Here is a 67912-nt window from a genome sequence, read left to right on the forward strand (position 1 = left end):
TAGCCTTTAACTCTTCTAAAGTACGGTTTAGAGAAGTTAAGGAAGTCTGGTGGTAACACAACATCACATGCATCCTCCTGGGAACCGGACAGTTTCTGCCAGTTAAATCCAGATATTGTAACTTTAAAAAGAAAAAAAGAACACATCTATCCTCTTAGAAAATGAAAAGTGAAGTTACATTCAGGGGTTTTGTTGCCACAGACTTACTCGATCTAGTATTACCAGTATCTTATGCTTTCTAATTCCAAGCTTAAGGCACATGCCTACTTGTTCCACTGTTATAGTAGAAGTGAAAGTTCACTTTAAACAAATGAAGCTGTTTCTGTTCAACTATTGTCTCTCTCTGTGCAGTCTGGAGCTGTGTGAGTGGAAGGGTCAGAACCAGAGGACCCTGACAGTGGGCTGGTTCCCTGCCAGTCTCACCGTGCCGTCACTTCCTGCCGCCCCCCCTGCTGCTGCTGCTGCCAACAACAATGGATCCAACCCTACTTCCACCCCTTACATCTCAACCCCGCTGAGAGGCAGCCTGCTGCATGTCGCTCATGGAGACATCAAACCTGAGTTCTGCAGGGGGACACCTGAGAACCTGGACAAGTCAGTTATTCGTTACTCTCGTCTAAAACAATATCCGATCACACAATGGTGCAAAATCTGCTCTGAAGAACAACAAAAACTCACATCGTTGTTCTTTAGTGATCAAAATTGTCTGCTGTCAAACTCTATTGACGCTAAACTGAAAGTACTTTGTGTTGAAGTTTTGAATTGACTGCAGGGATCACATTTAAGTATGTGATAAACTGGAACTTACATGGCAATAAAATGACTCAGGAATGATAGTTTACAGACTCAGCAAAGTGATAAAGTAGTCAGGATCTCATATAGGCTTCTTTTTCATGTTCATAGACAGTGAGTCAAATTACTTGCTGATAACATGACACCATGTGACAAGAGGAAAAGGCCCAGAGATTCATCTGGACTGGCTGTTTTTCACAATATACTGTAAACTGTTTAGTGTGGGCGTGCCTTTTATTCCTTTGTAGCCTCATTTTTCCTCAGTTATTGGTTGCCCTACAAAAGACTTCAAAACTGAGAAAAAGAGTTGTTAGCTGTGATTTCCAAGTTCCCTTTACATAACCAGCTTCAGAAATAGAACGTCCATCTCAGGCCCATTAGTCACTGTGTTTTATTGCTAACAACAGTGCAGCGCTGAACTTTGACCTGCTGTCAGTCAACAATAAAGTTAGTGTGAGGCTGTCTGACTAATGTGTGTACTGTTCTGACCTGTGCAGCAACTGGAGGACAGGCCTCTGCAGGGAGAAGGAGGGCTCCAATCTGAGGAATATGGCAGGTAGGGAATGCAAATAAAAAAGCGGCTGCGGAATGGAGTGAGTGAAGCTGCAAGATGTACGAACATATCAGAGACATTTTATCATGATCCAAACATCAATGTTCTAAAATGTGTGATGACATCAACTGTAAAATATGCTCTACAGAAATGAATTGGGAAATATGTTATAGCTGACACTGAGAGCATTCAGGGGTTAAGGTTACACTAGAAGCAACGGCTCATTCAAGATGGAAGATTCAAGGCTTTTATTGTCATTTGCCCGTTAGCTACAATGTAGATATGGCAATGAAAAACGTAAGGCTCCTCCAACAGTGCAACGTTAATAGAAATAGTAAATGGAATATGATATATTAGATAAATCATTTGCAAGTTGCAAACAGATTAATGTTTGTGTATAAAATCAAAATTAGTTTATTTAATTTGTGGAAATACAAAGAATGGGAGAATATTTTTTTTTGTTACATAGGATAACATATTAGATTTTTATTATAAGAAGTTTTCCCCTCTAAAACTATTTTACATATAGCTAATAACGCTTTTTGTCCATTTATTTCTTCACACACTCTAATTTTGTATTTTTGAAGGCTGTAGCTGTTTGTTATGCTATCACTATAAGCATCTTATCCATCCAGGAAGTATTTATCCACTCTGCCCTCTAGTGTCTATCCGTTCCCACATCCAATCTCAGCTAGGAGAACTACTTTATAATTTAAAAAAATTCATTTTGTCCCTGTCTTCAGGTTTGTCTCTTAGTTTAGAGTCCGTTATGGGTGGATCCCGCCCCCGATCTCAAACTGTGGGCGCGCTCAGAGTGGATCAGCATGGCAGACTCATGCCCCCAGCTCACAATTTGTTGATGCAGCAGGACCCCCGGCGTTTCAGCGAGGCCAGCGTCAACCCGCCTCCACGCCCCCCGCCCCCCAACCTCAACCGCTTCAACATGAAACCTCAGAGGAAACCCCCAATCCACCCAGTGCCGGGCACCACATGGCCCGCCCAGGTGAACATGGTCCCTCCATCCCAGCCTCCAGCTCAACCCCCACCACCACCTCCACAGGGCATCGGAGGCACCAACCTGGCCAAGATGAGCCAGTTGACACGCTCCACCCCCCAGCTGGATGATCACCCTGACAGAGGGAGAGAGAGAGACAAGTCCCCTTATGTGCAGAATACAAGAGAAAGTCTCACCGCACAGGTAAACCGCTGATTGACAGGATAATCGGTTTGCTTTTCTGTGTTAAACGTGTTCAGTTTTCTAAATGAAGCAATGCTGTTGTTGCTCTGCTCTTCCCAGGTTATGGAGGCAGTTCACGGAGTGACCCTTGAAGAGGTTCATGTTGCCCTTCACCGTAGTGACTGGAACCCGCTGCGAGCTGAGCAACAACTCAAGGTCAGAACATGGAATGACAAATATAAACAATATTAAAGGAAATATCAGTAGCCCATAGAAAACAATAAAGAGATACAATCAATATAGAAAATACACTGAAATATAAAATAGGCAAAACTTAGTGATATATTACTGTGGAAAAATGAACATTTTTAAGCCTCAATTCAAAATGACTCACTTGAAATAAGTACACTATCACATATAGAAATACAAAGCTGCATGAACAATTGGGTGTGGGGGACCTATAATATAACTCACTGCATGTCAACTGGATTTGGTCATTACATTTCATTAGGGAGTTTTCCCCACCAAAGTACAGTATTTCACATGTGACATGCACCAGTTGCCTTTCTATCATGCAAAAGGGTCTTGTGTTGTAATGTAGATATTTGTATTATATAATAATTTTGCATATGTCTAAATATTTAAATAACAATTTAAATAGTCCTGCATGAAACCTTGGGGTTATCTGGAATATGGGTAGGGGGGTTGTGGCCAGGGTTGGGTTCACATCATTTAAGTTCTATACCAAGCAGGGATCAAATCCAATTGGAAACAACTAACTAAATCATTTGCATATTGAAGTGTTTGTGTTTCTCAAAGTTAAGCTCATTATATCATCAATAGGGAACTTGTGTGCAATTTTCTGAGCTGAGTTTTTGCAATTGATTGCTGGTGCGTGAGGTCCAGGCAGAAATTAAACCTGCCTGGAACCCTCAGAAAGATAACCAGCTGGTTTTGTTCGCTTTGTCTCCATAAATGAAGGCAGAGTCAATGGACTCATGTCTCTACAAAGGTATATTTTGATAGCCGCTCCTGATCCATTTTCCCTTGATGTGTGTCTTTCAGTTGGAGCAGTTGTACTCGCTGAGCCTGTGCTCCAGAGAGGACTGTCTGAGGGTCCTCTCCAGATACCAGTGGAACCTGCAGCTGGCCAGCAGATACCTGATCCGTTGGTCCCGGGACGACAGGCCGGGCCCCGGGGACAGGGAGCGAGCGCAAATAAGCGCAGAAAGGCGCGTCTAAAGTGTTCTTTATTGGCTGATTTTACCTTTGATTTTCCTGAGATGGTTGACATTTTCAGCAATAATTCTGGCACTGGAAGCTGCCAAAAAAACCTTTCATTGACCACCTCGACGCGGGAACAGGTAGGAGGTCATATAAAAGTGAAGGTCTTTCAATGTAAAATGAAAAAATTAAGCAGAAATTGGCTCACTGTTTTTGTATTTGAATGATACTCTCCAGCAGCACATTTTGTGAACATACTTTTTTGTATCTTAATGAATGTGTACATATTGTATTAGAAATTATTGTTTTATTAAATAAAATGATTATGTTGTCTTTGTACTCAGCTGCTGTGTGATGTATGAGCCAGCTGGTCTTCAGAGAGATTAAGTGTCTTTATTGTGTTATTAAATATAAAGCCTTACATATTCCTGAATGCAAGGTCAAAGGTCTGTAAGCCTCAATTATATTTTATTTGAGTTATTTCCCAGCAGCATTGGATGGACATGTCCACACTTCTTGTATTTTACATATTTTCCCAGAGGGTGGAGCTGTACGATATTCAATATGTGACCAGAGGAGGTTTGTTACCCTTTGTTGCATCTAAAATAGGTTGGATAGATAAAGGAAGCTGATATGGACACCACTATGTGCATGTTGCCCAGTACCTAAAGCAGAGCAGGACTTTGGCTGATGTTTTGCAGAGAATTAGAAACGGGATTTCCCTTTGAATCATTTTTTCCATGTGAAACCAGATGTTCCACATTTAGTCTTTGGACAGAGCATTCCCAAAACTCTCCCTGACAATAAGTGTAGCGATAGGACACAACAACATAACAATGGATTCAATGGTTTATGATTTATTTTTAAAGGACAGGGTACTTTTGATCTGTAGAAAAATTATATTGATAAAATCAATTGTATAGAATTATGATAGAAACAGGAAACTGATGCCAAAGAAGAAGCAATTTAAACATCACACAAAAAAGTAATTACAGTGAAGGTACTGTACGTCCTTTGGCTCCTTTCCCTTTCCTTATCAAAGGTCAGCAAGCTCAAAGGCTGAGGGTATCACACACGCATATAAAACACAGTACATACATGAGAGCACTAGTGGCAACAAGCCTCACTGGAGACACACCCATGTTATCTCACAAGAACAATTACATACTAAGCTTTGCATCCAGCAGCCATTTCCAAACATTAACCTAGAAAAATTACGGAAACCCGACGTGTTTCCTTAAACCTGCCAATGACCAGGGTTTTCCAACCACTGTGTGGTCAAAATAATATTCACTAACCTCAGTTTCTGCCTTTTATTTACTTTCTTTTCTTTTCTCAAGATATCCCTGTTTAACCTACACTCTCCCATTTCAGTTCACGTGAATATTCAAGGCAGTGACATCTGGAGAATAGGAGGGCAAGGTCTGGCTGTGGTTTCCGTCTCCAAGGCAACCAGCTAACCACAGAGGGAGCATTAGAGCATTGACACTGTAGGCTATTCTACAATTTGATTATGTTCACTTTGAGAGAAAGAAAGAGCACTTTGGTAAATACTGTTAATAATAAAAACATGCTCCCATCCTTCTGCTAACATAACCACCACTTCCCTATACACACTAAATAATGAGCATATATTCTTGCTAATGATTACGTTTTATATAAAGCTTTTGTTAACTTATAAAATGACTAAGGCACATCAGTGCTTTGAGCTAAAGCTACCATGCTAACATGCTCACAATGCTAACAGATAAAGCAAGTATAATGTTTACCATGTTCTCTTTTTTAGTTAGCTCATTTGCATGCTATAATTAGCTAATTAGCATTAAACACAAAATAGCAGATAGCATAGCTAAATATAAAAGGCAATTAATACAGCGTATACAGCCAGAACGGTATTGCACTTCCATAAATCTATTGCTCGTTTCCATAAAAAATAGTAAAGTGGGATGATAAGCATAAGGCATCCATATGAAATGTTAATGCCAGTGTAGCATAAAGCACATCTAAACACATGTTGACATCCACTATTTTAGTATTTTTGTAGGCACTTGAGGGGTAAGGTTGACTGTTTTTGGCAGAGATAATATCTCAGCTGGAGGTACGCTCATTCATTCAAAATGGTCAAACTACACACTGTATGGAGTGTAAAGAACATGAGCAACATGGCGCAGTATCATTGAGTTTGGAAATATTTAAAAAACAATCCCTGGCAGGCATCTGGAGTCAGAGTTCTTTAGCTGGTTTTGGTCTGTGTGTGTGTGTGTGTGTGTGTGTGTGTGTGTGTGTGTGTGTGTGTGTGTGTGTGTGTGTGTGTGTGTGTGTGTGTGTGTGTGTGTGTGGGCACCATTTTGGCTGGAATCTGATGGACAGAATGATTTAAAAAATAAATACATCTACATACAAGTAGATTAACTGTGAATGCAAAACTGTCAATTGCTCCCATGCTGTTGTTTCCCCTGTTATGAGAACACAGAGCTGCGCTGGTTGGCCTCCCCGACCTTCTCGAAGAACATGAAATCCTGGCAACACAGAAGGAAATGACCTCTTTAGACACATATTTAAAAAACAATTGCTGCTATTCAAATCAAAATAACCAAGTTACTTACAATGAGGAAGCAGGCGCCCATGAGAACAGCTTTCAACTTCACGTCCATGTCCAGCGGGAACTGGATGCCAAAGTTGTCCGTGTCTGTGAAGACTTCCTTCAGAAGGCCGCTCCACTGCTTACTGATGCGACCAACCGGCTTGTCACTATCTTTACTCTTCAGCTGCAGAGGAATGAGAACAACTTCTTAAGGACGGCTTGTCAAGCGAACTATACTGACATCCTATAATGTTATTTACTAAAAGTGCAAAACTTAAAAGTATCAATATGTACATTTAAATAAATATTTGGGGAATTAGACTCACTTTCTTACAGAAATTGAAACCACCCATGTTGGTAAGATAACAATTCTATGTGCAATATACACCTTTTTTTAACCATACTTATAACTGTCTGCTACTTAACCACTTTCATATGTTCACTTTTCACCATGCTGCTTCTTGCTTTTAACCATTGATGTGTGTAATGTTTACCCTTTTATCTTTTTCCCAAAATAAGAATAAATGATCCCTTTTTCTGATAAATGTGAAGCTACTGGGAGTTTAGCTAAGTTTTGCATACTGAAATCAAAACAGGAAACAGCTAGCCTTGCTGTGTACAAAGGTCTGTCTGTAGCTTCATATCTAATGGACAGATATGAGCGTTCTTGACCTTTTCTAACAAAACGGTCAGATAGCCTCACCTCAAAGTTGACGTCCCCACAGCAGTTGCAGGCGAAGCAGGGCCCGTCCAGCTTCAGCAGGGTCTCCTTGTTAGGTCCCTGGATGGAGAACTTGGGCAGGCAGGGGTGCCAGTCCTGTTTGATGTAGCCGATGGTGGTGCCCGGCGGTGCCTGGACCTCCATCTGTGGGTCACAAACACAATTAAATACAAACATGCCATATAATTATAACGTTATCGCAGAGGGATTGAAAAGGCTTCCTGACAGCTATAAATACAACATCACGGGGTTATCGTGCCTCAATTTGTCACACAGGACAGCAGGATTGATAATTGATTCTCACTGCTTCATTGTGGCGTTACAAAGGTAACACATCTCACATGGCTCCTGTCTGAACAGAACCGCTGTTTGTGCAGCTTGGGTTCGATCCAATGGGAACATACTAGCAGAGATGAGATTAGACTGAGAGAGAGCTTTCTCAGAGCCGTTGCGGAGGATCGGGGGAGTCTAGGAGATAGTTTGGACGGACAAAGGGCCATTCATAGTCTTAACAAAACCCTGCCTGAGCACAGTGATGCACAAAGACATCCAAGCGCCACTCAGAAACTCAACAGTAACACAAGACAAAAGCCTCTGAATATGAGCCTCTGAGAGCTATGAGCGAGCAGATGTGTATGTTTAGTCAATGCTATTAGAGGCTTTGTAACTTTGCTGGGGTAAAAAGTTGCCAGAAATTACCCGATGACCACATTACACACCGCATCAACAGTTTCCTAATGGGACTGTTGGTTCAAATAGTGGACGTTAAAACGGAATATAGCGCAACACGGGACATTGTTTCCAGAAAGCCTAATTGCTGATGCATGTTGAATGCTCTGGGCACATGACATTGACATTGTAAGGATGTGGCAGAAGAAATATCAGCGAGAGATGTCTCAAAATCTGGGATAATAATGCCAAGATCTGTTTCTAAAGGAAAAGGCTGTTAGCAAAAAAATATATATATAATATAGCAATTTGTGGTTTGTTTTGATTTCCTGGGTGTTTTTTTGTCCTAACCAGTAAAGCTTGATTATGAATTATCAAGTTATTTTCCATTGGAAACTCTTTAGGACTTCAATAAGGTTAGGTATTAACAACATCATTAATGGAACACGTTATCTTGGCACACTATGAGCAACTATGATAAGAAAGATATCAGTGAGTAATCCTAATGAACTATTGATTCAATATTGGTCTTGGTGTGATACATCAATATAAGGTTAGGCTATTAAAAGTGATTTTGACCTCTTGCAGGCAGCAGGGAAACCAGCAGGAGACGCAGCGGAAAGGCCGTATGATGCGGATCACCTCCCGGTCCATGGTGTCCTTTATCTTCATGTCAAAGCTGCGCAGCGAGCCGCAGCAGTTCCTGGTGCAGCAGTCGTTCTTCTCTTTGGCGTTGTAGATCTTCTGGCCCAAACTGTTCTTTATCTCGTACTGGTTGTTGGTCTCAAACCCGATGAATGCTGGGCGGGAGAAAGGGAAACGGGTGGAAACAGTGAATAACAAAGGGTAGATAAGTAAGGAATTCCAGGGACAAGTGGCACATTATCATTTGATTTATAGTGAGAGGTTTAAAGTTCGCCAAAGCTGAGCAACTGCTGAGGGTTATGTGCTGCTCACAGTACAAAGTGACAAGTGTAGATACCGCATGAATGGATCAACTAAACAAATCTTACCTTCTAGTAATTCCACTTTTTGATGGATCAGGATCTGGTCAATCTAAAACCACAAGAGAAACAGCGTCAGACAGGTAACAAAATACAAAATATGAGGAAATTGCGATTATATAATAACTTATTTGCAATGCAAAGCAGCTTCTTTCATGAATTAGCATCAGCCGCAGACTCAATGCTAGTTTCAGCTTAGTCATGTACAGTAGGAGGGGCTGACTACTTTCCCATGCAAACTCAGTGTTTACAGATGATGTTCCTTTTTCGTCTGAGAGCACTAATAGTTATTTGCTGTGTCTTTGTTTGATGAAGAGTACATGTAGGTTAGTATTAGGGTTGCCAGAAACTGACCATGATCATAATCGATTATTCGGCAGCCCTGGCGAATAATAATCGATTATTCGAACCCCCCCCCCCCCCGCGGGAGAGAAAGAAAAAAAACTCAGACAAAAGGAATTCCATGTTTGTTTCATTTAACTTCCTTTGGACTTGTAAGTTTGAAGTAGTTCCACGAGGAGGAACTCTTTTTACCTGCCGCTTTGTTCATCTTTAGTCGAACCTGTGAGGGAGAGGGGGGGTGCGGGCGGGGGCGGTGTGTAGCGTGCTGCAGCAGCAGTCTGCTCTGCACGCAGGCTTCCTCCAAGTTTACAGTAAAACAAACTGGTGGTGTGACCAATGACCATTTACAATTATTAATACTATTACTATTATTAGCATTAGTCTATATTTTGGTTGAAACTAAGCCAGAAAAAAAATAAAAAAACATAAATAATAATAAAATATATATAAATAAAATCGATTTTTAAAAATAATATTCGATTATGGAGACTGTAACGAATATTTGAATAATCACTGGCATCCCTAGTTAGTATGTACAAATAAGGAAACGTACAGTTACAGTTTTGTGAGACAATAATCTTAAACCTTTGAAAGGTTGTGATGAGTGAGTTCATAATATATTTGTATTGGGAATAATAATTGATATTTAAGTGCTCAAACTAAAGCCAAATAACCTGTTTTACTGTCATTTACTAAATGACCATCCACTGTAACTTTACTGTTGATTTGAATTCAGATCTCGAGACGTGCAATAAACTAAGCAGTACAAGAAGATTAACCAATTACAGCAGCTTTTTCAACGTCAGGTGTGAAAAAGGATTTGGATGTTCCCTCTAGACCTGTTCACAACTGCTAACAATAGGGAGCCCTCAGGCCACAACAGGTGTCTTATCAAGAATAACTATGAGACTTCCAGAGTACAAATTCCAGATGTTAAGGTGTGGTGTCCAAGTGAAATGCAGTGGCTATTTAAGTTTTTCCACGTGATTTCCTCCTCCTACCTGTGTGAGGTATTCCAGCCCCGGGGGCACGCCGATAGGGGCCGCAGCTGCCATGGCGGGGGCGATGGCTCCGGGGTGGGCACCGTACTCCGGGACAGGGCCAGGCTGATACATGACAGGAGGCGGGCCTTGGTTGTAGCCCGGATTGAAGCCTGGTGGAGGGGCTTGATGGGGGTCTCCGTACCCCCCATGATGAGCGGGATAAGGGGCTACCGATTTGTCGCCGTACTGAGCCATGGGGTAGGGTGGGTTGTTGTAAGGGCCTGGGTAACCTGGGAAAAAGATACTTTGATATCAGGTTAATCATTACATGACATCACAACTCATCGAACGAATGATCCTGTTCAGTCTTTTGACAGAAGTAATACGAATATTTTAAAGAAGCTACAGAGTCGTGGTTTTGTAACAGTAGGAAACCACATTCAAACTGAACCTTGGAACATTAACAAAGCATAATAAGATGGATTAAAATAACTCAAACTAGGAACAAAACCAAGAAATAAAAATCAACATTATAAACACAAACATAACATACATTAAGGATAGAATTACACAGAAAAACACAAGTATCTAAAAACTGTTATCAGACGTCACAGACAAGTGCAAGTTCTTACCTAATCAAATGAAAAGCTGTAGACAAAAACACAGCTAATTCAAACACAACGGTGGTATACACGGAGGAAATCCTGATCTATGTGTCCTGATAGCAGCGCGTTGTGCTCGCAAGTGTGAGAGAGTGCGTGTTTACTGCGGATCATCCCCTCTTCTCTCTGCTGTTACCGCAGAGCCAATAAGCTACTTATTACCCGAGCCACAGAGGAGAGAGGAAGCACTTGCAGGGGAGCACATCAACAGGCAGTTTCAACGGTAAAAACCTGTTGAGTGGGCGGGGGGCTATGGGGTTTCGGGGCAGTTAACTACTATTTCATGTGCACTTACTTTTCTGCTTATTTTGTTTACCATGGATATGTAGTCTACTCATCTAATTGTTGTCCTTTATTTTATCTGTATCAGTCCTGTATTGTCTTTTACCTTTGTTTATCTTCACACAACAGGCAGTATGAGAAGAATAGATCACTTTCTGAACGTTAAAGCATGTAAACATGTCACAGTAGAAGCACAAACTACAAATATGAACCTGAAAATGAGCATAATAGGGACTCTTTAAATCGCCCCAATCTAAGTCACTCCTATGTGTGACTAGTCATAGTGACACCATATGTTAAGCATTATCTTTGTGCCATGCACTGGAGTCAGTGTCATAGCTGACCAGACTGGTTTTTGTTGTCATAGCAGGACAGTCCATCAAAAACCAGTCTTAAAAGTCCTTTTCGTAGTGGGATTAATATCATGGTCATAGGTTAGCATTCCGTTTAATATACGTGATGTTTAATCTCAAAACAAATGTGGATTAAAGCCATGTCTAAAGAGTGAAAAGGAGGACATGAGTAATCTGCTTGGTGAACTTAGAGGCTTGTTGTTGCCCCACCTCTTTCAACATTCCTTTCCTAGCAGGAAACGAACCCAAATGTTAAACCTTAAGTTAGCAGGACGGCAGCCCTTGTGTATTTACACAAACAGACACACCCACACAATGTTACCTTTTCACCTCCTAAACTTTTCTTTTCCATCCAGAGGGAGGAGTATGCTGTACCAACGGCCAAAATCATGTTTTTCAACTCAGGTTGCGTGCAAAGCATTCTGGGGATTTATTTCAGATTTCACCAATTTGGCAAAGATAACATTCCTAAAACCCCCAGTATGGAATCTGCGGGTTGAACAGGTTGCCTTTTCATGTCAAAATGATGCTCAGGGAAGGCCTAATGGAAACTTCAACTTCATCACCTAATCATTTCCAGAGCGGCAGCAAATCATGACATGGTTGAAAAAAGAGGAAGTACTTAAGCTAACATGTAAAACTGTTATAAAATTGAAGTAGAAGCTAATGATCTTCACATTTTCTGCCTTCAAATTCAAACTACAGATCTGAAAGGACTTCTTAGTTGCTCCACACTTCAAGCTTCTTACCAGGAGCAGACATGGCGAAGAGTTGGATGAATCTTCCCTTGGCTTGGAGTAAAGGAGGTTGTACTTCCCTGTCCTGTCCCACAGTCTCTATGGGAAACTGGAGGAATGAAAGGGAAAGGGGGGTAGGGGTGGGAGGGGGTGGGAGGGATGGAAAAGTTGGGGGTTTCACATAAACAGAAATTGACAATGAAAAACAATCCAGCAACATTTAACCACAATCATGTGAAGAGACTTCTATTATTCTTTAAGAATGTTTTTTCATAATGGTTGCATGTTTACAACCGGCTTACAACATAGTTCATAAGACCAGTCTGTCCTTCAGCCAGAAACACCATGTGATGTGATGGAAACTAAAGGGCAACTCGTTTGTTCTTGAAGCAGCAGGTTTTTATTTATAAAATAATGGGTCTGACATGTTTTAGCAGAAGCAGGGGTCCGGTTAAGACAAGGTTTAAAAACAAGTGTCTTTGAATAGATCAATTTTTAACCCACATTCATAGCCCTCCCCTCTCTATTTCCGCAAAACACGTCTGTTAAACCCAGATAAACCCCTCTGATCCTTGACGTTTTGACAAGAACAAGATATGTAAATAACGCAGACTTCTCACCTCTCTTGCAGCGGGTTACTTATCAGTCCCAATTAGACAAATAACAGTGAAAACCAATAAATCCAAGGTGTAGGGGGGGGGAATTGTCCAATAAAGGGTCCAAGGAGGATTTTTTCTCTCGGCTTCTCCCTAACCTGTTCCTCGTCGCCGCTCTGCTGCTGTCACTCCTCCCTCCTATCAATATGTTGTATGTTCCCCTCCCACTTTTAGGATCGTGCGTCCTTGCATACGACCTTTATTTAGTTTTCGGTCTACTTCTTCCTTTTATAAATATTAGAGTTATCAATTAACTAGTATCGCATTGGCTGTCGCCTACGGAGACTTGGATCATGGAATGGAAGCATGTTATTAACTGCAGCAGTAACTAAAGTGGGCGGGTCTGTCAGTGTTAGCACCAACCACGAGAGGGCGCCAATACCCCAGTAATGACAGGCACATTCAATACAGAAACAACTCCAAGTATTAACCAAACATTGTATAGAAATACAAAGTTAGGTAATCCTACTTATTCTGCCGAAAAATAGATGAAGCCTTATCGGACTCTTATCATGAAATAGTCTGGGGTAATATCTTGAAAGCTGCAGGCCTTGTGTTCTGTAGCCTACCTGTATAACCGTATAACTGTAAAACCTGTGTATAGTGTATACATTAACGTTTCAGTTGTCGGTAAATGTTAGCTAAAAACTAAAGTAAAATCGTGTCAAACAATGGTTTATACTTCACTTTTTCCCCCTCTCAAATGTAGTGAAGTACCTTCACGTTAGCATACAATGGTAATTTATCATAGTTGGGTGATTTTCTGAATCGGGTGCCTTTTAGGTCTTTACATTTTTTGCATTTTTGATCATAACATCTGGTAGTGGACTACTTAAAACTTTGAGAAAACAAATGTTCCCACCTCAGGCACAACATATATATAATTACTAGGAATTTCCTTGAAAAAATGTGAAGGGGTTGAAGTTTTTGGCAAAAAGTAGCCATGCTAAGACAGCACCACATGGAATTTAAGGACATCATAAAATTGTAATATTTTTGCTAAACTATTGTTTAATTTGTCCTAAATAATTGTTTACTATAAGTCATTCATACAACAGAGTTGAAATATTGAGCTTGACAATCTCAATCTGACAATAAAAAAATGAAATATTGGTAAGAAATGACACGGACACTTGCCTTTCTTTGCCGCCTTTTCCTCAATAGAGACTTCTGTGATGTCACTCCCTCAATGCAGATGTCACATGGACTGATCCATTAATTTAATAGGGGGTTGAAACAAACTGGTGGACGAAATAATTCATGTATTTTTTCAGATATTTTTTTTCTCAGTTAAAGTACACACACATTATGATTATATTAGCATCAAAAGGTTGGTATAATTGGCAATTGTTATTTGTTTAATATTCAATTAATATGTGATGATGCTTAGTGAGGACATGCAAACATGTGTGTTGTCCACTACAAAGACAACTAATTATTATAAAACAAAAAATATATATATAGGCTATTTAGTTTTACATTGTAATGCAAAACACCCTGTTCCTTTAATTCAGTGCTTTAAAAATACATTTTATAGTTTCCTTTCATTTAAAATCTTTGAAGTAAGCTTGGGGGACACAAAGGGCACCCGATTCAGAGAATCACCCAGTTACAAAACAGGCCTGAAGTGTCTCTGAAGCAGTGTGCTAAATAATTCGACCTACTTGAATAATACAATTAAATACTTTTTCACTACTGATTCCAAAACAGCAAAATAGACGCAATGTATAACTTACAACCTGCCCTACTTATAACTTAATTAAATTACTAAAAATGTTGGCTAGCACTTGATTACCCAAAATACCTGACTAAAAGAAAATTAGCGAACAATAGAGAACAAACAGGTAGGCTAAGCCAGAATGACACTGAATATTGAACTTACTTTTTTCAAGTATTTTGTGTTTTGTGCAGTACACTTTACTACTTATAACTTGAGTAAATAAGTAGGTAATTTATGTAACAGCATAGAACAGGTGTAACAAATAACATTAATGATGCTTCATTTTATTTCAGTTGGTGTTTCACATCGTTAATGCGATTGGTTACACACCTGTGGCAAGTTAATGACCTTATGTGATCCCTTTTGTTCAGTGCAAGTGTCTGTAAGTCTGTAAACAACACAATTAACTGATTTGCTATTTAACTTCCCTTCTGACCATATTTAATCTGACAAATGTTTCGAAACTTTATGGGGTTTTTACCAGTTCATCTTTTATATTTTCTAGGTTGCCTGCATTTGAGGAAGGAGCCTTCTTTGTCAAGTCTATATATGGCACCCACTGCAATGCCTGGTACTTATAGGGCAATGAACCGGGGCGGGGTATGAGATTTAACACACACACACACACACACACACACACACACACACACACACACACACACACACACACACACACACACACACACAGACGTAATAATGATAATTGAAGAGTTTATCATCTCAAAAAGTTAATCTAAAAAAAGGACAATGTAACATAAACTAGACTTAAGTGCACAACTGTAGACACCCCTTGTATTTAGATACTCTTTTATTTGTACAAATGGTTATGTTTAGCCTTGAATTTATAATAATAATATAACCATTTTAAAGTAAAATGTTTCAATCGGTTGCACTTTGAGTAGAATTACTAGATCTAGGGCAGGGGTCGGCAACAGGCGGACCGCGGTCCGGACCCAGACGCCGACCTATACAGTGTCGGTACCAGATGTGGTCAGGGTACCATATGTGTTCGGGGGCCGTCTCTTACCAATAACGTCACGCATTGTGATTGGCTGTACGATCATTTACCCAGGGGTGCTCAGGGGCAAATCACATCTACAGATCATGACGAACCGAATTGAATTATTCCTATGCTCCTAGCGTGTGAAAATGTTTGTGAAAAACATGTTAAAAAAACATGAAAACGGAGCAATGGCTGTACGCCATTGGCTGTACGGCAACTCAAGAGGACCATCATACAAGGTCAAATTCCGAACATTTAAACATAGCCTACACTTCATTCTTTACTTTGTCCGTTATTATATGTAGAACATGAACTACCTCTCTGAAAGGTCCCAATGTGTTCATTTTGATGGGCTGTCTTCTGAGTGGTTAAACATCACTAATGATTTTCTGACTTCTGACTGCTTTGGATATATAATTACACCACAATAAGGTTTTACTATCACAGTGCACTGAGATTTGTGACAAACTGTAAAGCACTTACGCATCACTGTACACTGTAAACCAAGGCGGTTTTGCCATCACTTACTGTACTGAGGCTCAGTCACTGGTACATTTTCATTTACAAAGCCATGTTGGATAAAGTACCATCTTATATCTGCTCCCTGATCTCTCGGCAAATTGAAAGTACTTATTGCCTGAGATCTCATGCTGTGGTTTTATTAAATGTGCCAAGTGCTAGGACTGTCTTAGGGAAGAAAGCTTTTAGATGTGCAGCTCCACTAACTTGGAACAGTCTGCAAAAAGAATGTAAAATTACCAAGCTGGTACCACTACATGTTTTTAAAGCTCGGTTGGATGCTCCACAGTCAGATGCTGTTGGTACCTGTACATGTGGATAGATATGTAAATTGTAATCCCTGTAATTTTTGCTGTATGATGTGCTTTTGTTGTTCTGTTGTTTATGTTTTTATGTCTTCATGTGGAACCTACTGCTGCAGGTCTCCCTTGAAAAATAGACCATTGATCTCAATGGGATTTTACCTGGATAAATAAAGGTTTTGAATTGAATGTCGAGCATTAACTGCAAGTCACTCAAATGCATAAACTAGAGAATAATTCTTTTACAAGTGTTACAGAAAACATATCCAAGTGTAACAAACATCCAGTATTAACCTTACTGTTTTTTCCTAACAGTAACCAACTAATAATTTTCATAAAGTGCATATTTATTCCAAAACTCACAATATATATATATATATATATATATATATATATATATATATATATATATATATATATATATATATGTAATAAAACATAATGCACAATGGTACACAGTATCCAAACTCTTTAGGCACTGGTCAGAGGCATTCATGTAAGGCAGATCACCAGAATCCAATACTGGTAAAAACGTTGCAGAGATCAAATGTTTCCTTGTCTGAAAGGAGAAACCTAATTTTATAACAACATTTTCAGTGTGTGACTTGAAAGATAAGTTCTGATCAATAATAAAACCTAGATATGTGTATGTAGTGACCCTTTCAATGTCAATGTCAGTCCCTTGAACAGTACAAATGTTGGGGAGAAAAGAAGTTAACTTTTTGCCATTTGAGAATATCATGAGTTTGGAGTTGTCTGCATTTAATACTAACTTGAGTTGAGATAAATGGGATGGAATAACATCAAAGGCAGACTGGAGGAAATCAAGACGTTGCTCTATAGAAGAGGATGAACAATAAATAACAGTATCATCTGCATAAAAATGGAAAGCAGCATTTGAACAATTATTAGAGATTATTTACATACAGTATATGGTGAAATTATTGGTCCTAATATGGAACCTTGGCGCACACCCTTTCAAATCAAATCAATCAAATCAAGTTTTATTTATATAGCACATTTATAAACGATTTTTGGTCGAGCCAAAGTGCTGTACAAATAATAAAAATACCCTACAGTAAAGACATTTTACAGCTAATACAACAGCAGTTTGTTCAGAATATCAGTATGAGAAGAAAACGACACCCTCTGTTCTTAGACCCTCATATCGTACAAGGAAAAACTTCAAGAGAAAACCCACAGTTTAAAGGGGGAAATGGGGGAAACCTCGAGGAGAGCAACAGAAGAGGGATCCCTCTCCCAGGACGGACAGACGTGCAATAGATGCCGTGTGTAAATCGAAGAGATAATACATTTTACAACATAGGTAGACCGAATGTTAGGAAATGCATGCGTCTATAATAATAGGATGAATCCACGAAGATGTCAACAATCCTGTGGGAGCCTTCGGGGAGGCAGCACGACGAGACCCAGGCAGGACCGCAGAGACAGGTTCAGCCACGACCCAAGTCCACGACTTAATCCAGAACTCAGGATAGAGGATCCAGGATGCGGGACCACAGCAAGAGGATCAGCCTCGACTCAAGATCACATCAAGACACAAAAGAAGAAAAATGTGGCTGGGTTAATCGGAACATGAGAATACACAGATACAGACAGACAGAAGGAAGAACAAGCGCTCCCTTTGGAGTGATTTTTTTTAAATATTGAAGTTAAATGCATCAATCTGGTGCACTTTGAGAGCAAAATGAAGAGCTACATGGATACCTCTTAACATCCATATGAAACAACTGTAAACAGATTTACTTTGTCTTTATGGATTCGATTGTGGACTTGATTGTGATTGCTGCACATTATCCCTTACTTAATAAATACTTTTTTTGATAATCTATTATATAGAAAAGTATATCATATTGATATATAATATATGATAACGATAGACGCGACCCGGACCTATAATCAATACATTAATAGGGGATTTCAATTTTGACGGGGCGATTCTATTTTAACCACCGCCGACAGGGGGCGAAAGAGAGGAGTGAGCGATACAGGGAGAGAAACACAGAAGAAGAGATGAGAGCGCGGCAGAGAGAAAAATGAGTGAGAGAATAATTAGCGATGCAGGGAGAGAAGGCGGAGAGGAGAGTGAACAGGCGTGTTAGCGGCAGACAGACAGTGACAAATAATTACACATGGCGCTCTCCAAGAGGAGGAAAGTGGACAGTGAGAACAGAGCTTTTAACCCTGAGTGGACAGACTCATTCATGTTCATCCTGCCCACTGGGAGCACAGAACCAGTGTGTCTCATTTGTTCAGAGACCGTGGCGCTCATTAAAAGTGCCACAACGCCACTATGAGACAAAACACAAAGTGTTTGACCAAACATTCCCTCTCGAGTCAGAACTGAGGTCACAAAAAATAAGCAGTCTCAGAGCCCGATAGGATCAGTCCACCAGGATCAAAATTAAAACTAAATATCGTTCCAGCGCAGGCTAACCGAGGCTAACCAATGAGCACCTGCATATGTGTATGAGAATGGCCCTGACACCATTTCAGCCCAGATTTACAAACTCCTGGCAGGTAAAGCTCCAGCTCAATTCTCGCACTGAATACAAAAAAAGTGAGTGAGGGACTGCACTATAAGAGGGAAAGAAAGAGAAACTTTTAAACTGTTCAATTGTTATGATGTGTAAAGACTGATATTGTTCTATAATCGTCTGAAACTGTTAAGTCATGATGTGAAATGGTTAACAAAGAGAAAGGGAAACTCAAGCTGCTGCTGCACTTTATTTTATTTATCTAAAATTAAACACTTTTAAGATGCACACATTTTCAAAAGCTATTTTATTTATTTTCTCTATTTTATTTTTAAATGAGCCCAGAGGAACATTACACATGTCCACAGTATTTACTGTATATATAGTTCAATTTTAATACACAATAAATATTGTTGTTTTTGAATTGTACTTTCTTTATTTGATTGGCAGTCAGTTGTTGATTTCATGCAGACGTTGATAAAGCTACAGGCTACTTCAATATATATCACAGTAATTCATAAAGCAAGTTAGACATTTTGATGTTCCGGACCTTTGCACGGGGAGATTTTCTCTAACTGGACCTCGTTGAATTGTAGTTGAATAGCCCTGCTCTAGGGGGTACAACTCTAAACACCCATATGAAAAAGATCGGTTTGCATTTTAATAATCAAATAAGTATATGAACATAACCAATAACCTTCCATAGCCAATAACAAATAGATGTAACGTATTTTATTTTTGTTGTTCAATTCAATTATTAATGTAAATGTATTACATCAAGGGCAGAAAATTAGGCAGAATACAAATAAAAAATTAATATATATATTTTTGTTTTATAATTTTTTTTCTCCCATTGCAGCGCCCCTCCAGATCTGGCGCCCTAGGCGACCGGCTAGTTCGCCAGTGCCTAGGGCCGGCCCTGCAACACACACACACACACACACACACACACACACACACACACACACACACACACACACACACACACACACACACACACACACACACACACACACACACACACACACACACACACACACACACACACACAGAGTCTCCTAATGAGGCCTGTCTGATAATGGAGGTAATCAGTGCAGCCTATCTGGCCTCTGCCCCTGCTGTCCTGCTGCCAGCCTTGCTTTGGCTTATTTATACACGCCTGGTCTATCAGCACTGCCTCTATGTTTGGTGGGCCTTCAGTGTCCCAGAATAGAAATAATTAGGACAGGGCGGGAAAAGAGGAAAAGTGAAAACGTGTCTGAATGTGCATATTCTCATAACAGACCCCCGCCATCCTCTGCCAATCTCTCCACCCATCCCTGTACACTGTCTCCCCTCTGTATTGTTTTCCGGAGACAGAGGCAGCAGCAGGCTGGCGGAGTGTGTGTGTGTGTGTGTGTGTGTGTGTGTGTGTGTGTGTGTGTGTGTGTGTGTGTGTGTGTGTGTGTGTGTGTGTGTGTGTGTGTGTGTGTGTGTGTGTGTGTGTGTGTGTGTGTGTGTGGTCTGCTTTGGGTGGCGATCCACCGGTTAAGTCAGGCGATACTAAGTGATCAAGTTTTCAGGATCACCACACACACTGACCCCTATCTCTGATCTCTCTGTCTCTGTGCCTCTCTTTAAACCCAAACACATTGATTTAATACAGATAGGAGTTTTGGATAAACTGATATTCAGCATTATTATTTCAATTTAGACTGCAAATCATATATCATGTATGATATTTATTATGTAGAAATATAAATAGTTGCTTAATTTCCTCGGTTTAATGGCTTTTATAGTGTATTTAAGTAGTTTGAATTCCATACTTATAGCACCATTTTCATTATTTTGCATGTTTTCATAGACTAATAAAACATTTCTTTAAGGAAATGTTGTTACTGTTTGAGTATTAGTTTAGTACAAAAGATCCACTTAATATTTTTAGATCTGCCAAATATAAATGACAGATAGTCAGTCATTTTTGTTTGTTTTCCTGACTCTTTAACTCAAAGACAAGTTCATGTGGTAAAAAACTAAACTTTGAATGCAGCAGACATCTGAAACCAGCCTCAGGGTAATGTATATTTCCAAGACAAGCCTGTACACATCCAGCTACAACACCCTAAACAATAAGCTTATCTCACTCCCTTCTCCCCTGCTGAGAAAATGGGCGAGGGCGTGGGACAGTGCATGTATGTGTATGTATGCGTGTGCCGAGGCATGTTGTCAGCACTCTCTTACAAGTAGCTTCAGAGCTTTAACACTAATGATGACAACGCGACAAGGCGGCAGATGTAATTGGCTTGTCTGTAGTCAAACAGTCACACACACACTCACTTAGCCTAAACAGCGCCTGATGCCAGTCCCATAATAAAAACCCACCCTAGATTCATGGCTACAAATACCGTGCACGCTGAACAGCAGCCCAGAAGACGCAGAGCTGCAACCATCACCGTTTTCAGGACAGAACTCCACAGAGAAAACAGAGGATTCAAGGTGAGCTTGTTGCTTCTTCTAACTTTAAATTACATTTGTGTTTTCTGTTACTGACTCTTCCTACCTTACTCTGTTCAGATGCTTTACTCCAGGTGTGTGCTGTCTTTCCTGGCTCTCTACATGATGCCCGAGGCGTCTCCTTCTGTATTACTAAGCAGATTCAGACACAAAAGGGTAAGGTTTTCACAACATTCTCGAGCTTTTGTGGACAACTAAAATACCTGAAAAGTTTAATAATCTGATTTTCTCTCTCAGGAAGTCGATTGGATGGACCAAGAGCTCTTCCCTCACCCCCATGGTCGCTCAGAGCAGGACCTCTCAGTGGGAGACGCTGCTGTGGAGATTGACAGGGGAGTGGAGAGCCGCCACCACCATCATCATCCAGAGACGTTCCTCGCCCCAACAGAGAACCTTACTCCTCAACGCCAGGGACAGACACAGTTTCAGCGTAAAGCCAATGAAAAGAGGTGAGGAATGAGAGCCAACTTCTACCATAGTTTGAATTGATTTAAACTTGTTTGAAGTAGTTTTGTTGTGACAGATGATGAAATGTACGCTTATATAGCTGTAGAAAGGGTGGCTGGAAGTGTAATAAAATTGCAAGTTGTTTAAATAACTTTGTTTATGTCAACCATCACATTTATCTGAGAGAATGAGTAATTCTTAATTTTTTCTAGTGACAAATGCATATTTTATTTTAATACGGTACATTTTTATTAGGAATTAAAATAATAAATTGTATTGTTAGTCACCGTGCATCACAGAAATTGGCCAGGATTGACTATATATAGTATACATTTGTACTTTAACCACTTATTAATGATATTAGATACATATTTGAAATTGTATTTTCTTCTTTGTGTACCTTTATTGGACATTTTATGTTTATATACGAATATCACCAATTTCCTCGGGATTAATAACGTTTTCTGATTCCTATTTACAGGAGGAAGGTTGCTCCTCTGGACTCCATCGGCAGCTTTCAAATGGCCAGTTTCCGAAACAAAAAGGTGAGTTACAAGATAACAAATACTGTGGGAAAACTGTTCATAAACTACATTAGAAGCTATACTTGGGAAAAAATGACAGTTTGTTGTTTAGTAATGCTAATGCTACAAGATAGTTTTAATGAGCACTAATTATCTACTTCAGTTATTAAATGTTGTAATTGTCATTAGAGAATCAGGGTATTTTTCCCTTTCCATGTCTCGGTTCGAAATTTCTTTTTCATCATATGCTTAAAGAAACCTTTTTATTGGCATGGCTAGCAAAGATTTTCACACCACTAGCTTGATAAGCTTCTGATTTATAGCACTGCTGATTCTAATTAGGTGAACAATTGAGCATTTGTGTTTTTTTACAGGATGATCCCTGAAATCTCCTGGGAAAAATACATGGAGTGAAGCGCAACTCCAATTCCATATTTATTCTGCATTATTTAACTCACTGCCGTACTAACCAGTGAGATGCCTGTCGACCATCTCCCTCTAGTGGTAGAAGATGCAAACATGACAAATACTGCTGTGTGCAAAGATCTAATTAAATGTGACAAAATAACTGTTAGGAAAGTCTTTGTTGTATGTGTCCTTTTAATAAAAATGATTTGAAATATCACTTTTATGCTCCCAAAGACTTTTATTTTTCAAGCTACAATTAAAGAAAACAATATCAGACTGCAGAAAATATAGATTTTGCTTGGGTATTTTCTCTCTTCACTTTCACATATGTACAGTTGTCAAAGAACAGGATATGTACACAGAATTTGAAGTTGTAGAGAGAGTGCAACTGCTACTGGAGACTTACCAAGACTCTCCCACCAACAAAAGAAAAAGCACATGGTAAAAACCAAACAACATAAACCATCGCCGCAACCTATGCGGCGCCAACTTATTTTCTGTACACTACAACTTTGTTCTCGATGTGAGACAATCTTATGTCCATTCTCTGATGTGGGGCGCATCTCTAATCCCGCTTCTCAGAAAGCTAAGAAATAAACAAATCACATGAAACAAAAACAATATTTTACAACCATTTATAAATGAGCTTCATAGCCACTTTGATAGTGAAAGGACTGCCAAACCACTCGTCTTACAGCAACGTTACGCCCTCATTTCATTTTAAACATGAGAAACTAAAAACCACACATGAAACAAAGACATCAAAAATTAACAGCTTTCAATGTATATGTTGTTCATGGTAAATGGCTATCATTGATTAACAAGCCAGACAGGGAGAAACATTAAGCGCTTAATAATGGATGTACACAGCGACATGCCAAGTACAGATTTAAACCAGCCGTAGCTTATCATATCCCAAATACTACCCATACACGCAGTGGATTGATATTTGGGAATGTATTTAAAAAAGTGCACTGCCGAGAGAATTGTCTATGTGCAATTTGAAATGCAATTGCAGATTCTATGAATTCAAAGGTTAGACTTATTCTAGAGGAGTGACATCTCTATATTTAAAGTTCAGTGATCATCACTGACAACCGAAACAAAAATGCAAACTCGATAAATCGTCAAAATACGATCAAAAATAGAATGAGCTGCCCGCGTATCATTATGACATACTTCTAAACAAATAACAGGGTTGACGTTTCCCAACTCTTACGTTTAAAATGTTCTCAATGTGTAAAACTTTGCATTGATTTGAAGTTGAAGTTATCAACCTGAAACACTTAAGGAAAATTCCACTGATTTGTCTAAATCCTCAAGAAATAATTTAAGTCGAAATGCACCTTCAGTTAATATGAGAACAAGTGTTTATGTGCACATCACAAGCACAGTATACAACAATAAAGCCAATTAATTAGTAACAAATAAATGATTCTCCACTGTCACTGTTGTCTTCCGTCCAGTTCTTCACATTAGCCAAATAAAAAAAAACGTAAGAAACAAAAAAAAAAACAGAAACCGTGAAGGATAAATAAGAATGGTTGTGATTGTCAAGATAAATCCTACAAACTGACAATACAGTTGCCATCCAGGTTATGATTTAGGCTGTTTTGGCTGTAGGCATCGAAGAAAACACGAGTCAAGAGGAAAGCAAAAACAGGGGGGGTGGGGGGGGGGGGGGGGGGTAGCTCCTCGTCCCTCCCGTCCTCTCCATGCCTACGGGTCCTTTTTGTTTCCAGACCGCCGCACGTCCCTGCACTTGTGGCAGTAAAAGATGTCCGGAACGTTGGACTTCTTGATCTTCGCACACGACAGATGCACCCAAATGCCGCACTGGTTGCACTCGATCATCGGCCGTCCTGCGAATGGCTTCCCACAGTAACAGGTGATCAAGTCCCACGAATCATCGCCTGTGTTGACGAAGAGAACAGAGGTATAGGATATCATTATGGTGGCATGTTTGGAAATAATACTCAACTGCTATTGTTTATTATATGATTACCAATACTGGAGGGATTGAGAAATATATTCAAATGAGCAATTTGTGATTTTTCCTTGACCACAAACTGCTAAATCTTTTTAGGACCAAACACATGTGTTTTGTTAAGCTGGGATATCTCTGGCGCTCCACACAAAAAAGGTATTACAACACATATTTAGCTTTTTACAAATATTGTGATTGCTGCGATTTGTATATACGAGTCCATATTGTAGATTTCAATAAAATGTTATGCGGCCCTTAAAATTATAGCTGGTCAAATGTCTTCAATCAGAGTTTATTTAGGACAGAAGCCCTTTTAGAATTCATTGTTTGCTTCACATACCTGACTCCACCATAATGTCTTCGTCAGCGATCCAGGTCTCCCCCTCACTGGAGCTCATCTCTGCTTCCTGGAGGGCCTCCTCCTGCTGCAGCTTCCCCAGGCCCTGCATGCTGAGGGTGGAGCCCACGTGCTCCGTCAGCTCGTCAGTGGCTGGTCGTACCTCCGTATGCGTGTGCCGTGCCTCAGAGTCTGTCTCGCTTTGAGTCGCGGAAGTTTTGAGCTTCTTAGGCTTCGGCTGTTTAGAGTTTTTGCTGCGTTTAATGCGTGCCCTTTTCTCACCTTCACTGCTGCCGCTATCAGCCCCCGGCATGGCAGAACCAAGCGAGAGCTTTTTCAGCTTTTTGTCCTTCTTGCGATCGGCCTTAGAACTGGCCTGGCTCTCGTACAGAGAGTCTTTAAGGCGCATCTTGTCCAGCAGAGTGCTGTCAGAGTGCATGCGGCGAATACTTTTTCCCTTGTTTGCTCGAGCTTTGCGAACAAATGTGTGGATGGTGTGGATGTCTGAGCTTCCATCTGCCCATGTGTTGCCGGTGGAGCTGCTTCCTCCACCACCTCCATCTGCTGATAACCCCGAACTGTGAGCAGAGCTGGAAGATGTTGGAGACCAGGAACTTTCCTTCGAGATAACAAGAAAGAAAGTTTTGGAATATTTTCACTATCTGTAGTAGCAGTCATTTCTATAATCAACAGTGACATTCAAAGCAGCTTACCTCCTTTGGACTGGGGATGTAACCAGCATACGCCAGGACAAAGCTGCAAAACTTATTGAAGTCCTCAACAGTCCTCTTTTTTCTCTCGGGGGGCTAAAGAAAGGAAATGCATTTGTTTAGCAAAGTAAAGACAATATAAACAAAAAGCGACTAAAAGTATAACAGAGTGCATTTAAAGAAACTATGCAAAGTACTCACCAAAGTTTCCGTTTTGCACGACAACAGTGAATCTGGTGGAAAAGAAAGGACAATGCTTTAAGTCAAAAGTGAACCCTTGTTGATTCCCTTGTTATTTTTGTACAGAGACAGCTTATATACAGCATTACCAAGCACCTTGTTGTCTGGGAGTATGATGGACACATGGGGACCAACGATAGCATTAGCTTGCTAACACGGCTCAATTACTTAATCAGGGTTATTAGTGATGAGCTGTTTTAGGAGCCGTGTTTGTTCGTTACGTTCAATTGACCAACAGGGTTTAAAGATAACCGTTTGAGCGGAAAATAAGCAAAACGGTCATCGAGTGTTAACGCTTTTTGACTGAGTCTGCCAACAACTGCAACCGGTGTCACTTGACCACCATCTGAACTTTATCCTAACTCTTTATGATCCGGAGTCAGTTACCATTATTTGTTTATCGATTTATGATTACCGCTTAGACAAATGGTTGCCTTTGAAGAAGGTTGGCTTACAAAGCTCATTTTGTTGGCTGCCAGGCTTTTAAACTTGCGATTTTGTATTGTGTGGATGCTACCTGCTAACGTTAGCTGACATTTAGAGGAGAAGCTAACAACACGTTATGTCGTTTGCAGCTATGACGGCAACAGGGTTTTGATTAACGCGTGTCCCTTAATGCCCTATTTATTTACGAGATTAATATAAACTCGACATTGCTGATGGTTAATTTTGATACAAGCTAACTTGTGCTAACGTTCAGCAAGCTAATCACGCTGGCTGATTTGAAATGGAAGTGGGAGGCTTATTAGCAATGCTAGCTTGGTGTTAGCCAGGTGTAATCGATTTGAACCAATGCAAACATAATGTTTTCATTGTCTAACAATAGATCTATTTCACGTTAAAGATGTCATGGTAAAGGGTGTTTTCTGTGGGCTGGTTCTGGTAACATTAGCTATCCAGCTATGAAGCTACATGGAACGGCGCGTTAACAAACTAGCAAGCTAACTTAACTGCAACACATACGTTAACATTAGGTTAGCTACAGTCTTCGTAAATTAAAATAGATCAACTTTGACCACAACTTCCATGGCATTTTGACGACAAAACACAAGTTGGTCATGAGCAAGTGGTTATTAATAAAGCATACGCAACCAGACGTAGTACTAACGGTAGACATAACTTACGCTGGGTTAGCCATCTTAATTTCCGCAAAACACGACCGATTTCAACAGCGAACCCATTAATAACGCTCGGAACAGTTTGTAATGTCGTGCCGAATATAATGTTGAAACTTACCTTGGTGCTCAGACATTATGTCAAGCATTGTCGCCTCACCAACAAGGCCCCGATCCAAGAAGCAGAAGCAGCAGGCGAGCTAGCCGGACAGTAGCGGCCGTCGCGCTGTGCCTTCCCCCGGCGTGGCTGCACCTTACCGCCGGGGAACTTCAGCAGCAGCTAGCCAAGGGCGCGGAGGACCGAGCACACTCTTCCTCAAAAACACTCTGGGTCGAAGTTGTAACAATTCCTCCCAGGGTATCCGTAACAACAGCACAAGCAAAACGCCTGTGCTTTACACTGGACGCCACACTAACGTTATTAGCCCTACAAAATACTAATTCCTCTGTTGCTTAACGTGCTGCACTTAAAGCTCCCTTTTCTTCGTCCCTACATTTATATAACCATCGGTGGAAAAATATTGCAAAAACGTAAACATTCCTTCGATCCAGGCGATTATTAGTCAATGCAGGTCCGTAGTGTGAACTTCTCAGAGCAAGTTTCTTCGCTGTAGGCACACAAAACGACTGGAGTTTTGACTTTATTCCGCACAGCCTTCTCCGTGCGCGGCAGAAACCTCTTGAGGCTGCCAGCGCAGTGTTTCCCGCGCGGCATGCTGGGTAACGTAGTTAATGTTGCGTTCATTCAACCCGTAACATGCATGGGTTGCAAAAATTAGTGAACTACATTTCCCTTATCTGAGCTAAAATAATGTAAGGGGAATCCTGGGATATGACGTTTTAAGAATGTACACCAACATGCTATCTAGCGAAACATGCTGGACTTTGTTTGGGCTGAGAAAGCTTCATTTGTAATGATATATGAGTTTCTGCGACGTTAGGAGTTCATCACTCTCAACCGATAAGTATCGTTTCACTTGCGTTAAATTCGTTCGAGTAAAAAAACAACACATTTATGTCTAAATAGGTGGTGAATCAGAGGCATGCTAACTAGCTGTAGCTACCTGGACCTTCTACATTTAATTTATATAACCAAGTACAATGCTGCCTGAATTACTGCAAGGCGTTGATACTGGAGGGCTTCTCGTAATCCAAGGTAAATGTTGTTTAGTCTGTTTTGCTTAGAGTATATATATATATATATATATATATATATATATATATATATATATATATATATATATATATATATATATAGTAGTATGTATAACTAAACTGAAACCATAACATACAGTAAAGTCATGTAATTTAAACTTGCATTTTTAGATTCTGCTTCTTATTCTGGGCGACATCTACTGCAGAGCTTCATCAATGCTGCATTGAACAGGTATATTAAGAAATGCATTGTGAGTGACAGTTGGTTATGTATGTACAAACACTTGTTTTTAGGTTATATAGTTGTTTAAAACAAACAAACAAATATATATTTACACCTATCTACCTTCGCCATGTTGTGAATTTAGAGAGGAAGCTGTCCATGTTCTTGGCTTTGAGGTCAGTGAGGAAGAGCTGAAGGATGGATTGAGAGGATCACCTGTACAAAGGTAATTTGATATTATTGTTGACAGAATAACTTTGATTTTATTTAATCCTGTTAGTCCATTATCAAGCAAAGTGCAGGATTGATCATCTGTTGTCTGTCTTCATTTTTGCAAATAAAAAATGGATTCCTGACATTTTTTAGAATGAATTATTAATCAATGATCGTGAAAACCACCAATAGATAGTCAATCATCTGTTTTATTGTCATTTCAGACTCCACTTTCACAATGCTTACACAGACCCCCTGGGCTGGACCGATCACCCAGCTTTCACAGTTCACCAGTTCTGTTTGGGGGAACTTACACGTCTGGTCAAGCAAACATCTCACTCCAAACCGGCTACCTTAGTGATCGACTCTCTTTCGTGGATTTTGAGACATGTCAGCACTCCCGATGTCTGCAGGACTCTTCAGCAACTTAGAAAAGGTCTAAATCATCATCTTCCTATTGTGTGTGTCAGTGTGATGTCATTTTATTGAATGAATTAAGGTTTACATCCAGGCTGTAAAAATCGCTGGTCGTCTTTTTTCTTTCATTATACTTTTTAGAGAAATCATGGTAATTAAAACAAATTAAACTGGTTGATTTATATTATAATTAAGCATCACTATAGACCATGTCATTTTTCACCAAGGGTATTTTCCTGTGTTTTCATTAGGGGGAGCCGTGAGGTCTATTATCGGTCTGCTCCATGCAGACATGCACCAGAGGGGGACTGTGGGAAGTGTATGCCACTCGGCCACTTCAGTAATCACTGTGGAACCTGCAATGAGGGGAGACGAAGCTGTGGCAAAAATAACTAAGCGCTCAAAATCTGGGAAAGTTATTCAAGATGTAAGAATTACTATTTTTTTTGTTCTTTCCCTTTTAAAAATAGTTTATTGCTCAGTTCCCTTTTTGTAATGGTTTATAATTGGGGTTTTGTCCATAGGAGGAGATTTTCAGAATCAAAGATGATCTTACAGTTGTAGTACAAAGCAAGTTCAGCAAGGGAGCCAAAAAGGCCGACTCTGAAGAACAAGAGGTGCATAACATAAACATAAACTTAATCCATTCACACTATATGTGGTTCAATGGAATACAGATGAGGTTTACATTTTGCTGACTATCAAGGGCCCTTTCTGTTTTTCTATAGACGGACCCAACAGCCAACTTGACATTCAACCTTCGATTATCTGATACAGAGCGTGAGGCAAAACAGAAACTTGCACTTCCTTTTGTGTTCAGCAAAGAAAAGTGAGAACAAAAAATAATGATTACATTCCACATATTTTGTTAATTTGTACAAATAACTTCAATGTTGTCCCTTTTTTTTTTTATCTTACAGGAAAACAGCTCTGCTACACTCAGGCCCAGGATCAGGACGAATTCATTATGAGCCGGATGCCAACGATGACTATGACCAAGAGGATCCTGACGATGATCTTGATGTGTAGAATTCGGCCACAAAACCCACTTAAGGCAAAAAGGATCCATGTTTCATGTTATCCCTGCTATTCAAGAAACTTTTTTGTTTACAGTATAGGACTCTTACCGCCATCTCATGGAGTTTTGAGGATATAAAATAATGTACATTGCTGCAGGAACTCTGTATTATGTTTATAAAATGGTTATATCCAAGAGTGTTTTATAATATTATTGAGCGCATTTTTTTCAAAGCACTTTTTTTTCTTGCTGAATAAAACTATGCTTTATCCAACAGTTACAGCACTTGATTTTTTTATTTTTTACATATTGAAGGTTGTCCATGTTAGGTACAATCTCATTTCCATCTAGTCCATCATCTAACTGTCTCTTTACACAATGATCTGTTGCAGTTGTTCCCAACATTGGAGGTCGGGACAAAATAAATATTAGCTGGGTCACAAGACTATTTCCTAGATAAGGAAAACATACATTCTGTTCACCAAAACATTTTTTATTTCTCTGACTTTTCTCTAAGTTTTGCTATTATCTTTTAAAACCCAAGATATTTATTTTATCCTTTCCAAAACTTCTAAAAACCTACATTATAAATAAAATAAACTGAGGGTCGATAAAGCTGCCATCAGCCATGATTAAAAGTAATATTTACAAAATCAATTCTTAATGATAACAGTTATTTGTCATCTGTCATTTCATTGTAAATGATGTTGACACATTTGTATTCCTTAATGGGGGACCTCAACTATAGTCAATTAATGTCAAGGTATATGTGCATAACATAATACATTTTCAGTGATACCATTTCCTATTTGAAAATACACCACCAAAAAATCTACATGCTCGTGTCAGAGGGGATTATTTATTAGTTTCCTAAACATTTGAAGTAATTATCTGTGTAGAATAAACTGCTAGTGAGCAAGGCCACGTGTCTTCTGACAGCTGTGTAAGCAGACCATGCCAAATATGACATACTGTGCCTATCAAAAGTTTTCACCCACGCCTACTAAGCATTTTCATGTTTTATAGTTTTACAACTTTCAATCACAGTGACATGAGGTTTATTGACATCAATCAAGCCACTGTTAAAACATGTTACCAGAAATCATGTCATATCTTGTTAAACTGCACTACTCTCACTTAAATGGTTGCGGAAATAATACATAACAGACTCAAACTGCTGATAAAACTGCTTATTTTTCACAGACTTTCAACCCGGCTCACACTCTTGCTCGTCCACGTCTGTTTATTTTCCTTCCACGTGGACGTGCTGCGCGCTACCACAGGATTCCTCGCGGAAGTGACGGCAAGGCGGCGATGGCGGCTCGCAGTCTCATTCCGGATTTCCACTGGAATACAAGCCTATTTTAACCGGACCGGTTTGACTTTGTGGAACTTTTCTAAAGCCGTCTCTTTTCGGCCGCCGCACACCGTGAAGTCGCGTTGAACCGGAGCTTGACAACGAGCCACCCCACTGCTTTTTTGGGGTATTTTTGTCCTAGGTTCAAGGTGGTCACCCTGTCGAGCTAGCGGTAGCTCGGTGGATGCTAGCTAACGTTAGTGGGTACACAGCTAGCTCCACAGCTAGCTTGTCAACGAGTTGCGTGCTCAGGTCCACACCGAAGCAGCAGTCTTCGTGCGGCAGCTCTTCTTTAGACCACGTCCACGTTTGTATTTCACAGTAACGATGCGAATGCACCCCATTTAATGCTAATTGTGCCACAAGTGTGCAGAGCGAGGTACTCACACGTTTGCTTGGCCTCATGTTAATTTGAATTGCTAGTTTGGCGGCTGTGGCTAAAAGACGGGTTTTGACTATCACTAGCAAGCAAGTTCCCTTAGTAGTTCTCCCGACAACTTCGGGAAAAGCGTGCTATCGATTGAGAATATAAGATACTGTGGGGTCTTTGCGTGCTCGTCAACATGCTGAAGACCCGGCAGTGTTTACTTGGCATCCGCACTTTTCTCGGCGTAACGTCGAGAATATGGGGCTTCATCATGTACATCCTCAGGAAGCACCTACGAACGGTGAGAAGGGGTTTGAAATATATCTAGCATTTGATTATGTTCTGTTTCTGTGACAAGTGGGCACGGTCTTGCCACGTTGCCATGGGTCTCATGTGCCTAAAGAACTATTTTCAATAGTCCAGCTGGCTCTCAGGAAGCTAGACTACCTGTGTGTCTCACCTGTGCTGTAATCGTCAGTTTCTTTACATTCATCCATCGTGATTTTGGTCAAATTATTATTAGTTATGGTAACCCTACTGTCTGAGTAGTATCAACCTCCCACTCAATACCATCAGTGTCAATTATTTTTGCTGCATAATTCAGCAGAATGATGCCTAGGACAAACTTTTAGGATATTGATTAGTCTCAACACATTTAATTTACAACTTAGTTCACAACAACTGCACCAAAATGCACAGCTGCAACCCAAAAAAAACTTCCACTATAAATACATCTAAAGGTTATTTTTACAATTAGTTGATTAAACATTTTTGCTATACAATGTCAAAATGTCAATACCCTAATCATTTTTCAGTTCAAATTGGAATCGCTTAACCATACCATTTGAGGAGCAGCAAGTACAAACCCGCAGGTCACCTTCAATTGCTAACAAATGCCTCTACAATAAACATGGCATTTAAGGTGACAGAAGTTGGCCGCATGTAACTAAGACACTCACACAGGTGTTGTTGAGTCGTTAATAGACATGCATATGTGCTGTAATATGAGTGGACTTCGACTCTAGCGCCATATCAAGCCGACAAAAAGCTTGCAGGAGTGTCCCCGTGTGTTGTAATCGTCTTGCTGTTTGAGGTTTGTCTTCAGTTTATTGTGCGTTTAACAGGCCCTGAGAGTGAGTAGAGCAGTCCATGTTATGGCTGAAGTGAGGGGGATTATGTCAGCACAGAGAGCGTACTGTTCCCTCTCTGTTTCTCTCAGTCTCACTCATAGTTAAGCGCTGTTGTTTACAATATGTGATGAAACATAGTCATGATCCAGTGGCCACCAAAGTAGCAAGGAACATAATGAAGGTGATCGTAAAGTAAGCAGGTGATTTGATGAAAAAGACTTGCGCAAGGGAAGGGATGGATGCAAGAGTAGATAACTCCAGTTTCTAGGAACTATTATAACCCAGTTTCTAGATCTAACAATCTTCTTGCTCACTTCTTCTACCGATGCCTGTAAGTAAGGCAGGGCTCACTTTTTTTCCAGTTTGAGAAGGCCGCAATCCATGGAGTAACCTGATCCAAACATTTGGATGGATATAGGCTCTATTGGATTATCAATGTTGGCAGGTGATAATCCCATGCTTGCCACTTCGGGTCAACAGATGAAAATATGGTTGATTATTAATCTTGCATAATGGTTCGGTTTATTATCAGCTGCATGAGACTGTAACGGTGTTGAATCAGGTGTGGAATTAGTGCTGGAAAATCTTGGCTAACAACACATTATTCCTACTTTAGGGGTTATAGTAGAATTTAAATGGTTTAGTTGATCCGTAAATCTACAGGAAATGAGAACAATTCTGATAATCATTTGTTTAAAGTTGTAAACAAGACTGCATCAACGTGTCTGGTTTTCAGATTCCCAATTGTTGTAGCATATTTAATATCTGGGAAGCTGGAAGAAGTTTGAATCCATGAAGTCAAGCCCTGAAGCCAAATCATGAATCACAATAATCAACAGTAAAGAAATCAGGTTTGGAGAGCAGGATTATTTGAAATGTCAGTTGTATGCAGCCCTAGTCTGGAGGAAAGAGACTGGGTCTGAGTTTGCGGGCCTAGGGTCCAGATGGAGACTCTTGTAGGTGCATAGAGTCGGGGGTGAGGTTTCCCCCCAACTGCTGAGCACCAATAGGCTTTCCCCGAGCGGACTCTGCCAGGCAGCAGTGGGAGGGGACACCGAGGGAGGCCCTGTCCCAAGCATAGGGACAGAGGCTCGGTCAAAGTCACCCTGCGAGTCTCCTTTTCTCAGTGTGCCCCCCGCTCTGCTGACACCAACCGACAGCTGGGGGGATAAAAATAGCCCTGTGAAGAAAAGTGCAGAGCCCCGGGGCAAAGAGCGACAGTGGAAAGGTTCCTCTCTAGTCAAAGTGGAGAGGGGGGGTCATGGGGTGGGCACGACTGAGTTCTTCCTCTGTTCTCGTGCCTAATTGCTGATGTAAAGCAAAGGGAACCGATTACGAAATAATGGATTGTTTTAAAAGTTGAACTAGAAGTTTTTAGGACCTTTCTGGTGATGTAAGCCAGCACTCTTTTATAGCTCTGCTTAGTTTGAATTGTGATGCTCTCTTTTAATCTCACTGAAGATTGCAGCAATAAACAGGACTTAAAACTATGTATTTTGCTGTTGTCTAGTCCAGTTAAATAAAGTCCAAATGAAGTGTTAGACCTGGTTAAGTTAACTCCAAGTCAAGACCAAGTTCAAAGGAAAAAGTCCAGAGAGAATCCAGCCCTGTTTAGGACACTGTAGGCATAGTGTGTTTTCAGTGCTAATCCTCTGCTATGCTCGTGCATACGCAGCCTGATAACAGCTCACTTCGGTTAATCCATGCAAAATTGTAGTCAACAAACTAGGAATGATGGTTTTGATGACAAATATATTAGAGTTTAAAGTAGATCACTGGCCCTTAATACTTACTCGTTTGAGTTATGCCAGTCCAGATTGAACTACTGCAGACCTGTTTCCAAAACTAACACCCATCACGGTTTAATATCACACACAATGAAGTTGGAATTGAAGTCCGACACTTTGAAAAGTCTTTAATCAGTAAAAAGCGCACACACACACACACAGTTGAAATCTATCCGAGATGAATGAATCTGAACATGGTGAAGTACGTTTGATATTTTGTGTGTTATTGTAGCCGTTGTGTGTGACTGACTGTTTCCTTCTCCTTGTTCCTCTGCAGATAATCCAGTATCAGACGGTGCGATACGACACTTTGCCTCTGTCCCCTATCTCCAGAAACAGACTCAGTGAGTACATGCTATGATGTCGTCACACGGCTGCACAGCTACTGTTAGACGGTCAAGACTTGTAGAAATTGTTGCCGTAGACATGGTAAATACTGCTTTTAAGATGGAGGAGTTGCTATCAATACATATTTGCATCAGGAACTGTGAGTGCAAGTTCAACCAGTCTGTCAAGGAAGAAGTTATTCTGCAGAAAAAGTTATCATTTGTGTCATGACTGTTGTTTGAAGCTGTATTCATAAGGAGGATAAGACGGGTGTGTTTTCTTTCTCAGTTGATTCAGAAAACCTGTTTTGCTACATTGGTTTGTTATTGTCATTTAGCTAACGTTTAGTTCATAAAGCTCGATGAGATGACATTCTTACATCGTTGAAAATGATAGCCAACCAAGTGAAAGTAGTTATTTTGCTGACATACATGAATCCCCTCGTTTGACATCAGCACTTTAAAGGAAATGTGAGTTGCACAGCTTTAAATGTGCATGTTTAATGCAGGGCTCGACATTAAGGACTGCCCGATGGCCCGGGGCCATCTAGTATTTAGCTCGGGCCATGAAGCCTCACCTGCTGGTTGCCCGATCGGGCAATCTATTATACCAGTATTTTGCAGCTCGCGGATCCAGTAATGAGTGACCCGACAGTAAAACTAAACATATCTATAACTAGTTTAGGTAGTTTGAGAGGTAATTAAAATAGCTACGTGTGATATTCTAACCTGAAGTGTGTGTTTTGTTCCGCTCACCGCTGCATGTGATCATGCAGAGCTGCGTGTCGACTCGTCAGCAGCAGCTGATCTCTCTCTCCCGTCAGATTAGACTTCACTCGCGTTTATGTCCATATCGATCAGATCCAGCTAGTTTATACTAATGATATGACTACCTGCTTATTAAAAGACACCGTGACCTAAACAATAAGTGTCGCTATGCAACTGGGTGAGGCCAAAAAGTATAGCGCAGCATTATGCATTTGTTTACATGCCCACCGGAACCCCGAGGCATTAGCAACAGATCAATGCACAATCAACCCATAAAGCACATTTCTTTCTCCACATTAAGTGTTACACATTAGAATAGACTACTCTTGTCTGTCACATACTCTTCTTGTCTGTCACATAAGTGGCGCAACTGAAGCGGTATTGCGCTAAAGGGAAATGATTTTGACCGGACATTTTGACCAAAGAGATTTAGATTTGCTTGCTAACGGGAACTCTGACGTCGCCATTGTGTGTGCTTCGCGGATGCACTCGGCTGCTCGGGTCTGCTCGGTCAGCTTCTGGATGAGGAGGCATTCCTTCGACCAACTTACAGTAGATAACATTACAAACATTTTTAACAGGGGCCATAATAGCGTAAATAATTTTTGTTTTAGCAGTTATAACTGCATGTAATGTTTTCTACTTTTTTACATCTGGGAAGGCATTTGCCTTCAACAGATGGAAAGTGTCTTGACCAACAACTTAAGTATTTATTATAGCTATGCAGGGCATGCAAGCGAGCAAACACAAACAAGTGAAATGAAGAATACAATTGAAATTGTAATATTGTGGTGGTTCATCTTATAATTATGTCTATAGAATGCACCAGACAGCATCTAAGACCTGCAAAAATCTAAATGTTCTAGGGGGAGGCCCCCCAAACCCTTCGTGCGTCATTTCGTCCATGCGCATTTTTCAGGGCAATCTCTATTGGGCTCAGGGCCATCTGTAAATTAGCTTAGATGGCCCACAGGGCCATCTCCCAAAATCCTTAATGTCATGCACTGTTAATGAGATTAATACCTGACAATGAAACGAGAGCAGAGACTTCCAAAACCACATCAATAATTAGGGATGTCCCGATCACCTTTTTTTGCTTCCGATTCCGATCATTTGATTTTGACAATTTGCCGATACCGATTTTTCCCGATCCGATCTTTATGCAATGCATTAAGAGAAAAAAAAGAAAAAAAGCATTCAAGTTGTCCCTTAAGGTTATTTTGTTATTTAAATTGGATATTCTATCCAACATGGATATAGCTTCTTTTTTTCACAGCAGCATTGGATCAGTTCAGTTGTGCAGCATTGGATCAAAACAAAATAAAGCTGATCATTACTCGTTAGCTTACTGCTACAATTAGACACTGCGCCCACTCTTTTGCCAGATTTGAGAGAAATAAGCAACCAGGTCTATGAAAACAAGCCCCAAAGAAGCAACACATACATGATGTTGTGTAATTTGAAACCAAAACTAAGGCCTCAGGATGACTTTAAGACTTGAACATGGTCATTTTTGTTTTGTAACATTGAATAATATATTTTTTTTAAAGTATTTAAAAAAAGAAAGAAAAAAGAAACCCGATCCTGATTTTTTTTCCTCCCGATTCCCATCTTTTGAAAATCACGTGATCGGATCGGGACATCTCTATCAATAATAATTAATCCGTACCAAGACGTAGTACCGATTTACCCATAAAGAGGCAGCAGACGGGCCATAGTGTTCCCACCTGTAGCAGAAATTAAAAGGTTAAAAAGCAATTCTCCAAAAACCCTTTTGAGAAAAACTGAATTTTAGTGGCAGTTAAATGTCAGGATCCACCCAACATGGTGTGACGAAAAAAAAGTATCTTCCTCCTCTGACTCTTAACAGTGACAAGGCGATGGTGGTCTGGAAGTTTAAAGGAAATAAAAAGCGTAAAGGCGGCACTGACACTGGCAGAGCTTCCCTCCTGTCTGCAGAGAGCTCATTCAGAAGCACGCTGTTGACTCGGAGGAAGGATATGATTTCAGTTTCACTCTCCTCGCCTCTCACTCACTACAGCGACCTCAGCTGGAGACCCAGGTCCAGTTTCAAGTGGATGAGTGACTCCTTTCGCTGTAGGTGGCTGGTATTTCTGCTGGTATTGTGGGCGGAACCAAACTAACGGTGGTTTACAAGTCTTCGTGGCACATACCTCTCTCATACCGCTCACATTCAAATAATGAAAACGCAGCTCCTGGAAGTCCTAGTCCAAAAAACAGCAGCCATTTTTATGTGGTATATATTATGTAGTTTAAGGCTTTTTCAAGTTACCTGATTGACTTATGGCACATTTCTGTTTGTATCGTTTTATTTTGGTGTTATAACTTATGTAACCAGAACTCCCTGAAAAGCAGTTTAAATCCTTGGTGTCTTATCTCATAAGTGAAGTAAGTTGATTTGAATTGGATGTGTAGGGCCCAACAGGTCATCATCTTGTGTTTAAAATAAGGACATGTTAAGAACCTGGCACTAACATGCGTCATTTGATTAGAACACATGTGAACAGCTCTAATTACAAGCCTGGATTCACCAAAGAATCATTGAGACACGATCACACACACACATTTGGAGGTGGTCTGCATTCTTTGAGCAGCGTGTCCTCTGTCACCTTGAAGAACCACCTATTCGACTTAGCGGAAGTTAGTGCTCAGATGCTAGATTTGTCCACGCCTGTAGCACTGTGTATTTTTAAAAATCAGTCATTTCAAAGCGTAGTCATGTCGTAGAAAGACCTCCAAGAAGGAACCTGGTGGTTCAGATCTTATCATGCTGTTGGTGATGTGTCTGTGTTGGTGCTCTGCACAGGACTGAACACCCACCAGCGTGCTATTATCCTCACTTCCTCAGCTTTTATGTTTATAGAATGTATCCAAAAATACACATTCTTATGTGAGTTGGTGTACTTAAAGCTGTCCATTTGTGATCGCATCGAAAGGCGCATGTTAATGCTAGATTTTAGACCTAAATCCAACTAAAAGTTTGAAAAGAAGGACATTAGGTAGCCCTCTTTAATTCTCAAGAAGTCGTTTCACCTTAATGTTAACCATCTCTTACACAGATGAGTATAGATTGCAACTTTACATATCATGTATGTATGCCTATTATACAGAGTCAACTATTTACATGTGAAACTATGTACTTACTTATCTTTTATATTAAAAAGTAGAGGTCTATGTAATGTCATGGGTGGGTGGTAAAACTGGGTGTGTGGCTGTGACACTTGTCAGAAATCATCTGTCGCTGTGTGCACAATGTAAAACCATTGTGTTTTTGTACATTTGACCCAAATAATATATACTGAGAATGATGATCAGCCTTTGAACCTCATACATATGAACTGTGCAGTCCTTAACTACAGAGCCTTTCCTTTCAATGCACTCTAAAAGATATCAAAGGCTTTTCTTATTTCTTCACTAAAACCCTTGGCAAGTCATGGTTTCTAAATGAGGTCACATGATTACTTGCAGTATTTATCAGCAGATTTCACAGTGGCCATAATTACACTGCATGTTTCCTGTGTAACTCATTTGTGTCAGTAACCTGGTTTCTTGTGTGCATGTAAATGTACTGAGATCAAGTTGCTCAAGTGTCTATTTTGTGTGAATAACTCAAGATGCAGTAAAGAGGAAGATTCTGGTTCTGGACCTGGACGAGACGCTGATCCACTCTCACCATGACGGGGTCCTCAGGCCTACAGTGAGACCTGGCACGCCGCCAGACTTCATCCTCAAAGTAAGAGCCTTCGGCCACATCTGTACATGTTGGAACACATATGCCTTCTAAACTAAACCCTGTCTGTCTTTCTCTCTCTATACAGGTCGTCATTGACAAGCACCCAGTCAGATTCTTTGTACATAAAAGGCCACATGTTGACTTCTTTTTAGAAGTGGTGAGTGTCCCTCTGTGTTCAGTGTCATTTTAATCCTGTATTAACATGGAAGGGGAGCGCACTGTGACTTTAAAACATCATTTCCCAGGTCTTTCCCCATGTCCTCACTCACCTTTAACCCCGTCTGCCATCCCTCTCCATTGAACTGCACTCTCATATTACATATTATACAACTTTATTTGCTTTTGCAATGATTCCTCGTGCCTTGCGCAGCGCTTACTGTAACTTGTTGACTTATAATATGGTCTGCCTTCTGTGTGTACACAGGTGAGCCAGTGGTATGAGCTGGTGGTTTTCACAGCCAGTATGGAGATATATGGCTCAGCAGTGGCAGACAAGCTGGACAACAACAGGAACATCCTGAAACGCAGATACTACAGACAGGTACCGCTCTCTATACTGTATTCACACAACTTGTATTAATGCTCTGGCTTCTTTGGATCCATTGGCCTATAAAGTGTCTTTATTCTCTCCATTTGTTTTTGTCTCTCTCTTTTTGCCAGCATTGTACATTGGATCTAGGTAGTTATATTAAAGACCTGTCTGTAGTACACGATGACCTGTCCAGTATTGTCATCCTGGACAACTCGCCTGGCGCTTATCGTAGCCATCCAGGTAAGACTACAAGTTAGAGTTAAATGTATTCAGTGTTTTCTACATTGACTCTCTGAATTCGGTGTGCAACCATCTTTAAAGGGACGTTTCAATAAGCCCACAAATTCCCTCAGTGTGCTATCTTGACAGTTAACCTCCTTAGGGAGCCCTGCCAGGAGGGCATACATGTACCAGGATGCATTGCGCTCAAGTTTCGTCCAGGCTTTGGCTATCCATATCCTCTTACATGGCCAATGCAGCCCAAGTGTCTCATATACATATTTAATCAAGCATAACGACGTGTTTAAACGCCTCTTAAACAATTTTTCAGAAGAAGCCCGAGAGCTTCCTAGAGGAGCAGAATAAAATAATCAAAGTAGGCCTTTCATATGACTTTGACACTGTAACATCCATGACGGCGCTATATACAGGAATAACAGATTTTGCAGTTACCAACACAGCTTTCTCTGTCAATATAGCGCGCACTGAGGACTTTATAGGTTCAATCGATTACATTTACCTTCCACAATTTGTGTGGATCCAAAAAGAAGGTGGCAGATCTTCTCTTTTAGGTAAAAAGTCAACACGGTTTCATCCTAAACGCATCAACCTTGTGATGCCGCAGGAACAGGTCACATAATTGAGCGCTTTGTTCCAAGTACAAAGCTCATATTGTAAATGCTGTAACAGTACATTACATCTGCAGACACTCTAAAGCTCCGTGACCTCTTTAGCATAGCAGCATAAAATCACCAGCATGTCCATCTCACTGACACAACCATTTCTTTTCCCACCCTCCAGACAATGCAATACCCATCAAGTCCTGGTTCAGCGACCCTAGTGACACAGCACTTCTTAACTTGCTGCCTATGCTGGATGCACTAAGGTAAAAGGCATAATGCATGGCATGAAAGCAAATCCATAATGCAAACACTGTCTGTATACAAATGCTCTGGTAATTCAAGTAGTGCAAGTTAATGCCTTTTTAGGTTGACTGCAGGTAACAATAGTATTTTTTTTTAAAAGGCGTTGACAAATGCTTGTATAATATTGTAGTTGACAGCATGATTATTGACTATAGATTTGCATCTACATGGCACTACAGTTTCTCTCCAGCTTTTAGGCATACACCTTACCTGTCCATCATGTTGAAACATCAGTATACTCTAAAGGTTATCTTGGGGAAAGTTTTGCAATACAATGTTCCTTGCATATACATATTTGCTTTCTTTCCGATTAGGATTAGAAGATTGATAAAACTCTTATTGTAGTTTGTTTTGTTAATATCAGATGCAGTTAGACCTTGATTAGCACTCCTGCACTGTAGTCTGAGACGGTCATTCAGTGCAGCTCCACATATTGATTTAGTGTCTTGTAAGTTATAGCGTAACCAGCACGAGAAATCAGTTTTTATTTTAATCATGTATGGACTTAAAAAATGAGATGCAACATTTGTATTGGTTAGCTCCAGAGGTGGTAAAAAAAGGCTATTTTTGTACTTCAGAACGAGCCTGTTGCAACCTGTGTCTAGTTTTTATTCCCAATAAGAAACATAAATCTTATCCAAGCTAGTGCTTTAAAAATGTTTACAAAATCCTCCTCCAATGTAGAACTCTATAAATGTGTTTTTTAAAGGTTCTTTATAAATAGATCAAGCTAACAAAAAGTATTGATGTGAAGCTCTTATTTTAATCACCTCTCTCTTTTACTCCTAGGTTCACCGCTGACGTGCGCTCCGTCCTCAGCCGAAACCTCCATCAGCACCGACTCTGGTGATTGGCTGAATCCAGAGGGGGCGGGGCTTGTTGACTGGCCTCTTCCTCTCTGCCGGCCTCCGTCCTGCCCTCCGCTCCCAAACAGACGGCCCAGCAGCCCCCTGTGAGCCCCTCGGGCGTGTCCTGAGGAGACGAGGGCTGGGGTGACCGCCTAACATGGGACGAACAGTACGGGATCACCATAGCCCACAAAACTACTGAGGAGGGTGGGGAGGGGCCAGCTTGTATTTTTTTTTTCCTTCTTCTTGATTCTTTATTTGTATTTTTTTTTCAAAAGAAAAACGGAGCCTCTCTGCCTTATTGCTCCTGATACTGACTGTGCGTATGGAGGTGAGCTTGTGAGTCGGAGTATGCTTGCTGAGTTCGTTAGTCCTTTTTAAACTCTTTTGACAATTGGGGGGGGGGGGGGGGGAGGGAGGGAATCAGCAAAGCAACAAAGACAATTCTACATTATTTCTTCTTCATCATCAGACATTGCACTTAAGCAGACAATTAATCGTTTAACTGTCTTAACCTCTCAGAGCAGCTGAGCAGGGGAAATAGAAACCGCCCTTCTTTTAGATCCATGATAATTCATTGATTCCTGAGGTACGTTTTATTTTCCTGAATGGATCAACTTCGGCGGTATCATTCGTGGACTTCTGCTTGCAACACACTATCACACAGGCATTTTTTTCTGGACAAATAGCCGAGCGAACCCTGAGATTTTTGTTTTTCTCAGCCATAACCATGTCCTCGAAGCTCCTCACAGGACTCGGTGACTGAATAAAAGAATGGCTTGTAACGATACGTGGACTGCCGTGCCGCCTTTCCATATCTGATTGTTTCTCTATTATAATATGTGATAATATGACTTCTGCATACCATGACATTTCGCTCTCCCCTTCGCCATCTGATGCCATCCTGATTTCACCGAATAGGAATTGCACTTAATTTTTTTTTTTCCTTTCTATTTTTTGTTGCAGTTGGTTTTGTATTTGATTCAGATTTACAGCCTTCCTCTGTCAGTTTCTACCCGCTCCGCTAACTGTATGGGTTCAACTACTAGACCCTCCGTCTTTAAAATGCCTTCTGAACAATGTCAGTCCTGTCAAGGCTCACACTGGCTTCTTATTGGCTCTGTCTCCAGGTCTGTGTTACTAATAAAACACTTGTCAGTATCGACCCGGTATTATCCCAGCTTGTTTTCTTTATATGCACTTTATTCTGAGGTCTTGGTCATACTTGAGGCAGAACATTTTGCCCGATTACCTTTGCTATGGTAAGAGGGAGGTCCAATGGTTCACAGTTTCAGATTGAGGTAATAAGTGGGATGTTTGCTGGTCATATGCTGCCATCATGTGGTGTGACAGGAAACTGCAGGGAAAGGCACACTGCAACGTGGAAAGGGAGGCAACATGAGCATCCGTTAGTACGTGTGTAGCCTTATATGGCCCCTTATAGCTAGTAATGTGCGTGCGTGTGTGTATAGATATATCTAGCTAAAACTAATGCAGCCTAACACAACAGATTCAATGTTATAATGAGAGGCGTTTATTCAACTGTATGATGATTTTAGAGGATCAAGTCTGGTGATTGGGTTATTTTATACACATAGGTATTGCACCACAAACTACAGCCTCCTGTATTACCATTATGTTTAACCAACACTTCTATTGACCAGTTACCACAATAGTAACACATTATAACCCTCATGGATGAAGGATTTATTTCAGGACTGTTGTAAAACACTGCTTCAGCTTTAGCTAAATGTTGGTTAATGTGACTTTAAGCTCACTTGTTTTCTTTTTTAAATGATTATTTTGTAGGTACATCACAACTGTGATTTACCCCTTTAGTTTTATCCTAACATACAGGTAGGTGCCTGAACATGTTAATCAATCATTGTAAATGTACTGACCAGTTAGAGCTTAACACATTTTACACATTTTTAACATTTAATGAGACATACATATCTTAATGTTAGTCATTCTAGTGCAGGGGTAAGCAACAGTGCTATTGCAGGCCAGCCTCATTATTACATTTCACCTTCTTTGTTGCATTTGTCCACAGTTCCTGGGAAAGGAGATACTTTAATTTAGGAACTGAGCAGACTGATGCAGGAGTGAGCTGTAGCTGCTGAGAGTTGGTTAGTGAGGTAACTTCATGGTTTGTGGTGAAATGGGTAGGTTTTACATGGAATGGTTCCCTGATGATGTAAAGTTGTCATTTACCATGTAGATCTGTCATACCTGAATTCCCACAATAACACTCCACTTAGTAAGACTCAAGATCTACTGTACAGCTCACTTTTAATCCGAGAAAAAAACAGTCCAAACCTCACCGCTTATATCCTGTGTGGGAGCAGAACACTATACTATGATCACATAAGTTATCATTGTGGTTTCCATTTAGAATGCCTTGAATGTAAAGAGAAGTCAGACACTTGAGGGGCTTTTAAGATTGATGTCTGCCAAAGCACAAAGGTTGAGTAGATAAGAGTGAGTCAGAGCGCTGAGTCACATGCACAACCTAAATAAAGGTTGGCAATTTTTCCTATGAGTGTTTAAAGACATGGAAACATGGCAGTATGTTACTTAACTCTGAATAGACACTTAAAGGTGGGGTAGGAAAGTTTGAGAAATCGGCTCGGGATACACTTTTTGTTATATTCCATGGAATGCGCTTAACATCCCGATAGCAATGAATATCTTAAATGCTTTGACAAAAATCCATAAAAAAAGTCATCTGTGGAAGCCTTAGTACTGTAAAAAGCACGACCAATCATTTTAGCAGGCCCAGCTAAAATAACTGGATGGCCTACCTTCCATCTGTGCACAAACGTATCTCGTGTCCTCATTGGTCATGTGCGCGTTCGTGTGTGTTGGAGGAGGGGCTCTATTACTCTGGGCCTGGGCTCTGTAAGGAAGTGGCAGATTTCTTCCGGTTGTGTGGTATTTTCTAATTCTAGCGCGAAATACCCCACCTTTAACTTTGGAATCTGTTTCTAGAATATTCCCAATAGTTTTCTTAAACCAGTATTCACCTCCATTAAAAAGTTGGTGGCCCACTAGAAAATGGACACCTTGATTTGTTACCACCCTTGCCATTATTCTTAGGAATCTTACGGAATACTTATTATTTCTCTAATGAGGAAACTTCAATCCAATGTAGTCTACACTTAGCTCGGATAGTTAGTCAATATACCTTCAGTTTATAATAATTCCCATTTTTTGAGGACTTGCTGGATGTCTTTTGGCCCAGATTTAAAGCACAAATAATCTATACAGCCAAAACCCTTGTTATGTATCGCATGTTTTTCAGTTTCTCTGCTCTAGCTGCTAACTCCTGGGCCTCGGTCATATGACAAGGACAGCTGCCTCTTCACTGCCCTGCCTCTTGTCTCTACCCGCAGCGGTTGATCAACAATAAAATAGTTCCAAAGAAGAATTTCCTCCCATACCTTAAAATATTTATTTTCAAAATATGTATTTAAAGGGAACACATTCCAATTAAATGAATACCCGTTTTCAGAACTGAACGTTTACGTGGTCTGGGAACGCGAGAAGTAAACCCTGCGAAGTAGACCCTCTGCAACGTCATGTTGTTATTGTATCCCTCCGCGGCAGTCGCACTAGGAAAACAGCTGAGACGAGCTCTAAGCTAGTTAGCAACGTTTGTTTTTGTCGAGAGTGTCAGCGATTTGAGCAGTCTCTTTAGCAAACCGTTATCACGCGATTTAGGAGTGACTGAGTTGTTGTCTGTCATCTCTTTCAACAATGAAGTTCCAGTACAAAGAAGAGCACCCCTTTGAGAAAAGGCGGTCCGAAGGCGAGAAAATAAGGAAGAAGTATCCGGACAGGGTACCTGTAAGTATGCTAACGTTAGCTCCCTTACGCGATATATATTGCAATGCTAATGCTAGTAAATTGTTAATGACATCTCTTGAACACAAATATAATCTTCCTATAGTCATGTAGTTAAGTTGTAGCCACATCAAAATATGATTATCTTTCACCATAGTTGACTGCCACGTTAGTAAACAACAGTCACTCAGCTAACAAAGATAGAGGTGAACCAGCGGCCGCACCTAGCAGGCCAGCTAGTGATAGCTTTGTGTAATCCTTCCGTGTATGTATTTATTTAAAAGATAACATTACAAAACCATAAGTAATATTACCCAACAGATGTTATAATGGTCGTATGGGTAATACAGTGTAAGGCGTTGATACTGATCGTAGATTGAACGCGTAACTGGGTGTCGTTTTAGGCTGTATGTTGAAACAGCAGTGCACCTTAAAATAGTATGCGTCAACACACAGGATACTTGTTTACGTCGCCCTGGCGATTGGTTATAGGTGATTTAGTCCACCAAAAATATTTGCTTTTTGCCACTCAAACTGAACCAACTATAATATCAGTATATTAAGGTACTTCTGTAATGTATGACGAGCTTGGTGTGTTTTTTCCAGAGCAATCCAGTTTCATTTTAGAGCTCTTATCAGTCATGGAAGTAACAACAATGGTGTAGCCTGTCTAATTATTGAGTAGAACTACAATTATTTTCTCAAGTAATGCCTACCTTGTTTTGTCTGATCAATAGTTCAAAACTCAAAGATGTATATTTTGTTGGTCATAAAGGCCAAAATAATCTGAAGATTTTCACATTTGACAACCTGGGACCAAAATATTTTCTTGAAGAAATACATGTAATAGTTAATGAGTAGTTATGGTTGCTGGTTACTTTTCTGGCCATTAACCAATCGTGGCGTGTCACTGACGTTGTGTGGGAAGGTAGCATTCAGGTAGTACTCCTATTTTTAGACTAAACAGAGGCACCTTTTAAGTAGTTTCATTTTTGTGCGCCTACAGTATTAAATCAGAAGACTGATTTGTACACATACAAATATATTAACTAACAAATTACTGGGCTCCAGATACTGTTACAATTAAACGCCTTATCTTGGTAAAGAATATTTCCGTCCTTGCTTATCAGCCAATGTTGTTGGTTTCAGATCACTTTTCTTTGAAAGGTGGAAGTACTTCTCCTTTTATTTACATAGGTAGAGTTTCTTCAGTGGAAAATGTACTAGATTAATTTGCTGAGGACATGTACAATGGTTATTTTTTCAGGTAATTGTGGAGAAAGCCCCCAAAGCCAGAATAGGAGATCTGGACAAGAAGAAATACCTTGTCCCCTCCGACCTGACAGGTAAATATATTTTTTAAGTGCAAAGATACTGGACAACTTCTATAAAACACATGTACGACAATAAATAAAATCTTCTTTTTTTAACAGTGGGACAGTTTTACTTCCTCATCCGGAAAAGAATCCACTTGCGGGCCGAGGACGCACTCTTCTTCTTTGTAAACAACGTCATTCCACCCACCTCAGCTACCATGGGACTGTTGTACCAGGCAAGACTCATTTTCTACCTCACTGACCATATCGTTATCCATGTATTGTCTCATATTGAGATCTTATGTTTTCTTTCTATTTCTCAGGAGCACCATGAAGAGGACTTTTTTCTCTACATTGCCTACAGTGATGAGAGTGTGTACGGGAGCAGCCAAAGGGAAATCTGATCCCACTACCATCCCCCCCCAACCACTACCCACCTTTCGGAGACCTCCACCATGCATTCATTTAAATATTAAATCCAGCCGAGCAGCTTGGAGTCCCCAGAGTAAAAATATGTCAAATGCACTTTCACCACCCATACAATAGCCCTCTCCCACCCATATATGTCTCTATTATTCTGCAGTCTGAATTGTATTTGCCTCCACTTTTCTTTTCACTTGCGACATGAGGGAAGTGGTCTCGTGGCCAGTTTTTTTCTAGTGTCGTAATTGATAATGCTTTACAAACTGAGCAGGAATAACAAAGTAATGTTAGAACTCAGCCGTAAATATAGTTACCCCGGGGTTAAGGGAAGAAAGACAGACATAGTAAGTGAGTTCAAATCAGATCTTGTTGACATTATTGTTTGTCCAATCTGCGTGCTTGCAGGATTATATAAAGTGTGTTTTGAGTTTAGGTTAGGAAATGAATTGCATCTACCAGGTGAAGGTAGGTGATTTTTTCTTGGGCAAAGTAAAGGATAACTGCTTTGCAGCAGTTCTTTTCCTAGAAAAAACTGAAGTTTGAATGGGAATTTAGTGGGCCGCCCTACATCTGACCTTAGCAAGGAGTGTAATATAATTCAGACTAAACAATCATCCTCTGCTTTAGGTGGTAAGACTATTTTGACTGCTACTATGATTATTGTTGTTGTTATTGTTTCTTTAGATGGCTTAATTTCTAAAAGGTATTGTAAAGCTCAGTGCAATTTTCTCTTTTTTTAAGTTTATCGCCTTTTTTTTAAAGAAAAAAAATAGATTTGAACTCTGTATACAGCTGCATTACTGGCTCTTTCTCTCCATGACCTTACATGATTAAATGTGATTAAAAGCTACTTGTGTTACTTGTCTTTATTGGTTATTGTGTTTATCATGTTGGTTACAGGGTTATTAATTTAAAGAAAATTATAGTTTTCCTTGTGTGAACCTTAGTGCAAAGTTGTTGATTGATGCACTGAAGAACACTTTAAAACATGAAAAACCCAGAATCTTGATAAAGTTCAGCCTTACTGTATTTGCATTAATTGCCTATTATCCCATATTACGGTTTCTTAAAAAAATGGTGAGCCTTACACAATTGAGAAATAACTAAATATAACAAATATTTACATGTAAAATCCAGAGGCTAAAGTATGACTAGTAAAATGAACAGGATAAAGTATGTCCGAAATCCAATACTGTTTAGATTAAAGTTAATTTTCCTGACACTTTTACCCCAATGGGACTTACTATAAGCGCAATTAACCATAAAGAACAAACTCGGAACAAGAAGAAAAGTACAGACATTCAAATCCAATATGCAAAGCCGTTGTAAGTAAGTGCTGGTGCAATAGTTACGAAATGGCTACGTAGCCTGTGCTAATGTCTCATAGGTGGCTTTATGGCGTTAAAGTAAAACAATTAACAGCTCAACTTGCCTACTGACGTTATTATGGTCATGTGTTATTGTCTAACCGGAATATATACTAAACAAATGAACAGAGAAAAACGAGTGTTTTTTGGAAAGAAACAACAAACAACTGTAAGAGAACCATGTACAAATAATTTGTGTTAAATGCCAGAAACCCTGGGTGACAAAGGGGAACGTTATTATTTTTTAGGCATGTAACGAAATATTTTCACAATGGACGGAGCCAATCACATCACGGCATCACAATGGACAAAGCCACTCACGACACGGCTTCTCCCCGAACCCGCCCACCTCACGCTTTTGGTTGACAGTGGACAAGTCGCGAGGCGAATCAGAGGTATTCAAGTAACAACACTACATGTTTCTATTTTCCCGTTTACAGTCATAAAACCTATTTTTACAACCGTCGTTTCGGCGTCAACTTTTAAATTATAGAGTCGGCAACTTCCGTCTGAATAGAGGAACTTTAAATATAAATTACGCCCTGTTATGTCTCACATCGTCTCTGTGGCGCAATTGGTTAGCGCGTTCGGCTGTTAACCGAAAGGTTGGTGGTTCAAGTCCACCCAGTGACGTTTACTTTTGGAATAAACATTTAAGGTAACAAGCCAGTTTACATGTTCAGTGGCAAGGTTCCAGACAAACAGTAACACAAGTATAACTGTTACACGTCATCATTTGATGTATGTCCTTGTTTCCAGCAACATTGAAGACATGAACTAAAGCTTTAAAAACGAGTGCACATTTAGCTTCCACAGGTTTCATTTGAGGCAACTTCTACTTCTCTGTATTCTAGGCAAACAAACGTCTTGAATAAAAGAGCAAATTAAGGAGGGTGGGGCCAGCGATCCATGCCAAGCCCCTTTTAGCAGAGTAGGATGTCTCTGTGGCGCTAGTTGGCGCAGGACCGTCTGTCAAACTCCAATCTATCACCCAATCATGATACTCGCTGTCCATTGTGAGATTGGATTTAAACCAATAACGACGCGAGTTCACAATGGACGGAGCCAATCACGTCACGGCATCACAATGGACAGAGCCACTCACTGCACGGCTTCTCCCCGAACCCGCCCCCCTCACGCTTTTGGTTGACAGTGGACAAGTCACGAGGCGAATCAGAGGTATTCAAGTAACAACACTACATGTTTCTATTTTCCCGTTTACAGTCATAAAACCTATTTTTACAACCGTCGTTTTGGCGTCAACTTTTACATTATAGAGTCGGCAACTTCCGTCTGAATAGAGGAACTTTAAATTTAAATTACTTCCTATTATGTCTCACACCGTCTCTGTGGCGCAATTGGTTAGCGCGTTCGGCTGTTAACCGAAAGGTTGGTGGTTCAAGCCCACCCAGGGACGAACTTTATTTATTTTCAAGCGGCGATTGAAAAGACGGAATTTAAAAGGAAAATCTGTTTGGGATAGATATATATTTTATATTTGATAACATTTTAATATCAATATCGATCTTTCAGGTTTATGTACAGTCCATGTTTTACACCACTTTTGTGTTTTGTTTTTATTGTGAAAAAGATCCATTCTACGTAATTGTTCAAACGAGACTTAGTTTCATGTGCATACAGGATGATGACTGTCTTTGACGTGTTAATTTTTGAATATTTAGACCAGATTGTGTATGGGGGACCTGAGAAAACAAGGAGAAACTACAAAACCCAAAATGCAATTCGTTGGGACAAACCGGATGTGTTGCTTGGCACCGGAAGCGTAATGACCCGGGCTGAAGGCTGAAAGCCTCTACGACTGTTTATATTTTTTATGAATTACGTTTGTTCAACTGAAACATTCACAGTGGACTTGCATTCAATGTAAAACCGCACGACGGTTAGGTTTTTACCAAACGACCCAGAAAAGCAACAAAAGTAAGATTTTAATTATATTTCATTACTCCGTCGAAAATAAGCCATAAGTGTTTAGCCGCTAGCTAACTCAGATTAACGTTTGCTCTTGGGCATGTTGGAAAATTAAACAATTGATGCCGCTGTACACATATTTGCTAGATATATGTTCGTATTTAACTATACATGCACGGGGATGCATTATAAATAAATATACTGTCGTTTAGCAGTCAAAGCTTACACTGCTAACTTAGATGTTAGCCCAATAGCAGCAAGGCCTTCCCCCAGTGGTATTTCCAGTGATAGACAGCATAAATGTTTTTTTTCTCTTCAACTTTATTAATCAAGAGTAATTTACAAACCTTAAAGGCACATATTTGCAGTCAATGACCTTGAAAATGAAAGTGCAAATACATTATAGATAAAATATAATAAAAAGTTTACAAAAATAGAAATTACATAACAAAAGCAATCATTCACAACAGAGTAAGGGTCTATTCAAGTCCAATAAATAAGTCAAATAATAAGAAAAGTTCCTCTGCATTTCTTTCCTTTTATGTAATGACATTTTATTTAAAAAAAGTCCTTTATTACATCCAGTGAGGTTGGGCTTAACTTTAAAATGTTTGCATTTATGTATAGATAGCATACATGATAGACTATGTTACATGCATGTATTATATGTTTTAATCTCTTCTACTCTAAAACTGAACATTGTATCTACACCAGCTGGCCCCTCCTCTGCCTGTCACCATGCCTGCCCTTTTGGAGAGACCGAAGCTTTCCAACGCGATGGCCCGAGCCCTCCACAAACACATCATGAGGGAGAGAGAGCGCAAGAGACAAGGTACGTGCCCCTGTGTTTAACACTACACTAACCACGCAAACACTGTCACAACTGCAGAGGTACTACCCTGTACTTCTCACTGCATATATATTACATTTCACTTTAGTCAATATGAATGTGTTTCCTGACTTATTATTTGCCATTTAGTCTGTTTTCCTTCCCCAGCATCTACTCACTATTCCCGTAAATATGCAAATCTCTCTACTCACTCAAAAATATTATGATAACATTATACTTTGTGATAAGTTTTATTGATGTCTGTCTTTTTGCAATACTGCAGGCGACTTCACAACTTAAAATATTTACTCTGGGATTATTAGGAATCCATAAAAGCAATAAGCTAATATATATTTAAATGACTACACATAATCTTAAATGCAAGTTTGCATAATTGGAATTGGTGCATTTAAGATTAGAAACCCATTTCAGTACTAAATGTGTTCACATGTAGACAGTTATTACCCTTTAAGGATAAGGAAATTGGAAACAACATTCATCAAATGTGTCTAGAAGTCACTAAATTGGGTATTTTAGGGATTTGAATGTATTTTCACCATCCCTGAAACATGTGTGACCTTTTAGAGGAGGAAGAAGTGGACAAAATGATGGAGCAGAAGATGAAAGAAGAGGAGGAGAGGAAGAGGACAAAAGAAATAGAGGAGAGGATGTCTTTGGAGGAAACAAAAGAACAGGTTTGGAAATAATTATCATTTGCATTTTGGTTTGGAACAATTATATACACCATGGCCACTTGTTAACTTGTACTCTGATCCCCAACCTCGCTCTCAGGTCATGAAGATGGGGGAGAAGCTGCAGGGACTCCAGGAGGAGAAACACCAGCTCTTCTTACAGCTGAAGAAAGTGCTTCATGAAGAGGAAAAGAGGCGCAGAAAGGAGCAGAGGTAGTAAGGATGACGCAGCTTTTCAGTACTTTTCGTACTTTTCGTACATAACGGTATGACAGAATTCGGTTAATAAACTAAGCATTTAGCTGAAGTATTTTTGGTATTCATTTGCATTTTTGTTCTTTTCCAGTGACATTACAACATTGACACCGGCGAGCTACCAAACCAGCCTGCCCATGCACTCAGGGCAGCACCTTCTCAGCATTCAGGGTACGGCTATGCCTGTGGGATATCTGGAGAATTCTCTTTCTTACAATGTATGTATAACTCAACTGATCCTTCTCTTTGCCTCTCTCAGGCAGTCCAGTCAGCCACAGTCGACCTGGTGCACTTCTTGGAGAACGCAGTAAACAGCTGTTCCCTGCTGCTGTGATTCCAGTGAGTAAAGGGGGCTTTAACTCAAAGAACTGATGTCTTTCCAAAATAATGTCCATACAAATTTTCTTTTGTTTTCTATCTAAAATATCGTGCCAAAGATATATCTCCATAAGAGTCGGATTTATAGATTGCTGGTGATATTTAGCTACTTTATTTAGGGCATCAATATTTTAGTGTTGACAATTGATGCTCACCATATATTCACACCATGAGAATGTTACAGATAATCATCAGGAATATTGTAATTGGCTAAGGGGTTGAAAGGTAAATAATGGAAAATCTGATCAATTAAGAAAAATACTTGCATACATACCTTATTTTAAAAAAAGGTTAAGACAACACTTACTATACGACAATATTCCACATATAAGACGATACGAGTCTCATATCACAATATCAATATAATATTGATAAATTGCCCATGCCCATTTAATCCTATGTGTTTAGAAATGTCTCAGATTCCCCCTGATTTATATGTTTTAAAATGTGCTTAAGGAGATGGATATTCGGACTCCAGTCTTGCCTATAACACAGTGTAACCCTCCTCTTCCTCCTGTTAGGCTCGTCACTATCAGACCCCCGGCTTCGGCTCTAGTCCAGCAGAGCACGGACAGTTCAGCGGGAGCCAGGGGGTCCACGAGCCCTACGGGGTGTCTCAGGCCCAGCACCCCTCCACCTACGCCGCTGGACCGTCAGTACCTGTCAGTTTCGCCAGCAGCTCCCAGATCAGAGGTAAAGGACACGTGTCTGTCTATAAGGGGCAGAGAGCCCAAATGATGGGTAATATAAGAAATAGTGTGCAAATTGAGTTTCTGGATTATATTACATACACTGTTTCTCATTTTCTGCTCACATGTGCTATTTTGGACGCTTTTCATATCAAGTATATACAAATAAAAGTTATACATGTGGGTTTTATTTCATATTTATTAAACGTAACACTTGACTTGTCGAAAGCAACCACCGTTAGATTCATTGGTTTATTGAGCTGTCTGTAATATTATTGCATATGAATGATCATCACTTCTGGAGAGGGGAAAGTGGCCTGTGGGATTTTAAAGAACAACGTAGTGTACTTATATTAAGGGAGTATCCAAATGCAGCCACGGCATCTTTCTAAAAAACAAGATATTCTCAGGTTATTTTTATTCCGAAGTTTAACAGTCTTTTATTCAGCTTTACTTTGGTTTCCTGCCAGTGTGGTATGTTCAGATCCATCATTTGAACCATAAAAGTATGCTGTAATGATCGCTATGAGAAAAGGTTGCTTTTGTTCTCCCAGGTGCGTCTGCGTTTCAGGCCATGCAGTACCTCCCCCACCAGCAGGCTGGATACCCCGTCCACAGTCACTTCACCTCCCAGCCTGGTCAGTTCCCCGGTTACAGCACTCATCACTATAAATAACAGTCAATAAATACAACGTACAGTATTGTAATCAACCTGGCGTCTGTATTTGATGTAAATGATTGTTGGATAACAAACGGTGTTTCTCATGCAGGGTACATTCCTGGAGCAGGGATCCCCCTCCAGAAGCAGCTGGAACATGCCAACCAACAGTCCGGCTTTACCGATGCAGTAAGAAATGACATATCAAATTGACTCCTTCAAATCATAGTATTATTATTCGTAAGTATCAGACTGAACATCAAAATACAACGTTTGGTGTGACATAATTGAAGCAGCTAGCATAGACTTCATGACCTGCTCTGTGCTTCAGACCCTCTCTTCCTCCTCTGATTACACTTCTGCTCCGCTGTTCTGTCTCGTTGATGTTCTCACAGGGCGCTCTGAGGCCCATGCACCCGCCCACCATGCACCCGTCAGCTCCTGGACTCCTACCCACCCCCTCCATGGGGGTCCAGATCCCCACTGCAAAGGTGAAGGCTCAAAACGCCCACACACACATGACTCTTTTTTAATTCATTTTCATCACTTTCTCTCTTAACACTATCAGAAGCTTTTCCCTGAGGCCTTATTTAAATGAGCCACATTATGCTTTGTTCTCCCTTTTCTGTTAGGTTTGTGTCCATGTAAATGGTCTGCAAAGGCTCAAATTCCCTCTCGTGGGATTTTTTTTTATTATTGTATTAAAATTTGACCAATTATCACAAAGCTGGTTTAGCGAACTAATCAGAGTGGACTGGGCTCTGGTTTCAGACAGAGGGTGACAAAAGCCAGTAGGAGAAAAGGAATGAGCTTATTGAACACTAACGCAGGTTAACATGTCACAGTAGAGACACAAAATAAACATGAACCTGGACATTAGCATAATATGGCTGTGTACATTTCATTTAGCTGGGGCTTTTATCAAGAGGAACATGCATTCATACCAGAGAGAAAACTGTTAGTAATGTATTGTCTTACAAAGGGGCCTGGTTACCTTTTTAAATCTTACTTAGAAATGACTTTATATCTGCCTGTTCTAGATAAATGACTCCTCCACCCCTTCATTCTCTTGATATCCACTTTTCTATACTGTCATTCTGTGTTTCTGCTTCATCAGCTGCTAGACAATATGCCCCTTCCTCATGTTGTTCCCTGTCTCCCCCCCTCCCCCCCAGGCCTCGTTCCAGAGCTCTCCCCAGGGCGCCCCTCGCCACGGCTTCCTCCCCCACAGCCAGGGCGGGCAGAGGTTCTACCACCACGGGAAGTAACCCCCCTTCATCACCTCCACTTCACTCAAGAGAACCCTTTCGACAAGTAATTGCTTGATTTCAGCAGAAAAAGTCATTATCGTGCCATCTAATTTGTGTTTTATATCCTGTACAGTTTGTTTTTTGGACTTTCCTAATGTGATCTGCTGATAACATAGCTTCTGTAACCTTTTTCTTTTTTACAAAACTCAATTTGTAAAATAATTTGATATATTAAATACACTGTACAGCAGGTGCGATTGTGCACTAAAATGTTAATATCTTCTGGAAACAGCTTATTCTTTGTATACTAATATTCATTATTGTCAGTGGAGGATTCAGTGTTTGCGCAGTGGCTTTAGAGGAAGAACATGTGGATTAAATCAACATGTTTCCGCTGAAAAGTCACGCTCACACTGATGAAGACCACTGAAACTGAAAGACTCTATTTCACTGTGTTGCTGACTCCTTGAATTGTGTTTAGTTACCGCAAATTAAATTCAAATGACTTTTCTGACAAAACAATGGAGCTTTCCGGTGTTTTCCTCTTCTACAGAAGTCTGCTGTTTTAACACTTTTAAGGTTGCTAAATAAAAACTATAAGCAAACGCCAAGTCCAACTGTTTTCTCATTTATTTATTTTGAGACATTTTTCACAGTTTGGCTTTGCTGTATGAACCCAAAGAAAAAGGATACCAAACTGCCACGAGTTATCTTCTCCTAACTCAGCGCTCAGGACTCAGGTCAAATGAAACCTGACTCACTTTCAGCAAAAGGCTCTCTGAAAAGGGGCTTTGAAAGACTTTGAAACAGTTGGCCGTGTGTTCTTGTTGCTAGGTTTCTTTCTTTTGGAGACAAAGAGACTGAACCTTGGTGTGCCATGTAGGTATGGACTCATTTCAGGGGATGAACTAAACAGCAGGAGGGCCCTACAGAAAATATGTACTGTATGGCAGCCACTGAACAAGCCTTAAAGGTCCCATGTCAGGCTTTTCTGGTTATTACCCGACCCCTTGTGTGTTATGTAGCTTTGTATGCATGTAAACGGTCTACAAAGTCACAAACCCTCAAAGTACACCCTGTAGAGAGGAAAACTCTAACACAGAAAAGACCTGTCTATGCTGCCCCAGAACGCCTCGTTGGAGATTTCCATTTTTTTCTTCATGGGTAGCCTATAGTGATGTTACGTTACACACACACACACACTCAATCTTTTCTCAGCTGCAACCCTGGGGATTTCAGCCTGGGACGCGGCGAGGCTGGGAGTTTGTGTGTGAGCACACACACAAACTCCCAGCCAGGCTGCGGGTGTGTTTGCTCAGGCTGTTTTCGGGCTGTGTCTCGCTTTCTCGCATACGGCCCCTGGGCTCACAGGGAGGGGGGGGGGGGGGCAGGAGCTCCAACAAGCCGTTTAGGACAGAGAAAGAATACACATAGTTTACAGAGATGCTGTATGAGAAACCAATGTGAGTTTGGAAATTTGAACAATGTAAATCTATTCTAGTAGACCTCAACAATGGAATTATGATCAGTAGAAATGGCCATGACATGGGACCTTTAAATGTCCTTCATACAACAGGAACGTATAAAAACATGAGCCTTTTTCCCTGATGATAGGAAGCTACTGTTTACAGACCCATCAGTCATTGCTAAGAGACCTTCTTTCACACCTTTTTATCTATTTACATCGTCGTCCAGAATTGTGTGGTTTGTACATAGAGAATCTTTAACGTTAGACATTTCCAATGATCTATAATCTATAATAATAATTTGTATTATTCTGATTATTGTTTTATATATTTGTAATGTATTATTACAAATATATTTGGAAGGTAAAGTCAACTTTCACTCATTAACTTTTTAAGTCCATTAGACTGCTAAAACAGTGACGTAATTATATACTCTTATTTTGAAGGTGCAGTTGGAACGTTTCCGGTCTCTCTTCTTAGCTTGACGCTGCTCTAATGCCCGTGAGACAAACTTCAACAATTTGTATGCGGTGCTTTTTATTCTAGTGCAGCTTGAAAATGCAGGTGTTCTGGATTCATTTAATTTGCATGGAGCTTCTACTAAATGTTCTTAATAAGTATTTGGTTTGTTAAATAAAATAAAGTGGTTGAGTTTAGCTGCCATATGTCTGAGACACTAGAGCCTTTTACTTGCATATTAAAGTATAACAGTTATCATCCAGATGTAGTGAAAGCACAAGGCATATCAGTTTATGTACAGGACTTTCCATTGACCAAAAGAAAGTTCAATTAACATGATATCTTCTTCTTGTAATAGCCCTGCATCTTCGAAATGTCAGTGTGCTCCTCTAATTCCCTCTGCTAATAATAATTACACTTATAATTAGTGTCTTTATTTCTATACAGACACATTGCTACAAAGAATGGTTTTGATGAACATGGCAGTTCTTACTGCTGCTAAATGTAGAGCCATGAAAGAGGAGATGACCTATGCTCAGCGCTGTAGGCCAGTTAAATTGCAAAGCTATTGTAACCTGAAATAAGCAATTCATGTATTGCTTTAATCATGCCAAATGAAACTTCATATATCACCCACAGCAAGCCTTTAGAGCTCAATAACAGCCCTTATTAATGACACCTTTCCTGATCAAGATGTTTTCTACTCAACAATGTCTTCCCTTCCCCCTCCTTGTCAAAAACAACACTTTTCTGAAGAAGCAATTCATATTGAGGAACATTTTATTTGATGCTAACTTCATTTCAGAGGGAAATGTTGTACATTTGACTAAAGTACATTAATCGCTAGGTGCATCATGCTTCACTGAAACTAAGATTGCACATTACCAATAATATATCATGAAAGAAACTCACAAATAATTGGTGTCTAGCCTAGGGCCCTTTTCATGTTTCAGATGTCTACAAAAGTATTAGTATAAAAATATACTTAAATTACGGAAAAGTAAAAGTACGTATCAAGTGCTTATTTAAAGAGCCTGTGACACGAGTTTCCCTCATCATCCAAACCCATCAATTTGAGTAAATATTGTCCCCTTGAAAACCGTTACTGAACTAATTTTGGATATTTGTACTTCGATAACCATTAATCTGCCCTTCAATGTTGACAATTTTCTAGATCTTCTCGGGGATTTTTCAAGTCCCGCCAAATTATGTGTGACGTCATTGCGGGCACAGCGCTCCAGCTGCACCGTTCAGGATCTCAGCATCTGCATGTCAACGCACGATGGGGCACACAGCAGCAAGCTCAGACAGCGATGACAGTTTAATTTTGAACGTGTCTGAGAGCTCATATGAGGCTGAAGGATCGGTTTATGTTGTATCTGTTAGAAGTTTAGGAATTAGGTGCGTCAATATGGGCGATCATACGGTCATGTAGCCAGTGGTGGACTGGCTAAAAATCAGCCCGGGACTCTCGACCGGCCCACTTCGGTACCACTAGTAAATTATCAACGGGGGGAGTGGGGGATGTGCTAGTGACTTATCCGACCGGCCCACTTCGGTATGGCCAGTCCTCCACTGCACCCAGCCCAGCCCACGTAAACTGTCAACGGGGGAGCCTCGCTGCGGGGAAACGGTGGACCTAGTGTCCCGATCGGAGTGGGAATAATAATAATAATCCGTGCATTTTATCCATTAATTTCCCCAACATTGTGGTAAAAAAAAACACACTTTTAACCCATGTTGGTGTACTACTACAACCAGTGGTGTAGTAGGGATGTTTTTACTGGGTGGACGGGGTTGTGGGTGGACGGGAGACACTATGGACGCGCTCGTGAACTGTCAACGGGGGGGGGGCTTGGGGACCTCTGTGTCGCCTGTCAGTGCAACTTACATGATGCCGTTTAGACAATATAATAATAAAGGGCGGTGCCGGCTGTCAGCGAACCGATCCGGCCTTTCTGGCGCGACTATCACTCAAATGCGGGACATAGTCTCAATGTGTGGGACGCGGGACAAATAATAAAAATGCTGTGTGTGCAGTCCCGCACAGTGCGGGACACCTGGTCACCCTACATACACAGTTCTGCTGCCCCTCAAGCATACACGCTTCAAATCAAGTTGCATAAATGCTTGAGCTACGTTTTATTATAATTACTGTGAAATCTGCCTGTTATGTTTTCGTCATTATTACAACAAATACACACTTGCAACTGATAACACTGGCAATGATTTTAGATGTATTAATTAGACTATTAAAAAAAGAAATCATGCTTCAAATAAGTGGGGTTACGGCGTACCCCCGCGTCCAACGCCCACCACACCACTGACTGCAACTGCAAAAAGCTAAGGTTTGTTTTCTCATCAGGAAATGCAGACCGGCTCAAACAAAAGATCTTTAAATCATCATCCTCACGATCATTTAATGTATCATATGTTCGCCGAATTGACATGAAAGCACTGACAAATATGAATATACTGTAGTCAACTTCATTAAAACGTTATTAACGTGCCTAAACTCAGTAATTCACCATTTCTACGCATGACAACACACTTTGTCCGTGTTTGGCTCTCTCGCCGCACAGTGAAGCGTTCCCGCATTGACGTCACTTCCGGCTTCCCCCAAAACCTCAAAATGAGTTGAAGGAATTTTCCCGCGATGTTCGAAATTATTGATATTTATCGGAACGGTATCGCTTTTTCTTTTTTAAACTGACGGTTCGAGATTACTAGTAGCCCACTATTTCATTGCACAACAGTTGTTGGGTTCGTGTCACAGGCTCTTTAAGTGTTCACATTTCACATTATCAATCCAAATCCGCAAAGGAACTATACGCTACAGAATAATTGGAGTGGAGTAGAAATACAAAGTAGCAACACATGGAAAATAATGGAAATAATTGTACTTAAGTATAGTCAGTGCTTGAATTGGGCCGGTACTCACCGGTACGCAGTACCGGTGTTACAGTATAAGTTGAGTCATGACAACTGGCGACATTCTATTATTTTCGTCATAGGAATCCGGGGCGTGTACATTGAGGACCCATTGTTGACTTACCAGGAAAGAAACATCGTTTGTCGTTTACGTTCATCTTTTGCTATATCTGCCTTCCTAAGATCACTTTGCTGCACATTCAGTACTCGTATGTGAGGTTGTGGGTGAGAGTCCGATATCGTGACGCTTACAGGGAGGTATCGAACATTACAAAGTAGGTGACTGTGTGGATGCCTGTTCAAAACATTGCAAACTTCAATAAATCATTTAAATTATATATTTGTGTCCGACTTTCATTTGTTCATCGTTCTTAATGTGATGTATAGTAGCTTTGATAGCTGTCCATACCTTCAGACAGCCTAAAAGTAAAACACAAGTTGTTTATTCACAGCCCGAACGCTCATCGAGATGACTGGATCAGTCATGAAACTTGTGATCAGCTCCGATTAAATTGTGATATCAATTCTGTAGCTAACCTCCAGGGAGCACGTTTATTTTATGAAATACCTGTATCCCTCTCATCACAACAAGACTCTACACTGTGCAGGAAAAACAATTACATACATGAAAATAACCTTGATGCATGGGAATTAAACACACAAACTATCTTCCGTGGCTATACTGATATGTCACAGTAACGGTAAACCACAGAAAAGTAAGTCCAGCGGGGCACAAGTTGAATACATATAATACGGTAGTTCTATTATGCCTTTAAGCACATACGTTTAACGTTTATTTCATAAAATAAACGTGCTCCCTGGAGGTTAGCTACAGAATTGATATCACAATTTAATCGGAGCTGATCACAAGTTGTCATGACTGATCCAGTCATCTCGATGAGCGTTCGGGCTGTGAATAAACAACTTGTGTTTTACTTTTAGGCTGTCTGAAGGTATGGACAGCTATCAAAGCTACTATACATCACATTAAGAACGATGAACAAATGAAAGTCGGACACAAATATATAATTTAAATGATTTATTGAAGTTTGCAATGTTTTGAACAGGCATCCACACAGTCACCTACTTTGTAATGTTCGATACCTCCCTGTAAGCTTCACGATATCGGACTCTCACCCACAACCTCACATACGAGTACTGAATGTGCAGCAAAGTGATCTTAGGAAGGCAGATATAGCAAAAGATGAACGTAAACGACAAACGATGTTTCTTTCCTGGTAAGTCAACAATGGGTCCTCAATGTACACGCCCCGGATTCCTATGACGAAAATAATAGAATGTCGCCAGTTGTCATGACTCAACTTATACTGTAACACCGGCACTTCTGATTTTTACCCATGTGGTACCGGCACTTCTTACCGGTACTCAGTAAAATGCCGGTACTCAGCCGCCGGCAATATACGTATATATTGTAAACGCAACGCAGCGCAAATGTGGGTCTGACACTGCCTCACAGAGGGTGACTGGCTGTCTACATGACGTGGCCTGCCGACATTGCCACTTTCATACAGATCATACTAATGCCCTCGATTGGTCTCTGTGTGTCATTCAAGCTCGGGAGGGTGTGTGTTGGTGTATGTCTGGCGCGAGCGAGCGAGAAAGCACGCGCACCGGTTACGTGTATTGTTGTTAGCATGGTGCTAGCTAGCTGCGCTAACGGATATACGGAGCTACAGCTCTGGTGAGGTAAATTAATGTCTGAGTCTTTAGATAGTTAACTTAGTTTAAGTTATCTCAGTGGGTCTCAAACGGTTCGGTCACCATTTATGTAAACACATATTTCCATTTGAGGGGGTAGTGATTAGTAAAATATGCATGAATAATACAAACAAAATGTTAACTAGGTGAAAAAAGGTAAGATAAACTTGTTGAGAGCTAAAACTAGTCTTTGCTGTTGCCTCAAAGAGGAGCAGGGGGAGAGGAGGGAGACAGGAGAGGCCGATTCAGGAGCCCAGACACACTCACAACTATAAATGAACCAAAAACAAATAAATAAACAAGTTTCAATGTTTTTTCATATTGGATATTGTATGTTATTGGTTATGGCCATGTACTTATGATTTTATGATTATTTGAATGTATACATTTTTGTTTCATATGGGTGTAGTCTCTTTATTTCCCCCTCAAAATGCACCAGATTGATGCATTTAAGTCCAACATTTAAAAAAAAATCTTACCGGGGGAGCATGCCCCCGGACCCCCCTATAGGATTTGAGGCCCGGCCCCACTGTTCCCAAATAGATTTGCATTTTTTTTAAAATAGTAACCCATCTCCATATGTTTCTTTTTGGGTAGTAGATTTAAACTAGAGGGCTATCACTTTGTGCAGCGACACTATTGACAAATAAATCCAGCAAAATGGCACAAAAAACTGGTAGTGGCCTCAGGGACGAGGAGTCATTTAACCAGCCAGTAGGAATCAAGCTTTACTTTCTTTTATATCCATAAAGAAAAAGTAAATCTGTTTACAGTTGTTTCCTTATGGATGTTGAGAGGTATCCATATATCTCTTCATTTTGCTCTCAAATTGCACCAGATTGATGCATCTAACTTCAATATTAGCACTTTACCACTGCACCCCCTCTAATCTCAGATGCACCCTGAGTCATTTTGTTTAAGTACAGTGAGCCTTTCTAAAATATACAGTAAAGAGACAAACCCACCAGCATTATAGGATATACTATGACTTTGTGCCAAATACTTGTTGCTGATTTAGAGTACTGGCACCTTTTTTATTCCAATTCAAGCACTGAGTATAGTACTTGAGTAAATGTACTTATAGTTACTTCCTACCTCTGTAATGTTTGTATGATACATTATTATTCTAAGTGGGTTCATTTAACTTTGATATATTATTATACAATGGCAATATTTCTGAGTACACTCTAAAGTGCAGGACAGGCCAGTGTGGAGCCAGAGGAAAGAAAGGGCAGAAAATAGGCTATTTGGTTTGATGTGAGCCCCTGTACTTATAGACCACATCCAGAGGGAGGCACTAATGCAACGCCTAGGAGGCCAGCTGCCGGGAAACCCCAAAGAAGAAGAAGTAGAAGGAGAGAAAAGTTTCGCGACGAGCCGGAGGGAGGGGACTGCGGAGTGATAGTAAAGTAATCCGACAGCGAGCATGATCGAACCCGAACCACAGAGCGCTCCACTGTCTGCCCCCTTGGAGGAAGAGCCACAGCCACAGCCGGAGAGAAAAGTCATAGGTGGGTGAAGAGAGTCCTTCTGATAGCCTACAGATCTGTGAGGGTCAGGTGGTTCAGCACTCTTTAATCTTGACTTTGAATCCATGTTTTATGGATATGAGTCGGATAAAAAGATTTATGTTGAGGCAGCATCATTTTTCAACTCATGTAAAATAAAACTTTTTCGTGTGTAATACTGTTGTTGTATTTTAAAAAGTGTCAACTTTTGCAAGGTAATGTTTATTAAAAAGTGCCAACTAATGGAGAGTATGAAGGCCAATCAATCATTTGTGTTGCGTTTTTGGAGAAACACGTGTCCTGAGTTTAACACATAGGAAGCAATACCAAACAAATTCAGACTTCTACTGTGAAACAAAACAAATCGTAGGTGCTTTTGTTGGCAGACTTTTAATGTAATTTGGTTCATAGTTTACCCAAAATTAGAGCACTAGCACACCTGATTCTTCCTACTTTTTTGCGCACCTTTTTAAAGCAGCTTCCTTTTTGTTTACTACACTAAGAAGGAAACAAAATAAATGCTTAATATTTATTTAAGTTTGTTTAACAGTTTGAACACATGACGTACATCTCCTTTTTTATCAGCTGTTTCGCGCTGCCACCCGGCCTGCGCACGCGCACCCTCACAGGTGCAAATGATTTAATTGATAAGCTAAGGTTCCAATTAAATGCATTGAGGTGACGTTTTTTTCAAGAGCATCTTCAATTGTGATTGTCAAAATTCATATTTTTGTGACCACCGAGGTGAAACATAGCGTTGTTGTTTAGCATTCTCCCCCCCCCCCCCCCCCTCCTTCCTCGTGACCTAGTGCAGACCAGGTTTCAAAGTCTTTCTGTTAATGATTGACACACAGCTCTGCCTTTTCTTGTTGTAAGCAAGGCTGTCATTGATATAAGCAAGATAAGAAGATGCCTATATTGTGTTCTTGGAATGCTTGTAAAACAATGTCTTATGTGAAATGTGACTGCAATACATATTTAATCATGTGCTACCTGTTATTGTAGCCACCTTGGTCCAAGGCACAGTGAAGTGGTTCAATGTGCGTAATGGATATGGCTTCATAAACAGGTATTGTGTTTCCTCAACATAATGTTGTCTGCATTACTTTACAATTTTAGTGCATCTTCAAGTTTTCTGTAACTGTCCTCAATAATGCCAAAGCTAATCAGTTTCTATTTCTCACAGAAATGATACCAAAGAAGATGTGTTCGTACATCAGGTAAGGTAAAGGGTCTTTTTGAATTAATGTACATGGCTTTATTTGGAACCATTATTTGATGTTAAATCTGTCTCCTCAGACCGCGATCAAGAAAAACAACCCCAGGAAGTTCCTCCGCAGTGTCGGAGACGGGGAGGTAGTAGAGTTTGATGTGATTGAAGCCGCAAAGGTGAGAATCTCGGGATCCATTTTGTAGTATGGCATTATCACAACAGTTTAAGATGAGTTGATTTCTATAAATTTTCCATTGCCTTGGTGTCCCACAGGGCTCAGAAGCAGCCAATGTAACCGGTCCGGGCGGTGTTCCTGTCAAAGGTAGCCGCTACGCACCCAACAAACGCCGCTTCCGTCGAAGGTTCTTCCCCAGGAGCCCAAGGCCTGATGACGAGAAAACAGCAGAGAGCCAGTCCTCTGCTGTTGAGGGCGAAGTATCAGGAGAAAACGATGCAGGGAAACCTCAGCAGCGCCGTCGGAGGCCCCGTAGACCACGTCCAGAGGCACAAGAGGTAAGCTGAAAGAGAAGGGTTAGCACAAGGGAAAACGACCACAACCTTTTTTGACGAAATCCCAAAGTTCAATAAGTGACAGTTTTTTTATTAAACACAGTTTTGGCTTCTTCATCTTTCAGGGTGAGGCTGGAGAACAGAAGAACGGATTGGCAGAGTGCGACGAGCCACCGCGACCGCAGCAGCGCAGATTCTGGCGCCCGTACCGCAGGTGACATGACGTTTTCATTTTTATGTTTGTGAACTACAGAACTGAAAAGCTTGACTTCCATGTCCTCTGTCACAGACCGTTCCGTCCTCGCCCACCAGCTGAGCAGGCTACAGACGGCGAGCAGGCTACTCCAGAAAAGAGCCAGGAGCAAAAAGAAGTGAAGCAGCCGGAAGCCTCTGAGAGCCCCCAGACCAACGGAGAAGCAGCTGAGGACCAAAAGGAACAACGCCGCCAGACTAGACGCCGCAGGACGAGGAACTCAGAGTCCTCGACCTCGAAAGTGAGTGTTAAAAGTATCAAGTGAGATATGAGCTAATTGTACATTTAGAGTTCAAAGTTCATAAATTCAACTCGACTTGCAAGTGCAGAGTAAATGCAACACATACAAATGAGCTTTAAAGGTTTTTTTTTAATGTATTTTACATTATAAAGTATGTTCTCCACCTTGCCTCAAGTCAAACAAAATTGTCCTCAAACAGGAAGTGATGTCATCAGTGTAGTTGACAGCGCAGTGTTTTACAATATGGGCTGAGGCTGCACCACTAAATCAATAATCACTTTTGCTTCAATGGTGTCATGTGACCTTGTGGTCTGATTGGTATACAATCATTCAAACCTCACTGGGTCAATTGTATTTTAGATTGAAAGCCATTTTGGAAAACGTTCCGGAGGTTTAACTCATGGTTTGCTATTGCAGAATGATACAGAGAAGTCTGCATCCGAGCCTGGTACCCCTCCTCCGATGTCCAAACCAGGTGACCTTAAGTCCACGACAAAAGCACCCAAGTCGTCCCCTAAAACCTCTCCTAAACCGCCAAAATCACCCGAGGTGAGATGCTAAAACTACATTTAATTTTTTCTTCTAATCTGTATGGTCACTAGAATTTGTTGTGTTGACACTAATATCTAACCTGTGTCTTTAGCCACAGCAGGCAGCTGCTACAACAGACCCAGCACCAACAGAGTGATGCTCGTGAGAGGACAGTCCTGTAACCCTTGGTAAGAGGTGGGTGAAGCAGGGTGGGGGACATGGGGGTTTTGCAGGGTTCCTATTCAGATAAAGGTGCCGCATTGGCTCACATTTTACACGGAGTGCGAGGAGACCTAAGTTAAAGTGATAGTTGGGATTTTTTGAAATTGGGTTGTATAAGGTATTTATCCATCGTCAGCGTATTGCCAAAAGTGCAGGGGGGTCGGCTCGCCCTGAGCTCGGAGAACCAGAGTCCCAGTAAGGGAGTGGAGCAATGTACTGTTCTGGATGAGAGCAGCAGCATAACATATTTAGTCCCCCAAAACCTACTTTATTTAGAATATCTTAACTTCTTTAACGTGCCCTTTCTGACTGGTAGCTGAAGCCGTTATCCGTGTCAAACTCAAAGCCACCAGAATCCATAGTGCTTGTGCTGTTCTCTCATTCCCTTTGTCTCCCATGTGTTTTTTTCCTTTTCCATAGTTCCTAGGGTTGGAGGACTGGACCTATTTCAGAACACATGCACTGCTCTCCCCTCCCTACCCTCCCTCCTCCAACCCACCCTGTCTCGCTGTCATACCTCCGGCCCCCACCCCTCTCATTTTGTTTTGTCTTGTCCTGTCTAGTAACTGATTTCTGGAAAGGGATGAGGTAGGGAAATGGGGGATAAAAAGTCGTTTTGTGTGCATATTGAGACATTGTAAGTGCATCTTTAAAAGAAATTATAATAGAAAATCTGCTTGGTAGCCCAGTTATTCCAACCCCCCTTTAAAAAAAGGCGTTTTCTTTAATTGGCTGGACGGGAAGCATCAAGTAGTTTATAGAGGAACCAACCTTGATTTTTATTTACCCTTTTTAAAATTTGGTTGAAGAGGGGAAAAACCAAGCAGGTGTTAGATTGGTGGTGCATTGTGGGAGTCAGTTATGTTGCCACCTCAATCCATTCTTAAAAAAACAACTACTCCCTTCATCTCCTCAGTTGAGGATAGATTGATAAAAAGAAACTTTATTTTTGTTGTTTTACTTATTTGTGTGTGCTTTTTCTTTTGGAGGGGATTATGTGCAATGTCAGTAGTTGAAATGTTAATTAATAAATCATGTTTGCAAATCTCAAGATACAGCCCTTATTTCTTCGTGAATAGGGTGCACATATGAATACTTTTGTCCGCATTTCTGTAAAAAAATGTGATTACGTAATGCAATACAAT

General features: G+C 40.5%; 10 protein-coding genes across 23 annotated transcripts in view; 7 read left to right on the top strand and 3 right to left on the bottom strand.

Annotated features, from left to right (window-relative positions):
* The window catches only part of tnk1 (tyrosine kinase, non-receptor, 1), a 10303-nt gene extending 6218 nt beyond the window's left edge, over positions 1-4085 (top strand). Inside the window, exons 10-14 of the mRNA XM_079671368.1 lie at positions 352-594; positions 1290-1348; positions 2089-2543; positions 2643-2738; positions 3588-4085. Coding sequence (XP_079527494.1) covers positions 352-594; positions 1290-1348; positions 2089-2543; positions 2643-2738; positions 3588-3764 — 1030 coding nt within the window. The 3' untranslated portion in view covers positions 3765-4085. The remainder of the gene's footprint in view (positions 1-351; positions 595-1289; positions 1349-2088; positions 2544-2642; positions 2739-3587) is intronic.
* A 502-nt stretch (positions 4086-4587) lies between these two features.
* Positions 4588-13930, bottom strand: LOC307033109 (phospholipid scramblase 2-like). Of its 3 annotated transcripts, none has more exons than XM_079671394.1 (8): positions 13877-13930; positions 12096-12192; positions 10068-10339; positions 8734-8776; positions 8300-8520; positions 7034-7195; positions 6353-6514; positions 4588-6265 (listed from the first exon to the last, which is right to left on the bottom strand). In XM_079671394.1, exons 2-8 carry the CDS (start codon positions 12106-12108, stop codon positions 6206-6208), a joined length of 933 nt encoding a protein of 310 aa, XP_079527520.1. In that variant the 5' UTR covers positions 12109-12192; positions 13877-13930; the 3' UTR covers positions 4588-6205. The 3 variants fall into 3 exon arrangements, with proteins under 3 accessions (XP_079527520.1, XP_079527519.1, XP_079527521.1); XM_079671393.1 differs by lacking the exon at positions 13877-13930 and adding an exon at positions 12704-13075; XM_079671395.1 differs by lacking the exons at positions 12096-12192; positions 13877-13930 and adding an exon at positions 10682-10845.
* A 5991-nt stretch (positions 13931-19921) lies between these two features.
* On the top strand, positions 19922-24204 carry LOC307033115 (uncharacterized protein). Its single transcript, XM_079671401.1, has 5 exons — positions 19922-21256; positions 21335-21430; positions 21512-21723; positions 22203-22266; positions 22620-24204. The coding sequence occupies exons 1-5, from the start codon at positions 21152-21154 to the stop codon at positions 22629-22631; spliced, it is 489 nt and encodes a 162-aa protein (XP_079527527.1). The 5' UTR covers positions 19922-21151; the 3' UTR covers positions 22632-24204.
* Positions 22826-27715, bottom strand: phf23b (PHD finger protein 23b). Of its 2 annotated transcripts, none has more exons than XM_079671390.1 (5): positions 27164-27715; positions 25889-25920; positions 25691-25783; positions 24981-25596; positions 22826-24566 (listed from the first exon to the last, which is right to left on the bottom strand). In XM_079671390.1, exons 1-5 carry the CDS (start codon positions 27189-27191, stop codon positions 24373-24375), a joined length of 963 nt encoding a protein of 320 aa, XP_079527516.1. In that variant the 5' UTR covers positions 27192-27715; the 3' UTR covers positions 22826-24372. The 2 variants fall into 2 exon arrangements, with proteins under 2 accessions (XP_079527516.1, XP_079527515.1); XM_079671389.1 differs by lacking the exon at positions 27164-27715 and adding an exon at positions 26024-27145 and having other exon boundaries at positions 25889-25943.
* A 176-nt stretch (positions 27716-27891) lies between these two features.
* On the top strand, positions 27892-30348 carry elp5 (elongator acetyltransferase complex subunit 5). The gene is made up of 8 exons (XM_079671396.1): positions 27892-28198; positions 28369-28429; positions 28566-28646; positions 28858-29069; positions 29302-29477; positions 29575-29667; positions 29779-29879; positions 29971-30348. The coding sequence occupies exons 1-8, from the start codon at positions 28144-28146 to the stop codon at positions 30077-30079; spliced, it is 888 nt and encodes a 295-aa protein (XP_079527522.1). The 5' UTR covers positions 27892-28143; the 3' UTR covers positions 30080-30348.
* Positions 30349-31262: 914 nt separating this feature from the next.
* Positions 31263-43247, top strand: LOC307033111 (CTD nuclear envelope phosphatase 1A). Its single transcript, XM_079671397.1, has 8 exons — positions 31263-32093; positions 34987-35053; positions 39439-39557; positions 39643-39714; positions 39982-40098; positions 40218-40329; positions 41110-41194; positions 42024-43247. Exons 1-8 carry the CDS (start codon positions 31989-31991, stop codon positions 42082-42084), a joined length of 738 nt encoding a protein of 245 aa, XP_079527523.1. The 5' UTR covers positions 31263-31988; the 3' UTR covers positions 42085-43247.
* A 2439-nt stretch (positions 43248-45686) lies between these two features.
* On the top strand, positions 45687-48526 carry gabarapb (GABA(A) receptor-associated protein b). Its single transcript, XM_079671402.1, has 4 exons — positions 45687-45931; positions 47196-47274; positions 47362-47480; positions 47568-48526. The coding sequence occupies exons 1-4, from the start codon at positions 45842-45844 to the stop codon at positions 47646-47648; spliced, it is 369 nt and encodes a 122-aa protein (XP_079527528.1). The 5' UTR covers positions 45687-45841; the 3' UTR covers positions 47649-48526.
* A 2255-nt stretch (positions 48527-50781) lies between these two features.
* On the top strand, positions 50782-56325 carry gps2 (G protein pathway suppressor 2). Of its 11 annotated transcripts, none has more exons than XM_079671381.1 (12): positions 50782-50972; positions 51678-51795; positions 51943-51978; positions 52378-52487; positions 52585-52697; positions 52831-52910; positions 52999-53078; positions 53639-53810; positions 54361-54444; positions 54577-54653; positions 54848-54955; positions 55640-56325. In XM_079671381.1, the coding sequence occupies exons 2-12, from the start codon at positions 51702-51704 to the stop codon at positions 55730-55732; spliced, it is 1047 nt and encodes a 348-aa protein (XP_079527507.1). In that variant the 5' UTR covers positions 50782-50972; positions 51678-51701; the 3' UTR covers positions 55733-56325. The 11 variants fall into 11 exon arrangements, 10 of the variants coding, with proteins under 10 accessions (XP_079527507.1, XP_079527509.1, XP_079527506.1 ...); XM_079671383.1 differs by having other exon boundaries at positions 54860-54955; XR_013806400.1 differs by having other exon boundaries at positions 50783-50972; positions 52585-52700; positions 54577-54704; positions 54860-54955; positions 55640-55684.
* Positions 56326-63583: 7258 nt separating this feature from the next.
* LOC307033107 (uncharacterized protein) lies at positions 63584-67358 on the top strand. Its single transcript, XM_079671391.1, has 10 exons — positions 63584-63800; positions 64803-64866; positions 64984-65017; positions 65097-65186; positions 65284-65523; positions 65646-65734; positions 65810-66014; positions 66432-66563; positions 66658-66733; positions 67188-67358. The coding sequence occupies exons 1-9, from the start codon at positions 63716-63718 to the stop codon at positions 66700-66702; spliced, it is 984 nt and encodes a 327-aa protein (XP_079527517.1). The 5' UTR covers positions 63584-63715; the 3' UTR covers positions 66703-66733; positions 67188-67358.
* Positions 67359-67694: 336 nt separating this feature from the next.
* The window catches only part of LOC307033098 (solute carrier family 2, facilitated glucose transporter member 4-like), a 10318-nt gene continuing 10100 nt past the window's right edge, over positions 67695-67912 (bottom strand). Inside the window, exon 11 of the mRNA XM_079671370.1 lies at positions 67695-67912. This exon is cut by the window's right edge and continues 1391 nt beyond it. The gene's annotated coding sequence lies outside the window, so the exon portion shown is untranslated.

The sequence above is a fragment of the Notothenia rossii genome (genome assembly GCF_949606895.1).
Source record: "Notothenia rossii genome assembly, chromosome: 3".
NCBI lineage: Eukaryota > Metazoa > Chordata > Actinopteri > Perciformes > Nototheniidae > Notothenia > Notothenia rossii.

Excerpts from the sequence above, each read along its gene's own strand:
- elp5 (XM_079671396.1), top strand. The coding sequence starts at position 28,144 with ATGCTGCCTGAATTACTGCAAGGCGTTGATACTGGAGGGCTTCTCGTA. Across the intron at positions 29,070-29,301 it reads TCTTCAGCAACTTAGAAAAG|GGGGAGCCGTGAGGTCTATT; the intron begins GTCTAAATCATC and ends TGTTTTCATTAG. Across the intron at positions 29,478-29,574 it reads CTGGGAAAGTTATTCAAGAT|GAGGAGATTTTCAGAATCAA; the intron begins GTAAGAATTACT and ends TTTTGTCCATAG.
- gabarapb (XM_079671402.1), top strand. The coding sequence starts at position 45,842 with ATGAAGTTCCAGTACAAAGAAGAGCACCCCTTTGAGAAAAGGCGGTCC. Across the intron at positions 47,275-47,361 it reads TGTCCCCTCCGACCTGACAG|TGGGACAGTTTTACTTCCTC; the intron begins GTAAATATATTT and ends TTTTTTTAACAG. Across the intron at positions 47,481-47,567 it reads CCATGGGACTGTTGTACCAG|GAGCACCATGAAGAGGACTT; the intron begins GCAAGACTCATT and ends TCTATTTCTCAG.
- gps2 (XM_079671379.1), top strand. The coding sequence starts at position 51,702 with ATGCCTGCCCTTTTGGAGAGACCGAAGCTTTCCAACGCGATGGCCCGA. Across the intron at positions 51,979-52,377 it reads AGCATCTACTCACTATTCCC|AGGAGGAAGAAGTGGACAAA; the intron begins GTAAATATGCAA and ends GTGACCTTTTAG. Across the intron at positions 53,079-53,638 it reads TCCCTGCTGCTGTGATTCCA|GCTCGTCACTATCAGACCCC; the intron begins GTGAGTAAAGGG and ends TCCTCCTGTTAG.
- LOC307033107 (XM_079671391.1), top strand. The coding sequence starts at position 63,716 with ATGATCGAACCCGAACCACAGAGCGCTCCACTGTCTGCCCCCTTGGAG. Across the intron at positions 63,801-64,802 it reads GCCGGAGAGAAAAGTCATAG|CCACCTTGGTCCAAGGCACA; the intron begins GTGGGTGAAGAG and ends CTGTTATTGTAG. Across the intron at positions 65,018-65,096 it reads AAGATGTGTTCGTACATCAG|ACCGCGATCAAGAAAAACAA; the intron begins GTAAGGTAAAGG and ends CTGTCTCCTCAG.
- LOC307033109 (XM_079671394.1), bottom strand. Across the intron at positions 8,521-8,733 it reads AAAAGTGGAATTACTAGAAG|CATTCATCGGGTTTGAGACC; the intron begins GTAAGATTTGTT and ends TCTCCCGCCCAG. Across the intron at positions 6,266-6,352 it reads TGGGCGCCTGCTTCCTCATT|GATTTCATGTTCTTCGAGAA; the intron begins GTAAGTAACTTG and ends CTGTGTTGCCAG.
- LOC307033111 (XM_079671397.1), top strand. The coding sequence starts at position 31,989 with ATGCTGAAGACCCGGCAGTGTTTACTTGGCATCCGCACTTTTCTCGGC. Across the intron at positions 35,054-39,438 it reads TATCTCCAGAAACAGACTCA|ATGCAGTAAAGAGGAAGATT; the intron begins GTGAGTACATGC and ends GAATAACTCAAG. Across the intron at positions 39,558-39,642 it reads CGCCAGACTTCATCCTCAAA|GTCGTCATTGACAAGCACCC; the intron begins GTAAGAGCCTTC and ends CTCTCTATACAG.
- LOC307033115 (XM_079671401.1), top strand. The coding sequence starts at position 21,152 with ATGGCTACAAATACCGTGCACGCTGAACAGCAGCCCAGAAGACGCAGA. Across the intron at positions 21,257-21,334 it reads GAGAAAACAGAGGATTCAAG|ATGCTTTACTCCAGGTGTGT; the intron begins GTGAGCTTGTTG and ends TACTCTGTTCAG. Across the intron at positions 21,431-21,511 it reads GCAGATTCAGACACAAAAGG|GAAGTCGATTGGATGGACCA; the intron begins GTAAGGTTTTCA and ends TTTCTCTCTCAG.
- phf23b (XM_079671389.1), bottom strand. The coding sequence starts at position 26,070 with ATGCTATCGTTGGTCCCCATGTGTCCATCATACTCCCAGACAACAAG. Across the intron at positions 25,597-25,690 it reads ACATCCCCAGTCCAAAGGAG|GAAAGTTCCTGGTCTCCAAC; the intron begins GTAAGCTGCTTT and ends GTTATCTCGAAG. Across the intron at positions 24,567-24,980 it reads AGACATTATGGTGGAGTCAG|GCGATGATTCGTGGGACTTG; the intron begins GTATGTGAAGCA and ends TCGTCAACACAG.